Source organism: Gobio gobio, assembly GCF_949357685.1.
Source record: "Gobio gobio genome assembly, chromosome: 7".
NCBI lineage: Eukaryota > Metazoa > Chordata > Actinopteri > Cypriniformes > Gobionidae > Gobio > Gobio gobio.
Genome location: NC_137103.1, coordinates 36,657,320 through 36,718,267, shown reverse-complemented (window position 1 = coordinate 36,718,267; position 60,948 = coordinate 36,657,320). Strand labels below are relative to the sequence as shown.

General features: G+C 38.3%; 6 protein-coding genes across 10 annotated transcripts in view; 3 read left to right on the top strand and 3 right to left on the bottom strand.

The window, feature by feature from the left end:
* Positions 1–4,335: 4,335 nt before the first annotated feature.
* LOC307128759 (uncharacterized protein) lies at positions 4,336–19,886 on the top strand (the record flags this gene model as incomplete). Its single annotated transcript, XM_079820702.1, has 16 exons — positions 4,336–4,781; positions 5,287–5,382; positions 5,665–5,895; positions 6,009–6,031; positions 6,110–6,231; positions 6,319–6,798; positions 7,125–7,202; positions 10,312–10,437; positions 14,443–14,595; positions 14,687–15,129; positions 15,757–16,095; positions 18,473–18,568; positions 18,687–18,917; positions 19,035–19,057; positions 19,136–19,257; positions 19,345–19,886. Exons 1-16 carry the CDS (start codon positions 4,725–4,727, stop codon positions 19,884–19,886), a joined length of 3,162 nt encoding a protein of 1,053 aa, XP_079676828.1. The 5' UTR covers positions 4,336–4,724.
* LOC307129585 (TLR adapter interacting with SLC15A4 on the lysosome) lies at positions 18,985–27,862 on the bottom strand. Of its 2 annotated transcripts, none has more exons than XM_079822133.1 (2): positions 22,043–22,149; positions 18,985–21,168 (listed from the first exon to the last, which is right to left on the bottom strand). In XM_079822133.1, exon 2 carries the CDS (start codon positions 21,166–21,168, stop codon positions 20,338–20,340), a length of 831 nt encoding a protein of 276 aa, XP_079678259.1. In that variant the 5' UTR covers positions 22,043–22,149; the 3' UTR covers positions 18,985–20,337. The 2 variants fall into 2 exon arrangements, with proteins under 2 accessions (XP_079678259.1, XP_079678260.1); XM_079822134.1 differs by lacking the exon at positions 22,043–22,149 and adding an exon at positions 27,755–27,862 and having other exon boundaries at positions 19,891–21,168.
* Positions 24,761–26,337, top strand: c9h13orf42 (chromosome 9 C13orf42 homolog; the record flags this gene model as incomplete). Its single annotated transcript, XM_079822135.1, has 3 exons — positions 24,761–25,174; positions 25,697–25,841; positions 26,087–26,337. The coding sequence occupies 3 exons, from the start codon at positions 24,761–24,763 to the stop codon at positions 26,335–26,337; spliced, it is 810 nt and encodes a 269-aa protein (XP_079678261.1).
* Positions 27,175–31,431, bottom strand: rnaseh2b (ribonuclease H2, subunit B). The gene is made up of 11 exons (XM_079822132.1): positions 31,047–31,431; positions 30,729–30,800; positions 30,506–30,613; positions 30,311–30,387; positions 30,105–30,219; positions 29,939–30,003; positions 28,780–28,882; positions 28,617–28,698; positions 28,427–28,472; positions 28,090–28,167; positions 27,175–27,873 (listed from the first exon to the last, which is right to left on the bottom strand). The coding sequence occupies exons 1-11, from the start codon at positions 31,108–31,110 to the stop codon at positions 27,763–27,765; spliced, it is 921 nt and encodes a 306-aa protein (XP_079678258.1). The 5' UTR covers positions 31,111–31,431; the 3' UTR covers positions 27,175–27,762.
* Positions 31,432–47,282: 15,851 nt separating this feature from the next.
* trim13 (tripartite motif containing 13) lies at positions 47,283–57,002 on the bottom strand. 3 transcript variants are annotated; one of them, XR_013816930.1, is made up of 4 exons: positions 56,937–57,002; positions 53,024–54,265; positions 47,931–48,011; positions 47,283–47,722 (listed from the first exon to the last, which is right to left on the bottom strand). XR_013816930.1 is itself a non-coding variant. In XM_079822380.1 (2 exons), the coding sequence occupies exons 1-2, from the start codon at positions 56,958–56,960 to the stop codon at positions 53,045–53,047; spliced, it is 1,245 nt and encodes a 414-aa protein (XP_079678506.1). In that variant the 5' UTR covers positions 56,961–56,998; the 3' UTR covers positions 52,760–53,044. The 3 variants fall into 3 exon arrangements, 2 of the variants coding, with proteins under 2 accessions (XP_079678506.1, XP_079678507.1); XM_079822380.1 differs by lacking the exons at positions 47,283–47,722; positions 47,931–48,011 and having other exon boundaries at positions 52,760–54,265; positions 56,937–56,998; XM_079822381.1 differs by lacking the exons at positions 47,283–47,722; positions 47,931–48,011; positions 56,937–57,002 and adding an exon at positions 54,664–55,429 and having other exon boundaries at positions 52,766–54,265.
* Positions 47,842–60,948, top strand: part of spryd7b (SPRY domain containing 7b) — a 14,289-nt gene continuing 1,182 nt past the window's right edge. The window contains exons 1-5 of one of the 2 annotated variants that reach the window (XM_079822383.1): positions 47,842–48,025; positions 56,989–57,105; positions 59,004–59,170; positions 59,308–59,410; positions 60,883–60,948. The exon at positions 60,883–60,948 is cut by the window's right edge and continues 1,182 nt beyond it. In XM_079822383.1, coding sequence (XP_079678509.1) covers positions 48,016–48,025; positions 56,989–57,105; positions 59,004–59,170; positions 59,308–59,410; positions 60,883–60,948 — 463 coding nt within the window. In that variant the 5' untranslated portion in view covers positions 47,842–48,015. Of the gene's footprint in view, positions 48,026–56,449; positions 56,582–56,988; positions 57,106–59,003; positions 59,171–59,307; positions 59,411–60,882 lie in introns of those variants that run through there. The other variant, XM_079822382.1, reaches the window with a different exon arrangement.

The window sequence follows — 60,948 nt, the reverse complement described above, 5'->3', positions numbered from 1 at the left end:
CCTTGTCAGTACCTGGATGGAAGACCTCCTGGGAAAACTAGGTTGCTGCTGGAAGAGGTGTTATTGAGGCCAGCTGGTGGTTTGTGTGGGTCCTAACACCCCAGTATAGTGATGGGGACACTATACTGTAACAAGCACCGTCCTTCGGATGAGACGTTAAACCGAGGTCCTGACTCTCTGTGGTCATTAAAAATCCCAGGATGTCCTTCGATAAAGCAAGGCCGTAACCATGTCTTGAACATTGGGGGGGGGGGGGGGGGGGGTTTATAAAGCATAAAGAAACAGAACAGTGAACGAAATTCTAGGTCTAATTCTAGTTGGGAAATAATCCTTTTGGGACTATTTGCAAACAATATTTGCATCAAATATATTATTAGTCCCGAAATTCTTCACATTAGTGAATAAATACATAAATCTGTTGACATACGACTTCTCAAGTGGTCTGGTGGTAGATTTTTTTGTAAACTGTGTCAAAGGTTCCGGGTTCTAATCCGCTCTCATGTAGTTTTTTTTTTCTTCTTCATTAAAATCAAAGATGTTCATCAATGAGTGTATATTAAGAGCAGGGACACGTTTGTGTGCATTTTGTTTTGTGATTTGACCGGAAAGAATAGAGTCTCTCTCCGCAACGGCATTAAACGATAGCCAAAAGGGAACGTAAACCCCGCCTACTTTGATTTGATTGGCCGTCTCAATCATTTTGACATAGACGAGCGCTATTAGACCACTGAGGCAAACCAGACTATCCTAACAACAACATACAGAGGGCTGCATAATGAAGTGCAGCAGAGCAGTGCAAGAATTTCAAATATTGCGGGGACAATTTGGCCATTTCTAATTATTGGGGGGGACTTGTCCCCCTCAATGTCTATGGTGGTTACGGCCCTGCAATAAAGAGTAGGGGTGTAACCAAATTTGCCCATTGGCCCCTGTCCATCATGGCCTCCTAATCATCCCTATATATATATATATATATATATATATATATATATATATATATATATGAAAGATTGGCTTCATCACTCTGTCTCCTCTCCACCAATAAGTTGGTGAGTGGTGGGCGTTCTGGCGCAATATGGCTGCCGTCGCATCATCCAGGTGGATGCTGCGCATTTGTGGTGGAGATTCCCCCCTTCTATGTAAAGCGCTTTGAGTGCCTAGAAAAGTGCTATATAAATGTAACAAATTATTATTATTATTAAAAACGGTCCTTAAAATAGTAAAGTGACATCACAACAGAAAAACGAAATGGAATAACTTGATTACTGCCAGTGGAAACACTACAGTAACATTCAGTTCATTAGTTAAAGTATTGGGTATCATGAACTAACAATGAACATTACTTTTACAGCATTTGTTATCTAGGTTAATATTAATTTATAAACATATTTTTGTTCACTGTTAATACATATTAGTTCATAATGTATTAAATAATTTTAATTTATACAACTTGAAATGTTAAAAATGTATTGGTATATATCTAATAAACTGTTAGCAAATGAACCTTACTGTAAAGTTTTACCAGGATTTATATATATTTCCCCCCATAGGAATCTTCCAGCATTAAATGGTGTTTGCTGCTTTGGCTTCTTGTGGATGTAGGTTGCTCTTAAAGTTAAGTATCCTGTCTATTATAGTACATGGTGACCTGCTTCACATCCTGTGCTGCCAACTTGAGCGTAACTTTCTAATCATGGCTCCTTCGTCTTGGTGATGTTAATGTGTAGGGAGATGTTATCAAACCAGAAGACACGGCTGTCAACATACTGGAAATAGACTATTTACATCCTTCTGGCAAGCGACCAAAACTGTATCATCAGCTTACTTGAAAGGAGCAGGTCACTGTTGTTACATTGCACTTCACTGCTATTAACATGATATAACAGGGGAGATACAGTAGCATACATCCCTGAGGAATGCCAGTCGGATGAGGTGCTGTTCATACGGATTTGCTGAAGCAGCGCTTTGATGCAAAGGACCAACCTGCTGTTGACATTTACATCATGAAGTAGGTGACTGTATTAAAGGTAGATGGGTGTTAGTTTTGTCCAAATGCTGCTGGACTTTATCCAGCATATGTTAGCTCGATAAGCAAATTGCATGGTGTCCGTAAATGCACCTTTTTGAAATGAAAATCCTTTACATGTAGATGCTCTATTCATTTGAGGAGTACTGATGTACCATTAATGGGTCAAATGGCATTAAAGGATTTTGCACATGGAGGTATGAGTGAAGTCCTTCCAGTTCAGGGTTATAACTTTTTTTTCTAACATTCGAGTAAACACAGATCCCACTTTGCAGCACTCCTTTAAACCCTTCTCCTTTAGCCTATCCTGTACTACTAACTTTACTTTCTAACTTTCAGGCAAATCAGTATTCAAAGTATGTCTTGGTGTACTCAACTTTTTCTAGTTTAAGAACTTGAATATTTTTTTATTATTCAAAGCCACAAGAACAATAGGTATTACAGTCACATTATTAACAACATAGCTACCAGACAAAGCAGTTAATACATTCCGATGCTTTTTTTATTTATTTTTAGTTTGTTCCAAAAGGTTTACAATTTTTTCACTTATAAAATGTAATAAATTTGCATCCCACTTGTTCTTATGTATATTATATTTTCTTAATACAATAAATAGGCTAATTGCATTGTGTTGTTCTTATTCCTTAATGTCATTATGAAAATAAAAAGTACAAAATATTGTATCCTACCAAAATAATACAGTTCAATTCACATTCATTTGTATAGTGCTTTTCACAATACATATCGATTCAAAGCAGCTTTACAGAAAATGAATGTGTCTACATTACAATTTAAGTGATCTGTTATCAGAAGAGACTGTTCAAGTAATGTCCATTTTTCAGAAATGTACACTTCTAAGATAACAGCTAACATCATGTATTCATTTTAGACATAAACAAGCTCATTAAAGTAATTATTTCAAGTTGTGCACATAAGTATTACAATATATAGAAAATTTAGCAGAGGTGCATGTTGATTTAGAGTTGGTGTCATCTCTTCACAGGTGTTGGGGCATCTGAAGCCTCCGTACGAGCATGGATCCAAACCGGGATAGGCATCCCGAGATAAAACAGGAAAGCAAATGGAAAATAATTAGTGTAGCTGCTGTTCATAACATCTCAAGCAAAATATAATCATGTGCATTTGATCTGATAATAACTGAGATGTATGTGAATGCTTGGCTAAAGTGATGTCTTTAATCTAGATTTACAGTGTCTCTGAGCCCTGAGCATGATCAGAAAACTTTTCTGCATCAGAAACAGATAGCATTGTTCGTAGCTTAGCAATTTTTCTGATGTGGAAAAAGGCTGTTTTGTAACATAAAATATTAATTTTGAAAGACAAGTGTCAAATATTAAAAAAATTCTGATGTGGAAAAAGGCTGTTTTGTAACATAAAATATGAATTTTGAAAGACAAGTGTCAAATATAACACCAGGTATTTTACTGTAGAGGATGAAGTAACAGTAGGCCTACATCCTTCTAAATGCAAATTGTATTGTTCTTTGTAAAACTTTTTGGTCCAATAAGTAATACCTCAGTCTTAACTGAATGTAATTGAAGAAAATTACTGGTCATCCCATATTTTATATCCTTAACACACTCTGTCAACTTGGATAATTTAGAGATCTGGTTGTTATGAAATATACTGGGTCCGGGTATAATCGGCATAACAGTGGAAACTAATTTCCTAACACAGATCGTTGCAGCACTCCGTAACGTTCTTAGTTAACGTTATTTTCCCCCGTTAAAATAGACAAAATGGTAGAGCAATGATCTGATAGGTACGGTATAAACCACCTCAATGCCTAGGCGTAGCCTACAAATTGCAGCACTATACAGGTCAGAAGCTAGAAGCAAGTCATTTTAATCAGCACCGTTTATGTGCTATAATGGGGCCTGAATCTGGAATCTGGACGTTTTCAGACATTATTTTTATGACAATGAAAAAACAAATGCTGAATTGTTTCTTTTTAATTTCCTATTTTAGTTTTTAAACAGCTCACACGACATTTTTTGGGAATGAATACACGTTTTAGGTTTTAATAGGCTACACATGAAATGTCTCAGGTGCATACCCGGATTCACGCCGCCTTGATGAGAAAGCTGCAGGTCCTATCCCACAAAATAACAGGCAGCTTTCGCGACCGATTGTAAATCCCTTTCGGCACTCACCTACCTTTCGTCACGCTTTTACTCCAACCTGCAGATACCCACACTTGGCCTTGAGTAGGCCACGGTGACGGCTGATACGGGGGAACAGTAGACGGCGATAATGTACAACTTCTGTAACGAACTACCGTGAAACAAGAGAAGAAGAGGAGGCTGATTCGTTCAAATTATGGCACAGGAATCTTCGCCGATAGATGTAAATACATGTAGGCTGTGTAATCATAGTTTTAATCCATCCAGATGTAATAAATACAGACTGTTTCACGGACATAAGCTTGCGAACAAAGCGGATTATACGGTGGTACTGGAGGAATTTGTTGGCAAACTTCAGGACACGACTCTGGCCATCTGCGGCTCATGTAAAACTCTGTTATTGAGGTACGGGCGCGTGTCCAAAGACGCAGAACGAATTAAAATGCTCATTCAGGATATGCGGGAGAATTATAACAGAGAGAAAAGGTGTGCAGTTTCATTTCCAAGACTAGAAGTGAAGAGGCGACGAGAATTGATGGGCACAGCAGCACTTTATGGTGAAGACAACACCGCATCCAACTCTGCATTCCACTGACAGCGCTGCAGCAAAGGTATGGCTACTGTAGCCTATTTAAGTCACTGTAAACATATGTGATCTGGAGGACAATACATGCTAAACTGATGACATTTTCTTACAATTCTTGTGCAATAATAAATTAATTAGAATTGTGATAAATGTATAAGATACACTAGCTAAAACAATTGTGCCCACACAATGTTTAAAGTAAACAGGAGGCATTGCTCATCGATGAATCTTTGACAGTAGGCCTAGACATCTTGTGACCTCATCAAAATGGATGTGAGTGGTTTTATCACAGTGGAAATAAATGAAGGTATTTGTATTTTGCATTTTTAGTTAATTTTCGTGTAAAATAAATAAAATGGCTGTGTTTGGAATAGCACACTGCCATACCTTCCTGCTTTTTCTAGGATGCATATTGTGATACATGGGAGCAATGTAGCAGGGGAGTGAGACACAAGAACTTTGGTAGATCTGATTTATTATAATTGTTTGAATGGTGACTATTTTTATTATGAGCTGTTGATTTCTTCCAGGAAAAACTCAAAACTGCATCAAAACCTATACAGGAGAGACAAAAAATATTTGAGAAGTTTCATCAGACTTTGCATCAAACTGCGCAACATATTAAGGTCAGAATCAAACCATGTTTTCAGGTTACTCCACCATGTAAAAATATGTATTCATATATTCTACTGATTTTTTTACGCAGAAGTAGCTATTTCATAAAGACATGTGTGCAAGACTTCCGATTCATCATCAAACCAGTTTGTTTGGGATTTGTACAGCTAAAATAACTGAAAGCAAATGACACCTGAAGCCGTGCACAAATGGCTATGCAGCATTTATGTTGAAGGTGGAATCGACCATAGTGTTACCATTTATATATTTGTCTGAAGTATCTTGTGTTTCAGTTTCAGGCCCAGCACATGGAGAGGCAGATTAAGGAGGAGTTTGAGAAACTTCACCAGTTTCTATGTGTTGAAGAATCAGTAAGAATAACAAAACTGAGGAAGAAAGAACAGCCGAAGAGTCAGACGGTGAATGAGAATATTGAGAAGATGAACTCAGAGATTTCCTCTCTTTCAGACACTATCAAAACCATAGAGGAGGAGATGAACACCAAAGATGCTTTATTCTTAGAAGTATGAAGCATGTTTATTTACTTACAGCAGACTGATTGTACTGGAGAAAAATGCAAAAATGAATGCAAAAATGTTTTTAACTCGTTACATTTTATCATCTGCATTTTTTACAGAACTATGAGGCCACTATGAAAAGGTTTGTATTCTTTCTCCTGTTTCTCTGTTGTTCTGAACCTAATCCCACAGCATCACTGACTCCTGAATGTTTTTCCAGAGTTTCCCAGTGTAGACCGCCGGATCCAGAGAATGTTTCCGGAGTGCTGATCAATGTGCCAAAACACCTGAGCAACCTGAAGTTTACTGTGTTACAGAAGATGCAGAAAACAGCTGAATACAGTGAGTACAGGACACAAAAATGAATTCAGCTCCGTCATAAGAGTCATTTGTCTTGATTCATGTTTGTGAGTGTGTCTCTTGCTTCAGCTCCTGTGACCTTTGACCCCAACACTGCTCACTGTAATCTCATCCTGTCTGATGATCTGACCAGTGTGCGATACAGCGATGAGGAACAGACACTTCCTGATAATCCAGAGAGATTTGACATGTTTGCGTGTGTTCTTGGCTCAGAGGGCTTTGACTCAGGGTCTCACTGCTGGGATGTTGAGGTCGGAGACAGTACAGGCTGGTTCCTCGGAGTGATGAATGAATCTGCTCAGAGGAGGAATAAAATATTCTCAAGGAGTGGAATCTGGCTGGTGGGCCATTTCTGTGGTGAATATAAAGCACATGTACCACCACAATCGCCAACTCTCCTCCCAGTGAAAAAGAAACTTCTGAAGTTCAGAATTCATCTGGACTGGGACAGTGGAAAGCTGTCATTCTCTGACCCTCTTACTGACACACACATACACTCTTTTACACACACATTTACTGAAAGACTATTTCCATTTTTTGGTGTTGGCTGTAATATGTCACCTTTGGTTATCTTACTAGTAAATTAGTTTAGCTAAAATCTTGCCCTCTTCTATTGGAGTTCTCTCACCCTCATCAACCCTCAGGTATTCCTCATTTAGGGGTCACAATTGTGATCTAATGGCTCGTTTCCACTGAGCGGTATGGTTCAGGACAGTTCGGTACCGTACCGTACCACATTTTGGCACCCTTCCGTCGGGGTACCTAGCACAGCAGTCCGGTACTAAAGGGTGGAGCTAGACTAATTGCAGAACGTTGATAGGTTGACAGAGAATCGTCACTTGCGCATGCTTTTTCGGCTGTGTTTTTACTTGCAGCCTGCAGCCTTGACTCAGACAAAGCGTGTCTTCTTGTGATGAACAGCCACATGCCGAGAAGCAAGAACAAGATCTGCTGTATGTCTTCCACTGTTGTTTACTGTGTTGCTTTCTTCTTACAAGTACGAAGCATGTTGACCAAAAACAATAATCATAACATTTCTTAAATGAAAGGAATGTATATTACCTTTCTATAATATTTATTCTTTCATATTTTGTATTTTGAGGGAACTTCATGGTGCTATACATTTATTCTTCTCTAATTATTCACCATTTATTTCTATTTAAAATTATAATATTTCATATTATTTTTAATTAATAGTGTTTAAGCTATTAATAGAGCATGTTTTTTTTAATTCAATGCATTTAAGGCAGATTGAAGCCATCTGGTGGGATAAATAAACAAAATCTTGTCTAACACTGTACTACTATAGGCCATTATAGCTACACTATTATTGGGGTGCCTGCCTTTACATGCACATGAAGTTTAATGACATCCCATTCTTAAAGGATTAGTTCACTTTCAAATAAACTCTTGCTTATAATTTACTCACCCCCTTGTCATCCAATATATCCATGTCTTTCTGTCTTTAGTCGAAAAGAAATGAAGATTTTTGATGAAAACATTTCAGGATATTCCTCCATATAAAGGAATTCAATAGACCCCAAACGGTTCAAGGTCCAAATGAGAGGTTCAGTACAGCTTCAAAGGGCTTTAAACCACATCAAACGGTACCAGACGATCAATAAGGGTCTTATCTAGCGGAACGATCGGCCATTTTTTTTTTAAATAAATAAAGTTTAAGTTTTATAAGCACAAATGCTCACCTTGCTCAGTGTTGCGTGCTCGTGACGTCACGTAAAACGCAATTACGTTGAAAAGGTAACGCTAGACGCAGGCGCAAAGACGTTTGAATATGTGTATACGGTCCTCCTTCCGCTCATTTGTAAACACTAGGTGTTTCTCAATGTCAAGGATACTTCCTCTGCAGGACTGGTCCTTCCAAGTCACTTCCTTCAGAGGCTAGGCGAGGCTCCTCTTTAGCATTCGGAGAACACGTAAATGGAACAGGCTAGCAAGTGTGCGTCATTAAGTCAGTGAAAAGGTCCGTTAGCCATCAATAACGTAATTTGTAAAATATCAATACGGTAGTAATTTTGTACTGGCATTTAAACGTTAAACTTTACTTATATTTACTACGGTTATAACAAATGTTTGGTAACGTAAATACTTACACTTGAAAGCATATTGCCCCGTTAACGCTCCGACTCCGCCAACGTCCGATATTTTGTATTTTTTTTAACAAGATAGCAAAGCTGCGCGCATAGGATTGTGGGTGATTTGAGAGCGCGAAGAGCGTGAAGTCTACTCGTATGCATCCTTTCCTGTATATGGCATATTTTTCGAACGAACATTTGGAACATTGGAACAGTCCTTCGACGGATGTCAATGACGTAGCATCCTCGGAATTCTGGCTTCCGAGGATCCTTCCTTGACATTGAGAAACGCCTACTGACTCGGTACTTCCGCCTGCGTCTAGCGTGACCTTTTCAATGTAATTGTGTTTTACGTGACGTCACGAGCGGCTATCACTGAACAGAGCAAGGCAAGCATGTGCTTATAAAACTTAAACTTTATTTATTTAAAAAAAAATGACCGATCGTTCCGCTAGATAAGACCCTTATTGATCGTCTGGTACCGTTTGATGTGGTTTAAAGCCCTTTTGAAGCTGTACTGAACCTCTCATTTGGACCTTGAACCGTTTGGGGTCTATTGAATTCCATTATATGGAGAAATATCCTGAAATGTTTTCATCAAAAATCTTAATTTCTTTTCGACTGAAGACAGAAAGACATGGATATCTTGGATGACAAGGGGGTGAGTAAATTAAAATCAAAAGTTTATTTGAAAGTGAACTAATCCTTTAATCTGTAGGGTTTAATATGGAGCTGGCCCACTCTTTTGCAGCTATAATAGGTTCAACTTTTCTGGGAAGACTTTCCACAAGGTTTAGTAGTGTTTATTGGAATTTTTGACCATTCTTCTAGAAGCACATTTGCAACCCCCAACCATAATCCAAAAAACAAAACCCATTCCATTAAGCTCTCTACGCATAGTTCTGAAGGTCACACAAAGTTTGGAGGTCTGTTGACTCTGTGATTTTGTGACCTACCACTTTGTTACTGAGTTGCTGTTGTTCCCAATTGCTTCCACTTTGTTATAATACCACTAACAGTTGACCGTGGAATATTTAGTAGTGAGGAAATTTCACAAATGGACTATCACGGTACCACGCTTGAATTCACTGACCTCCTGAGAGCAACCCATTCATTCACAAATGTTTGTAGAAGCAGTCTGCATGCCTAGGTGCTTGATTTTATATACCTGTGGCCATGGAAGTGATTGAAACACCTGAATTCAATGATTTGGAGGGGTGTCCCTGACCCAATACTTTTGGTAATATAGTGTATAAGGATTATGTATTCCCTAGTTTTCAGATATAATTACTTTTAATAGGTTTTCCAGTTGCATATGAAGTATACACTGCTCCAAAAAATTAAGGGAACACTTACATCACACATTGGATCTAAATGAATGAAATATTGAATTTGAATTTTTTTTTTTATATACATTTTATAATTTAAGAACAAAACAGGATAACCAATGGAATGGAAAACAAACACACTGAAGGCTCGATTCAAAATTATACCAAAAATCAATGTAAAGAACTGAAGTTACAGGCTGATCCAACACTTACATCACCGTGCACTCACGATGCACTCACAACAACATCTGGGCATGCTCCTGATGAAATGGTGCCTGGATCAGGGCATCAGTGAGCTCCTGGTGGCTTCGGATGCTCTGATACATAATGTCCCAGAAGTTCTCAATTGGATTCAGGTCTGGGGAATGAGAGGGCCAGTCAATAGCATCGATGCCTTCGTAGGCCAGGCATTATCATGCACATGGAGGGACCCAGGGCCCACTGCACCAGCAAAAAGGTGTGACACTGGCTCTGATTATTTCACCCCGGTACCTAACAGCAGTAAGGGAACCATTAGCTAGCACATGAAGGTCTGTGTGAGCCTCCAATGATATTCCACCCCAGCCATTACTGACCCACCGCCAAACTGGTTATGCTGTATGATGTTGCACACAGCATAAAGTTCCCCATGACATCTCCAGACTTGTCTGTTACATGTGCTCATTGTGAACCTGCTCTCATCTGTGAAGAGAACGTGGCGCCAATGGCGGACCTGCCAATTCTGGTGTTCTCTGGTAAATGCCAATCAAGCTGCATGGTGCTGAGCTGTGAGTACAGGTCCCACTAGAGGACGTCAGGCCCCCATGCCACCCTCATGACAGTTTGGTCAGAAACATGCACACCAGTAGCCTGCTGAAGCTCATTTTGTAGGGCTCTGGTAGTGCTCCTCCTGTTCCCTCGCACAAAGGAGCAGATACCTGTCCTGCTGCTGGGTTGTTGCTCTTCTATGTCCCCGTTCCCTGTACTCCTTGTGTAACAGACTTTCTCCTGGTATCTCCTCCATGCTCTTGAAACTGTGACCAAACCTCCTTGCGACAGCACGTACTGTATGGTTGTGCCATCCTAGGAGCAGGACTGCCTGTACAACCTGATTGGGTTGTGGGTACTGCCTCATGCTACAGACAGTGACAAGGACCCTAACACAACACACAAATAAAGACCAATAAGTCAGGAAGAATAAGGAGAGAACAATTGTCTATGGCCACCACCTGCAAAATAATTCCCTTTTTGGGGGTTGTCTTGCTGTTGCCTCTCCAGTGCACTTTCGTTTGCACCATAAGGTTAGGGTTATTGATTCACAACGTATTCCCAATTCACTTATGCTTCCTAATTTGACAGATTGATATCCCTGAAGTTTAATTGACTTGGTTTTTAAACTGTGATGATTAAGTGTTAATTTTGATGATTAATTTTTTGGAGCAGTGTATTTAGACATTATGAAAGAGTATTTTGTCATGATTGATTTGAAGATTATACCCCAGAAAATCGCTTTGTAGTTATTTTTGACCCTGAATAGACTGAATTAGGTTGCAATTAATGGAGTAATTAATCTTTGTATTTGAGTATTTTCCATGTGTAGCGCTTCGGTGTGAAAAATACATCCAATAAACACCAACTATTCAGTCTCTGGGTCCTTGTTTTACTTATTGAAGTATAGGAAAGATTTTCACCACATTCCTTGAAGTACTTTACATCAAATTTGTATGTATAGTTATGTAAAGGACGCTATTAAAAATGTCTATCATCTTTTTAAATAATAATTTCCGGCTGTATTTGGATGGCCTTCTAAGCACCGCCCATTAGATTGACATGTAAAGTCTTTTTCTTAATGCAATCAAATGACTGTCATGCAACAGTGCCCGTGCCTTCACCATTTTGGTAGGCAAAGCAAAGCTCAGGGCATATGTAATACAGTTTATTGTAAAATGGGGACAAACGGGTATCAGAAAGCCAAAAAAGATGACATTTAAGACATGAGAGAAGATGGAAAAACTTGTAGCAGAGACCCTTTTTGAAGTAACTACATCAGTGACACAAGGCACTGAACAGCCTTGTGTTAGTACAAAGGAGTGTGAGGTGAAGGCAAATGCTACATGTGATTCAGTGATCTAGAAGAGCTTGAACAATGAATGCCACAAGCTAGTTTACCAGTGGCCAACAAAGTTGAACACAGCATGTGATGCCAACACTGGACTATATGTGATTCACTGATATCCAGACAGCGCTAAAGCCAAGGTGAGGTAATTCATTATCTGATATTGTCTGGAGATGTTATCACCAAATCAAATCACTTTATTGTCACATAACCATGAACACAAGTGTACTGGTGATGAAATTCTTTATTGCAAGCACCACAGCATTACAGTGTGGATGACAAGTGTAGGATATATACACAGTAGACACAAATTACAATATATATAAGGGATTTAAATACAGGAAAACAATATACAATACAGTATGATACTATAAGCAGAGACTTCTAGGTACAAAAAATGTAATAATCGCACTACAAATATTCCCCTTTTTATATTTCATACTCTTTACATATGAAGAGTTCAGATGGCAGGACCCAAGGTTTCCCAGCAGAACATTGCCCAAAGCATCACACTGCCTCCGCCGACTTGCCTTCTTCCCATGTGCATCCTGGTGACATCTGTTCCCTAGGTAAGCGACACACACACACCCGGCCATCCACGTGATGTAAAAGAAACGTGATTCATCAGACTAGGCCACCTTCTTCCATTGCTCCGTGATCCAGTTCTGATGCTCACGTGCCCACTGTTGGCGCTTTCAGCGGTGAACAGGGGTCAGTATGGGTACCCTGACTGATCTGCTGCTAAGCAGCCCCATGAAGATTCAAAATTCATTATTTTAATATTATTTATATTCATAATTAGATGTATAATGTATTTGTGAAGTTTGCATGACAAAGTTATTTGCTGCATGAGCTGAAGTCTGCATGAACATATTAGTATCATATGGCAGACACAGGGAGTAGAGATAATTTTGGCCATACAGGAATGTGTACATGCAACGTGTTTCCACTGATGCATACATTAGCATACGTTTTCTGCTGATCTATTTGTTCCATGATGTACATCAACTGATGTACAGTATTAGATTGTGCCATGTGTAAGCATGAAGTATATGCTCTTATTTTAAACAAACCATCATGTTTCTCTACCTTGTAAGGAATTGCAAATACGTAATTTAGTCAGTGGAATTTAATGCTCAATGTTAATGCACTGCCCCAGAGAAACACATACAGCTAGCATGAAGACAACAGAACAAGTTTCTCTCCTATGCCTGATACATAAGACAATAAAGAGTTTTTTGGTGAGGTAACTCCGGTCCTGTGATTCAACCATAAAGGGGACAAAGCTTAATTTCAGATCAACACCGATACGCAACAAACTGCGATGTACTGTGTATTCTGACACCTTTCTATCAGAACCAGCATTTACATTGCTTGAACAATTTGAGCTACAGTAACTCGTCTGTTTGATCGGACCACACAGGCCAACCTTCGCTCCCCACATGCATCAATGAGCCTTGGCTGCCCATGATCCTGTCGCTGGTTCACCACTGTTCCTTCCTTGGACAACTTTTGATAGAAACTGACCACTGCAGACCGGGAACACCCCACAAGAGCTGCAGTTTTGGAGATGCTCTGACCCAGTCTTCTAGCCATCACAATTTGGCCCTTGTCAAACTTGCTCAAATCCTTGCATTTGCCCATTTTTCCTGATTCTAACACATCAACTTTGAGGACAAAATGTTCACTTGCTGCCTAATATTTCCCACCCACTAACAGGTGCCGTGATGAAGAGATAATCATTGTTATTCACTTCATAATGTTATGCCTGATCGGTGTATCAACTCATTGATTTCCTTCAGGAGAAGCTCAAAACTGAACTAAAATCCTAACAGAAGAAGTTGAGAATCTTTCAGGAGTTTCAAGAGACTGCATCAAACTGCATAACATGTTAAGGTCAGAACTGAACCATGTGATTTCAGGCTGTGCAACAATACTACTTTGGAAATACATTGACATATCCACCTTATTTTTCAAAGTGAAAACTATAAGCTATTTCCTATGAATGTGTGAGAATTCAGATTCATTAGCCACTATGGATAAATATGTAGATTGATAACAAGGTGCAGTAAACTGTAAAATTATTTGAGCAACCATTGTGTTTATGATTATGATCATTAAAATAATATAAAAAATACCAGTTTGAAATATCAAGCAACATAACAGACTGTCTTTTTACAGCTAAAAGAACTTGAAGTGACTGACACTATAAACCTTGCACATTCAATTACAAAAAAAATACAGCACCAGCTCTTTTGGATAGATCATAGCTTGCCCATTTCTTTTTCTTTTTTTTTTAAATGTCTTTGATTCCAGATTTAGGCCAAAAGCACTGATAAGCAGATTAAGGAGAAGTTTGTAAAACTTTATCCGTTTTTATCTAATGAAGAGGCAGCCAGGGAAAAAGAACTGAGAGAGGAAGAAGAGATAAAGAGTCAGATGATGAGGAAGACGATTGAGAAGACGATCAGAAATATGCCAAGATGCTTTATTCCTACAAGTAATGAAGCATGATTATTTACTTAAAGCGAAATCAATATAATGGAGACAAATACGAAAAGGCTAATATTCCCTTTTAAAAAATGTGTATTTCTGTTATTTCAGAACTATGAGGCCACTATGAAAAGGTTTGTATTGTTTCTCCCGTTTCTCTGTTGTTCTGCACTCAATCCCACAGCATCACTGACTCCTGAATGTTTTTCCAGAGTTTCCCAGTGTAGACCGCCGGATCCAGAGAATGTTTCCGGAGTGCTGATCAATGTGCCAAAACACCTGAGCAACCTGAAGTTTACTGTGTTACAGAAGATGCAGAAAACTGCTGAATACAGTTGTACTGAGTACAGGACACAAAAATTGAATTCAGCTCCGTCATAGAAGTAATTTGTCTTGATTCATGTTTGTGAGTGTGTCTCTTGCTTCAGCTCCTGTGACCTTTGACCCCAACACTGCTCACTGTAATCTCATCCTGTCTGATGATCTGACCAGTGTGCGATACAGCGATGAGGAACAGACACTTCCCGATAATCCAGAGAGATTTGACATGTTTGCGTGTGTTCTTGGCTCAGAGGGCTTTGACTCAGGGTCTCACTGCTGGGATGTTGAGGTCGGAGACAGTACAGGCTGGTTCCTCGGAGTGATGAATGAATCTGCTCAGAGGAGGAATAAAATATTCTCAAGAAGTGGAATCTGGCTGGTGGGCCATTTCTGTGGTGAATATAAAGCACATGTACCACCACAATCACCAACTCTCCTCCCAGTGAAAGAGAAACTTCTGAAGTTCAGAATTCATCTGGACTGGGACAGAGGAAAGCCATCATTCTCTGAACCTCTTACTGACACATTTATTGAAAGAATATTTAAAAAGGTTTGGTGTTGGCTGTGATATTTCTTCTCTGCTCATCTTACCTGTAAAAATGACTCTAGAATTCAATTAATGGTGAAAATCTCTTTTATATTATTATTTTGACTATTCATTTCAATGTTGTTGCTGAGACAAACATGTACACATGTATGTAGTTCACTATTACATGACAGTACCTTAATCTGAATATTAATATATCAATATACCTGGTCTAGATTAACTAAATGAGATTTAAGAGCGTGTGCAGGCACAAAGCGTTCTCATTCATTCATTAATTGTGTTCAAATAAAACAAAACTTTAAATTACTTTTGATGGCATTTTCAATTCACATTTTAAATGCAAAATGAGATATCTTAGCTCAGGGACAAAAAGCGTCGCATGCGCGCTGTTCATATTCTGACCAAGAACCGCCCACTTAGACCGGAAGAAATCATGTGACCGACATGTAAATCGACCAATCACGGTTCGCTTTTAAAACTACAGTTCGTTTTTAGGGGCGGGTAAATCTGAAATCGATGAAAATAATGGCTCAGGCGTCTCCGCAAAACGTTGTACAGACCAAACCGAAGAAAGTGGAAAATGGCTGTTTGCTCTGTGGTAGGGACTTTTATCCATCCAAATGTAATAAGCACCGACTGTATCACGGACACAAGTCTGAAAACAAAGCGGATCATACGGTTGTGTTGGAGGAATTAGTTGGCAAACTTCAGGACACGACTCTGGCCATCTGCGGCGTATGTAGAACTCTGTTATTGAGGTACGATCGCGTGTCCAAAGACGCAGAGAGAATAAAATGGCTTATAATGGATATGTGGAAGAAGATGAGAGAAAAGCGATGTGCGGAGTCAACGCCTTCGCTGGAGGTGAAGAGACGACGAGAATTGATGGACACAGCAGCAAATGATGAAGACGACAACAACACTGCATCCACCACCTCACTACATTACACCGACACCGCTGCAGCAAAGGTCATTTAACTTAGTTCTTTATCTGAACTCTGGGAACAGGACGACCAATGATGAATTGTGCTTTAGGCCAAATTTCTATCTGCTTTAAATAAGATTATTTAGAATTTTACTGGGTTTTGTTTGTTTGTTTAAATCTGACGCCATAAATCTATGAATGTTTGTCTTTCTCAGAAGCGCTTCTGCAGCGACCTGTGAGCTTGTCAACAAAACTTTTTTCCTCGGTCTGATATTTAGCAGTGTCAGATTCACGAATTAATTGTTTTTATGAGAACCTATTAAAGGGATAACTTAGTTCACCCAAAAACGAAAATGTTATGTTTTTCTGCTTACCCCCAAGGCAACCAAGATGTAGGTGTCTTCGTTTCTTCAGTAGAACACAAATGAAGATTTTTAACTCCAACCGTTGCTGTGTGTCACTCATATAATGCTTGTCAATGGGGTCTAATTCTATTAGAGTAAAATAAACATGGACAGACAACCTTCAAATTAAACCCCGCGGCTCGTGACGACACATTGATGTCTTAAGACACGAAACGATCGGTTTCTGAGAGCAACCCAATGGTATTTATGCAAATATATCACCTCATATCAGACAAATGCTTCAGCTCTCCAGACTGCCATCACTTCCCGTAGGTGAGGTCAAAAAGCGGCCGGGTCATAGATATATATACGTAGATTCCTCATTCGAGCTATCCACGCCATGATCCACGCAGGCACTAATGAGGAATCTATGTATATATCTATGAGCCGGCCGCTATTTTGACCTCACTCACAGGAAGTGATGGCAGTCTGGAGAGCTGAAGCGTTCGTCTGATATGAGGTGATATATTTGCATAAATACCATTGGGTTTCTCTCAGAAAGAGATCGTTTCGTGTCTTAAGACATCAATGTGTCGTCACGAGCTGCAGGGTTTAATTTGAAGTTGTCTGTCCATATTTTTTTTACTCTAATAGAATTCGTCTCCATTGACAAGCATTATATGAGTGACACACAGCAACGGTTGGAGTTAAAAATCTTCATTTGTGTTCTACTGAAGAAACGAAGACACCTACATCTTGGATGCCTTAGGGGTAAGCAGAAAAACATCAAATTTTCGTTTTTGGGTGAACTATCCCTTTAAGCATTGGGATTGAATCAATGTAGCCGAATCATTCGGTTGAGCAGAATGTAAATTACCTTAAGGGGATAGTTCACTTAAGAAATGAAAATTATCCCATAATTTACTCACCCTCCAGCCATCCTAGGTGTAACTTATACGACTTTCTTTTTTCAGCCAAACACAATTAGAGTTATATAAAAAATATATCCTGGCTCTTCCAAGCTTTATAATGGGAGTGAATGCTACCTTAGATTTTGAAGCCCCAAAAAAGCGCATTCATTCATCATAAAAGTAATCCATACGGCTCCAGGGAGTTAATAAAGTCCTTATGAAGCGATGCAATGTGTTTTTGTAAGAAAAATATCCATATAACAGCTGTTTGCAAGTCTAGTTCCAGCAGAAGAGTAAACTCTGAACCAATGTAGGAGTAGCGTAAACTTAGGTGAGAGTAGATACCTCCCGCTGTTCAAACAAATACGGCTGGGCAACAAACTCAAGCTCCTCTTTTCTTATATCAAAATCCTCCCACTTTTCTCTTTCAAAATTCTCGTTTTAGACGTGACCGATGTTTTTGTTTTGCTCTATCCTCTGCGTTTCCGCATTTGTCAATTCATCATGTGTCGGGCAGAGTTCCCTCTTCCACCGGAACTAGACTCGCGTATGACTGTTACCGGAAGCCAGTGAGTATAGTTTATAAAGTTATAAATATGGATATTTTTCTTACAAAAATGCATCACTTCGCTTAACACCTTGGATTACTTTTGTGATGGATGGATAGATGTGCTTTTTTGGGCTTCAAAATCTAAGGTAACATTCAATCTCATTATAAAGCTTGGAAGAGACAGGATATTTTTTAATATAACTCTGATTGTGTTTGGCTGAAAGAAGAAAGTCATATACACCTAGGATGGCTTGAGGGTGAGTACATTTATGGGATTATTTTCATGTCTGGGTGAACTGGGAACTAACCCTTTAATAGCTGAATGGAAGAAATGTTAAGAGTGTGTGTGTGTTTTTTAGACTAAACTGGGACATATATAATTATAATAAATAACCTTAAAAATCTATATGGGGGGGGGTTGGACTTAATAAGAAGAGAATATTGCATGTCGGGATGCCAGGGGAACATTTGATGGCAATTACCCTATGATATAAAATAATTGCTGAATCTGTTTTGATCAGGTTCTTTGACCCAAATGTAAGTTTAATTTATTAGATATACAAAAGCGGAAAACATGCATTTTGTAATATTAACCTGTACTGTTGATTTGCTCCAGGAGAAGCTCAAAACTGCATTAAAACCACTGCAGGCAAAACTGAAAATATTTCAGGAGTTTCAAAAGACTTCACTTCAAACTGCAGAATATATTAAGGTAAGTATATGCTATGATATAAAGTTGTGAAGCACCCCTACTTTGTAAAATGTATGTATGTATATATGTTTATGTTAGAATATAGACATTCATTCATCCAAAATGTCCATGGTTTCAGTTTCAGGCTCAATGCACAGAGAAATGGATCAAGGACGAGTTTGTGAAGCTTCGCCAAAGTTTATGTAATGAAGAGGCGGCCAGGAAAAAAGCACTGAAAGAGGAAGAAGAGCAAAAGAGTCAGATGATGCGGAAGAAGATTGAGAAGATGAGCAGAGAGATGTCATCTCTTTCTGCCACAATCACAGCTATAGAGGAGGAGATGAACGCTGAAGATGCTTTATTCCTACAAGTATGAAGCATGTTTATTTATTGTAACGGATTCAATATACTGGAGACAAACACGAAAAGGCAAATATGCCCTTAATTTTGTTTTTTATTAATTGAATCTATATATCTGTTGTTACAGAACTATGAGGCCACTATGAAAAGGTTTGTATTGTTTCTCCCGTTTCTCTGTTGTTCTTAACTCAAACCCACAGCATCACTGACTGCTGAATGTTTTCCCAGAGTTTCCCAGTGTAGACCGCCGGATCCAGAGAATGTTTCCGGAGTGCTGATCAATGTACCAAAACACCTGAGCAACCTGAAGTTTACCGTGTTACAGAAGATGCAGAAAACAGATGAATACAGTGAGTACAGGACACAAAAATGAATTCAGCTCCGTCATAAGAGTCATTTGTCTTGATTTATGTTTGTGAGTGTGTCTCTTGCTTCAGCTCCTGTGACCTTTGACCCCAACACTGCTCACTGTAATCTCATCCTGTCTGATGATCTGACCAGTGTGCGATACAGCGATGAGGAACAGACACTTCCTGATAATCCAGAGAGATTTGACATGTTTGCGTGTGTTCTTGGCTCAGAGGGCTTTGACTCAGGGTCTCACTGCTGGGATGTTGAGGTCGGAGACAGTACAGGCTGGTTCCTCGGAGTGATGAATGAATCTGCTCAGAGGAGGAATAAAATATTCTCAAGAAGTGGAATCTGGCTGGTGGGCCATTTCTGTGGTGAATATAAAGCACATGTACCACCACAATCACCAACTCTCCTCCCAGTGAAAGAGAAACTGCAGAGGATCAGAATTCATCTGGACTGGGACAGAGGAAAACTGTCATTCTATGACCCTCTTACTGACACACACATACACTCTTTCACACACACATTTACTGAAAGATTAGTTCCATTTTTCGGTGTTGGCTGTAATATTTCTCCTCTGCTCATCTTACCAGTAAATTTCTCAGTAAAAAAAGACTCGCTTTAGATCTTAGAAGTTTTATTAATCTTAACATGAACATTTAATACTCTTTGACTGTGCTGAAGATGTCATATATAAATAATGAAAAGAAATGCTCAGTGACCTCTTGAGGCTAAGACTATTAAAAGGCACTTATGTATTTAATACTACTTTAAATGCAGTGTAAATGGTGTTATTTTGGGTAACTAGGTGCAGTTGTCCTCAATTTTATTAATCCAGACTTTTAATGACTGTGGACACCTTGAATAGTCAATAGCATTCTAATTAAAAGTTTAATTTATTTTTCACAGTTGCATTTTTCAGAATTACTATTACATTATACTTTACAGAATCACTGAAATACATGCTTCAAGTTATAACTTGTTTCACATGAAGTCCATCTCTTTGGTCTTACTGCGTTGTGTTCCTTTCCTCTTCTTGCATTTCTATCTTTTCCCACTTCTGCCTCGTATCAAACTCACTTTGTCTCAGTGGAGATCTGCAGGACAGGGGTGCTGATCTCGCTGGACTGATAACTGCTGGTGACTTTCAGCAGGCAGCTGAGCAGCATGTCTTTGGCCCGTGCCGTCTCCATGTTCTGTTCACGGCTCAGCTGGAGGGTCATTTGGTCCAGGCTGGTTTGCAGTAGCTCAGAGGCCATGACCGGCCTTGTCGCCGTGGGTCCCTCGGTCAGGTACTGCCTGTACAGCTCCAGAAGCTTCTGTTCCAGGTAGCCATTGAGCTGCGAGTTGGATAGGGGCTGGCCGAACTGCAGAAGAGAGGGACGTTCACGCCCACTTTCTTCCCTCCAGCGCCTTGAGCTCCTGTACTCATGGACAAGAGGAGGCAGAAGGGAGGGTGAGGGGACGTCTCCAGACAGAAGAAAGGGTCCAGGCTGGGGGTCCTGAATGTGATTGCCCTGTACGTCCCCTGCACTGGGGCTGAGCGGCAGCACCTGGCCACCAGCAATGTGTAAATCGCTGTAATGCTGACAGATGCTGTGGCAGCTCGAAGGCACTAAAAAGGCCTCTGCTTCTAGGGTGTCCGCCTGCCTGGGGATATCCACACCTAGGGCGGGTTGCCGTCCTGCTGCAGGGGCGGTAGACGAAAGATAAGCATCACTCTGCTGGGTCTTTTTCCGGGTCGTATTAGCGTGCGTCTCTAGAGGTGAGTGGACAGGGGTTTGTGCTGAGAGGGAATAAGTCAGTGGAGACGATGATGGTGCTGTGACCGTGCCACATGTAGGAGGATTTACACACTCAGGTTCAGCTTCAAACATCAAACTCCACAGCTTACCTTCACACAGCATCTACAGTACACATACACAGAAGTTACATTAGTTCAATCTAAACCGTTAAAAAAAAAAAAAAAGGAGTCTCAAATGTTTGGGGTCAGCAAAGAAATAAATAAATTAACACTTGTATTAAGCAAGGGTACATTAAATTACTTTTCAATTAAATGCTGTTCTTTTGAGCTTTCTATTCTAAAAATTCATGACAATTTTTTAGCAGTTTCCACAAAAAATTAAGCAGCACAACTTTTTTCAACATTGATAATAAAGGTTTTTTGAGAACCAAATCAGAATGATTTCTGAAGAATCATGTGACACTGAAGACAGGTGTAATGATCCTGAAAATTCTGCTTATTCCATCACAGGAATACATTGTGTATTCAAATAGAAAAGTTATTTTAAATTGTAATAATATTTCATAATACTACAGTTTTTATGATCAAATAAATGCAGCATTGGCGAGAGATTTCTTTCTAAAATATTTAAAAATCTTACCGAACTTTTGAACAGTAGTGTATACATAAAAATAAATTACATAAACTAAATATTTTTTTTAATTTAAATATATTTATGGATAAAATATTAACAATTGAGGGGTCATATGAAATATGAAAATCAAATGTGGCCCATGGGCCAGTATTTGAGACCCCCAACATTTAATTTTAGCAACAATGTAATTGTATTGCTTAGTTCACCTTATATCACCCCCCAAATATAAAGTGAGTTAGAATATATAGGACATTTGTGCATCATCATCTTCCACAATTTACTGTGATTGTCATTACCCAATATTTAATGAGACTTTATCATGCGATCCAGGTTGAATGTGGAAGATGAAAGTTGTGTGCCAGTGTCCCAGAAGACCCTTGATAGAAAGTTCCCTGACGCTTACCTTTTTTTCTACTGAAGAATCTCTGGATATAGAGCTGAGGTGGTTCTGTCTCCGAGTCTCTGCAGTTTTTAAGCACTGCTGTATAGGGTTTTATTTCATTGTAAGTGAAAGTTGTGCTATAGTTCTTCAGTTTTATGCTCTAGTGAGGGAGGAAGTGAAAGTGTGGTGTAAATTTGCAACCACATTTTATTTGTGCATTAATGCATGCCTCATGATACAAGCTTGTCATATTCATTGCAATAGACATGAATGAGCTGTGTCGTGGAAATTCTCAATACCTGACCTCTGACCTCAGTTGTCAATGTAACCTTCGGGGTAATTCCAGTCCCGAATATATAAAGCTACAGTATCTCGAGGTAAACCCCTTCTCGAATACTTCTAATATAATTTAATTCTTTGAGGTATTAAAAGTATTTAATACTTTAAAAACCAATACCCCAACTATATTAACTTTAAATAAAACATAAAAGCGATGTCCGTTATATAATTATTTCTGATGAATAAAAGAACTGTCTGTGCTAATAAGAGATTGAAAATGGTCCTGTTGTGGGTATTTATTGGTACATTGTTGTAATCTGTCTTTTTTTTCTCTTAAACTCTATCACACTTCATGCAGCTGTTATATGATGCAGTTTCATTAGAATGAAAAATAAAAGTCTTATTTCTTCTTAACATCAATGTTTGCACCTGCAGCTATTTGGATTCTTAGGTCACAGCTAATTTTCATTTCCTCATTGAAACTAAATAATCCAATTCCAGTGTAATTGAAACCAGTGTTAGACGTGTAGATTGAACACACCTCATAGTCTATGTAGCACTAGTTAATCTGCCAAAGGGTTGGTGACAAAATGCTGCATCATCTACATTCATTATTCATGTGATCATCTGTATCTGTGGTAAAAAGAAAGATTACCTGATAAACCAACAAACAAATGCACCTAGATAGATATGCGTATATTTGACTTGTTTTGAGAGTAATGTCTGTGAATTAATCAGTATTAATTACTTTTAGACCAACAGAAATTCTGATCACAAAGTCAGCCATTTTAGGGTATAGTAACCTGAGGAGAGGGCCATGCCATTGTATGAATAGTTTTTTGCATGCCAGTTTACTATTGTGCTTTAATCAATTTCAAATAACCCACCCAAAAACAGCATGTAAAAAGCAAACAAACTGGTAGATTTACATGTCTTTTCCAGTTTTAGTGGGTGGTTCTTGACCAGAATAAGGTGCAATCTAAACCAGACTTTATGCTAAGGTGTTCATATTTTTTTAATTAAAGGGGCAGAGAGTGAGAGAGAGAGAGTTAAAAAATAAACAACTGAATGATGACTAAACATATATGACCTCAGAGAAAAATAATAATAAACTCCCTCTATGGTGACCACACAGCTCCCAGAGTCCACCCAATACCCCACCAGAAACTTTAGCCGTCCCGTCGTAGTGGCTCTAGCTCAAGTGTCTGACTCATTAGCTGAATATGAACACATGGATCATCCTGAGACCCAGTAATTCATTCTTTTTTAACAGGTTTGATCATTTATCTGATTACGTGATCATATTGCAAAACTGTGTATTGCCAAATCGATATGCAATATTAATTTTGTTCTTTTGTGATATGTTTCCATCATGTAAATCTAAAAACCTACAAATTTAGCATGGTAATGAATTGGGTAGAATTTGGGTTCTTTTTTTATATTAAAAAGCAGTTTGTATTACAATCTAAAAATAATGGGTTGTTTGGTTCAAATATGGGCAAACCCAGTAGTTGGGTTTATTATTTTTTTTACAAATTTAAACCAACATTTAGCTTTGTCCATATAGTATTTGATCCAAACATGGGTTGAAACAACTCAGCATTTTTTTTAGAGTGTAATACCCCTACTTTCCATAAGTGTAAAATATTTTATTTTTTTATTTTCCATCTTTTACCTAACTATTAAGTTACATATAGTCAATGTTAAATATGTTCATATTTACGGGGTATTTAGCAGGAAAGTAAACAGAATATTAAACTGTAATTTAGTAGATCTTTTATATAAGGCGATTTACATTATCACAGCAACAGTCCACCTGCAACATCCTGCAATTAAGTGAACACACATACATTGTGATTAAATAATGTATGTATAAGAAAATGCATCTAATGTTATGCAGCATATGCATCATAGGACTAACTGTGATGGCCAGCACACGTGTAGCCCAATATGTCCCAGGTTGGTTAATTATTAATTTGTTAGTGTAGAGTTTCAAGCTCACCGTTGCCAAGGCTGCGTTAGAAACCTACCATGACTTCTTTCATACGTACGGATGAGAAATGGTCAACATCGCCTGTAATATGTCCTTAACGCGTTTGGCTCAAAAACAGGAGTTCAGCACCATGGACAAGATCAACCAACAAACCTACATCTTAGATTTGAATTTCATAAGGAAGATATAGGGTAAAGTAAGTTCTCGCGCTCGGTGCAAAGTGGAGAGGGATATGGAGAAACAGAACAGGCCGACTGTCGTCAATAAAAGAATTGTATAGAGCCCGGTTGCTAAACAAGCAAGCTAACAAGTAATTGATTTTCCTATTTTTCCGCGACTAACAGTATAAAGTGTCTTAGTCAAGGGCACAATGGTGATAGAACCCTCGTGTGGTTTGAACCAACATCCTTTCAGTCATCAGCCCGGACATTTAACCACTAAACGACAGCACCTAGACACCGACTGTGATGTTTAAGAAAATCAACGCAGTTTTCCGTCCGAACCATATTGGGCCTCGCTCACGGGACAGGTTCAGGTCCAATGAGGACTACCACAGCGCATGCACTGTTAAACTGGTCCGGAGCACGTCGATGCTCGTGGTCGGGGAGAGCAGTCGCGCGCAGCAGAACTCCACACTGAAGCGGAGCGTGAGCGCCGTGAGTGTCCAGTCCAGCACGGCCCTGTACTACTACCAGAGCCGAGAGGACCGAGTATGGCTCTGTTCCCAGAACCAGAACTGCTTAGAGTACTTACAGGAATTGGTCGCGCTCAGGCGTCAGTACACCAAGAGCATCAATGACCTCAACAACAGCGAACGTAAAGAGACCACGTACCGCAAGAAGAACCCCGCTCCCCGGCCACCGCAAAACAGAGCTGCACAGGTGAGATGCAACATGGCAAGGTTTATATGTTGAGTAGGGAACATTATTATATGGCAAAGTGAGGTAAGATGTGCCAATTTGTCTGAAATGTACGCATGTACCCTACTTCATATCTGCGTTAAAAATATGAAGATAAATTAATAAAAAGTTAAATCTTATTTTGCATATTATTTAAAGATATCCATAATTTAGCCATGAGTAGGTTTAATATTCAGAATATTTCACATTTAATATTCAGAATATTCCACTAAATGATTGTTTCCTCTTTTTCCTTCCCTAAACTTTGTTTGACTCCCAGGTTCTTTAATTTTGTAAGGAAAATCCTTTATAAATTAGTTTGAAAGGTGGGATTGAGTGCACGGGCTTTTAATTTTAAGGAGGTACAGTAGTTAGCTTGATCCTTCATCAGCAGTTCTTAGAATAACAAAAACCTTGAAGAAACCAGTATGCTAAGGAAATTACTGTTTGAATCAGCAATGCAACTTACAAAGATGAAATGTGTTTTATAATTGTATTTCAAAGACTTCACGGCCTAAACCTTCTGCTCCACCAATCCCAAATGAGGAAGACACACTCCAGTTCTTTGATGCAGTCATTGCAAGCTGTGACGCAGAACCCAGTCGAAAACCACATGTGGACAACGGGCATGCAGACGTGGACTTCATAGGTGAGTGTGGAGCTTATTACATAAGACTATCTTTCAAATTCTAGCATACTCCAAAGTACTCTAAAGGCAGCATGGAAGATGGAGTTGCGGGATTTTGTACTTTATAGATCTTAATTAAAAGTATATTGTACTTTGTGAACCTTCAGGTAACTTCATTTCAACTAAATTAAAGTTTAGTTTTTTCCCCTTCATGGTTCAGCCATCAGGTCTGATTCTCTCCATTCTTGAATTTGAATGTTTTCTAGTGGCAACCAGTACCAGTGAGCATGACCTTCACTCTAACTGGGTGCTTCGGGACCCTCGTCGAATCTCCATGACGGAGTCACAGCCCAAGAATTCAGATAGCAGTCACGGGCAAGCAGCCCAGCGGAAGGGAGACATGGGAAGCACAGGCAGCAGGAGACGTCTGCAACGAAACCCTATCCACCTGCCAAAAGTGGTAGAGAGTGCCTTTCAGACACTACGCTTCAAACCCAAGCTCAAGAAGAAAGACTAGCTGCTTAATCAACACTGTTATTCCACTGTTTGTGCCCAGAGGACAACTAAATGTTCACTGTTGTGTGATAAAGAAGTCGGACCTGATTGAGGACGTGAGCTCTGTGACATGTCAGTGCTTACTCACTGCCCAAGCTTCATAAATTATCCACAGCAGATTAGAATCTCTTTTTCAATAGCTCTCGATAGCAAACACTTAAGGCAATCAGCAGAGCGTAACCATTCTGCTTGACGTGGAACAATCATCCTGCGCACTGATTCCAGACAGAGCAACCGAAATTTCCTTATCACAATAACTCAGTCAAATCAGGGGATCAGACATATGAATGATCCAAAACACATCAAGGCCAAGGGGCCAGCTATTTACTGCCTAGTTGCGATAGGTGAGACTTTTATCAGCCAAATGCAAAACTAACACCTGCATTTTCCACATTTAAATCTAATCTAATATAGTAAAACTTTGGGGATAGCTTACTGTTTTCTATCTTTATATGACAACCCTCAAACTCACAGTAGGTGCCTTTGTCAGTAGGTTTATATGTTCCTTTTTTATATGAAAGTTTATGATGATTTGTGATTATCTGCAAGTATATAACCAGGAAAAGAATGCTAAATCGTGTTAACTACTTGAACTAGTTTAAGTGATGTATTTCTACTATTGAGATTATTGTTTTGTTTTGTTTTTTAAGCATTAAAACCTATAAAGAGGAACTAGACATGTGTTTGAATCCAGAGCTAAATAGGGCGGGTTTCTTTTTTTGAAAAAAGGAACCAGGAATTGGGTATTACCCTTTTCAGACCAAAAAAAAAAACCTAAGCTCACAATACCAAAACCAAACCAGGTGCAATTCTTTAGTTGAAGGAAATTACATACAATATTGTTTAAATGTTAGGGATTAGTAAGATTTAAGATTTTTTTTCTTCAAATAATTTAATACTATATTCATAATTATATTCAATTGATCAAAAGTTACAATAAAGGTTACATTACAGCAAATTGCTATTTCAAATAAATGCTGTTATTTTGAACTTTCTATTCATTATCCATAAAAAAAATACAGAAATATTTAGCAGCACAACTGTTTAACACTGATAATATGAAGAAATATTTCTTGAGCAGCAAATCAGCATATTAGAAGGGTTATGTGACACTGAAAGCTAGAGTAATGGGTGATTTTAAAATATATTACAGTTGTTTTAAATTGTAATAATGTTTCACTATATTACTTTATTGTTGACAGTATAAGAGACGTTCAAATACAAAATTAAATCTTACCGACCACAAACTTTTGAACGGTGTTCTAAATGTAAATTATATTGTACATCACAGCACATGGTGAGCAGAAAATAAAAGGGAAAAAAATAGAACAGAATTTTTTTTCTAGTAATTTTATTAACAAAAATGTTTTGAAACTCACATAAACACTCAGTTCTTCTCTTGTTTGACTTTGGGACTGAAGAACGTTGCCAAGCTCTTCATGCCAGTTTTGTCTACTTTGGCAAGACTCTTCTGAGCTGCAGTCATCTTCTTCGGTGGCTGAGATAACACAGACCAAAATATTACAATTATCAAAACTGTAGCACAGCAGCTAAAATTAATCAGCAAACATACATTTACAACCAATGACATTTGAAGCATGAACTGCTGAATGATTTTTTTAGGCACAGACAGAGAAAAAGATAGTTCTGCAGTAGTGTGGCATGCCCTCCTTTCAATGTTTGCATCATTAATCCAATCGCCACAGTAACACACCTTTCGTGTAAAATCGGCACTGTTGAACTTGGTGTAGTCTTCTCCGGCCTCTACTGGTTTATCTGACAGTTTCCGTTTCTATCAAATGTAAGAGAGCAGTCAGAGAAACCAGGCCACCAAAAGATCTTTTTGAAATCAAAGTGAACTGCTAAACCCATTCCTCAAACTGCATCCAGAAACAAAGCATTTATGATGCTTCTTGAAGCAATCCGAGTTTGACACAATTATAAGCAGATATGATTAACATTGCATAAAATCAAGTAAAGCGAGAGCAGACATAATTTAAGTATTAATTCAAGCATGTGCCGCAGTTTGGTACTTCAAGCAGAAAGATTACCTTAGAAGGTGGCTCTGTCTCTTTAGGGCTGGATATCTCTGGCAACCTTGTAACATGAGAGATTAAATGTGACTATATGGATAACACGGTAAAAATGTGAATGACAGTCTGGAAATGTCCTTTAACTGAGGACAAGTTTGTAAGGTGATGTTAGCAATGACTGCATGAAAACACGTGTATGAGTACATACTGCAAATGCTTGAGCAGATCTTTGCTCAGGTCTTCACTGATGTACTCTGATATGAGACCATGTGCATAACGGACGTAGTCCTCTAAAAGGAAAACAAATACCGTTACATTAGCAAACAATGCATACAAGCATGATCTGTCTCCATTCGTTCATCCTTTTTTACCTTCAGTAGCATCTTCCTGTTTGACTCTGACAAATGTGCTGGACTTCACTCCTCCACCCACAGATATGTTGCTCTTTTTGAGCGTGCTTACTGTCCGATGAACCTGAAAGAATTTTTCAAAATTATTTTCAGACAGGGTTACGCTTTGGGTCAAAATGCTTATTATTGAAATTAGAGCCGTCACTAATGATCATTTGGTAATCGAGTAATCTGTCGAGTAATCTGAATTTTTTGTGGCAATAAAAAAATAGATCTAAACAAAGACCTAAGCCTTTAAATGACTTAAAATACATACATAATAACAATGAGGCAATAATATTTGGTTCAAATAAAGTATCAAAAGCAAGTAATCATATAGTTTCATACAACAAAGCTGTTAAAATGCATAATACAAACAATCATCTTATGTACACTATGTATTATAACAAATGCCTGCAAAGGGCGCCAACAGCCTGGTGTTGTTACATTTTACAGCAGATCAAATCCTTGGCGGTGTCCAAAAATGCCCCCTATACCCTTAAATAGGGCACTATTTGAGGGGACAGCCATTTGTAGTGGTGTCTGAAACCATAGTGGACGTCATCAAATGCACACATTCAATCCCATAATGTAGCGCTATAACAACCAATGTATGCTCAAAAATTAGAGAACACCCATAAAGCACTGTGAAGGTTGTGCCGAATGAATTCCTGCGTCTGACCTGAAGATGGCGCCCATCATTTTTCAAATATACAGGAATAAATTCCTTTTTAATTGATTATTAAATTGTTTAATTATGGTTTATACACGCTAGTTTCCATGGCAGAGTTCAAGATAAATCTTTTCATTACAACTGGAGCTGCCAGCTTGCTAAGCTTCAAATTATTATTAAACAGCAAGCACAAACTTTGCAAAAGCGGCAGCCCTTCCGGCACACTCAGTGTTGGAATTCACTAACTCGTTATCATTCACTCCTTCAAGTGGACTATATTAGTGGAGTAATGTAGGGTATAGTGAATGAGGGGGCAAATTCAAACCTTGTTTAATATGCACCAATTCCGGTATTTTCCCAGTTACTTGACACGGGTAATCAAGGATCGCACTCAAATTTAATTAAGGAATCGTGACGGCGCTAATTGAAATGGGTTCTAATATCATAAAAGTTTCAAATAGCTTGAACCTTTTTCTTAAGCCACTCCAAGGTCTTCTCATTGTTATATCTGTGAAACTTCTGACCGCCAACCTCTGAAAAACAGGATTAAATTGTATATTGGGCACAAAATTTGAACATCATACTGTCTTTATAAATGATTTGGCACTACATACGTGCCTACACACTCACACACCTTTCTCATCAGCCACATGATGAAGGGAGTCCAGTCCCTGTTTGCATTGCAGAAGTCTTGTGCATCCAGGGTAATCCTCATCCATCACCATCTGCTTCACCGGTTGGAACTTTCCCTATGAGAAGAGTGCTGGCATTACTCATGAAGCTCGTGTGAACCACAGATTGGCTTTTACAGTCATATTTGCATTTCAACTAATCGTTTACCTCAGTGGCGACACCGCTAATGTATGGCAACAGCAGAAATAAAGGATCAATGGGAGTCACATACAGCAGTCTTCCATCTGAGGACACACAGGAACAGAAGAGCTGTTAGTTCACTTAAATGTCATCAGCAAATTACTAGACAATTAGTACATCACATGTTGAATGGATAGTTCATTTTCTGTATGGTGAGCTTACCTCTTTGCACTGTCTGTCCAATAAACCAAGATCGAAAGTCTTCAGAAAAGGCTTTAACTTCATAAACAGTGATATCGCCACAGCCAAACAGGTACAATGAAGAACTTCCTGCACTCTCAATGACAGAACTGTCAGTCAGTTGCAGTTTATTTAGCTGATAGACATGAAGACTAAAAAGTTACATATCCACTATCAGTTGCAGTTGATTAAATTGTTATTGTACCTGTAGCAGGATTCTTTAGTTTGATGAAGGATGCATCACTTTCTTTGGATCTGCCTGTGTCCAGTGCTGAATCTGAGGGAAGGGTCAGCACATGCCACAAAAACAAATTAAATGTGGATTTATCATCTGCATAACAGAACTGCATGTAGATTTAGGTGGGCTAAAAACGTACTAAAGTTCACATGAATAATGCAAACTTTTTAATAATAAAGCCACAGTAAGATAACGTGCACTAAAAGTGAGCATACAACTTTTCTGAAAGTAACGTTACATATTTTGTGTGTAGCATGGAACACGGTGTGAATTTAGTTAATGTACCTGGAGCAATGACAACCCAGCTGTCGTTGTCTGTGTGCGCAGAGCGTTTCTTTCTAGTAGTCATTTCAAGGATTGAGTTAAAGCGTTAAACTGTAACAACCGTTTTTCTGATGTGTATAAATTAAGAGGGCAAGCCCGCTGAGAATTGTTCTGCTGCTCTGTGTCTAGAAAAATGGCGGCAAATATTTGTGTACAGTACGAATAGGTGTGTGAAACATAGAAGATTTATGTTTTAAAAACATAACATAATAGTCTGGCTGTGCAACGTAATAGATTTCTCAAAAGTAAGTACAAAATAAACATGATTCAATATATCTAACAAATGTGAAGACAGAACAACAGCTCATTTGATATCGCGTCTACTCAGCCACCCCTCTCTTAAAATGGTACAGTCTTCCAGAATGTCTTAAAGACATAGTAGCACATTTTAAGCATCATTAAAAGTACAGTTAGAACATATTTCTCAATATTCTTCAAAACATTTTTTTTATTGTTTTGTATAATATACTATTTGTTTAAAAGACAACGCATCTGACTGTCGCATAACTACTAATTTACAATCTGTGTAATCTATATTCTTAAAATCACTAAATTGGCCTACATAAATGCGTAGTTTACCGTTTACTACTGGAACAAAGACAAAACATAGTCAATGTATTAAGAAAATAGATTAATCTTTTTAACTTTTGGTACAGCCTTTTGGTTTTTCTGTAAACTAGGCCTACAATTTATAATGTAGGTCCCATTATAAATATGGAGAAAACAACATATTAACAAACTAACATATTAATAACTCAATAAATAAAAAATAGTGACAGTATAATGTCAAGATTTTGACAAAATCAAATGAATGGTACACTTCTGATAAGAACAAAATAATGAAAATTTATCAACTTTATATATAGCTAGGCCTACATTATTTAAAGGAGGAGGGACATGTTTTAATCCATGTCTCAACAATTGATGACCAATAGACGCAACTTTTAATATAATCAACGAATTTCAGCACAAAAGATAACATGTCAAACTAAACATAGGCCTACCATACACAAAATTGATGTTCCTATAAATCACCCCAAGATGGCGCCAGTAGCTTGAAAATGTATAAAGTAACGCCCTCAGGCAGAATTGTCTGTGCTCACCTAGCACTGTGAAATTGTTCATTCATTATCTGCACGAAATGTCAAGACATCATAGTGATCTTAATCTCACGTCTTCTCAGTCACATTGAACAAAGCTTTAATGGCACTACATATTTTAATAATATAGGCTATCAAAACATTCAAAAATAGCCTAAATCAATACAGGCCTTTTATACACAGGAAATCAATAAAAATGGTAAAAGTAAAATTAAGTAGCCTACAATAAATAGACCAGATGTTAGAAAATAGAACAGAGGTACATTTACATAAGGTCAATAAATAAGTGTGTAACAGTAAGCTATGTGTTTGTTAACTGTCAATGAGACTAATAGGGTTTTCAGGATCTTTGAACAGCTACACATATTTGTTGAGTTTGCAGGCTACTTGGTCAGAATGTGACTCAGTTTACCATTTCTAATAATCCCCTTTGTTTTCATCTCTCACTTTGTGAGAGCAAGGGAAATGCATATTTTTGCACTTTTGTCACTCATAACAACAACTAACCAAGACATGCATTGACAGTCTATGCATGTGCTGTGCATTCATGTGTTTCTGGTTGAGAATCAGGGACCCCCTGTTCTGCCATACGTCTGTGGTATTCACGTCAGCAAGGTCTGCTGAGCAAGGAGCCTACATGGTGGAGGAGGAGCAGGGGCTCCAGAACATCCCAGCTGTACAAGAAATTAACCAGCGAAGAAGAAAAGAGTTTATATTACATTATAGAAAAATAAATTGTCATGTGTCATGGTCCAATCATTTTCTAATCAAAAGCTCCATCACAGTTTAGATTAAAAATAGGCCTACCATCATTTTAATACCATATGATTTCGTGACATTTTAAAATATTATTCTGATTAACATGTCTTTAAGAACACTAATCTGATACTAATAGTGAAGGTATAGGCTAGATTGTACCCTCTCATCCACTGTTCATTTGTCTTTCTTCCAGAGAGATATGACACAGACACCATTATTGAGCAACTTAATTTGTGTTGTAAGAGACAGACAACGAAATCTGGTTGGAAAAAAACGTCAAGGCATTTTCAGCTCAAGCTCGTAACTCGTTATACACATCTGACTTGTTGCTCTGTTTTATAAACTGTTGATGGAGGCGCAGATCAGAATAACGATTCTTATTTTGCATCTGAGCCTTACCTCCTCCCACACACATGCAAAATTAGGCAAACACACCTTGCTTGCACATTAACTTAGCTGGAAAGAAAATGGAGGCATTTTACAGGGGATTTGTTTTTAGTTTTTTTCTTGCACACACATTAACACACACTCAGGAGGAGCGAAGAGCACATGTAGGCTAACTCCTGCACATCAGTCTTAGGGCATCGCGCAATCTTATCGCTCATGAACTCAAAGGCAGGCGCTAACTTGTCTTGTTCTAATGTGGATAATTTAAGGCAACCTGAGGACCATCTGAATTTATAGGATGATATCTATTTTAGTAGGATGAGCAAAAAGTAAGATGTAGCCTATCGCATAAAATGACCACCAATAGTCGGTTTTCATTTTCGATGAACATGATGAAAATATCGTGTTTTGACATTAATAGGTAGCAACAGGTAGACTGTCACTACAGAGGTCTGAAGAGCCAAATGCAGAGCGCAATCTGTCAGATATCATCTGACTCTGCGCGACAGGATATTTGTTGGCTAATTGGTCGTAAAAAACGAAAAGTATTTGTGTTTTCACGGTTATAATACGAACTGGCGTTTTAGTTTCAATGTAGAATCTAAGTAGCTAGAATGTAGAAATCTAATCACGAAAAAAGTAACGCACCCATGATGAAAAAGTCTGAGGCGTCCATGGTAATAAAATAACATTTATTTTGTCAATATATTCAAATATTAATCTTATTGTGTAATATCAAACTGATTGTTGCGAACCGTGTGCCATTTTAAAAAAAATTAGCCTATAGACTATTCAAAATCACATAATCCGCGTTTTTAAATAAGCAGCTTTACGATATTGAGTGTGATTATGGATTGATGTAGGCTATTTGTATACATGGAAACTGTTTGTGAAATGTCTTAATATTCACATTTTTAAATACAGTAGTAGCCCAATGAAAGGAAGAAGAAGAAATTCGTTAGTCATTCGTACAGGCAGGCAGCTTGTTTGGTTTATTAGGCAAAATTCATTAGTCGAATGAATTAATTCGTTGTGCTACATTTTCATTTGTTCATTTGTGTTGTTGAAATCCGAGGGATGTCCATTTTCTTTAGCAGAGAGACTTTTTGTATTGCTTTAAACTTTTTTTTCGCAATTGTTCATGTTTACTAACGTCTCGAGTCGTTGTGAAATACCAGCAGATTGATGGGTTGTGTTCGGAATTGGTCAAGATGCGTTGATTCATCACTAACAGAACGATAATCCTAACGAAATCAAGCAATATCTGACTGTTTTCACTGGTGGAACGGCATAAATATTAAATGCATTAGCCTGAATTGTTTAGATGATTGTTATTTTATAAGATGACATGCTATTTTGATGGATACCTGTTTATATATTTTACTAAATCCTAAAATCACTTTACAGCCACGTGATAATCGTCCGCCTAAAGGCTATTTGCTCGTTTGAGAGTGAGTAGAGGAAGGTTGGAAAATGCTGAAAACCTCACCTCAGCTGTGTCAACAGGCCGTGTGTTTTTCCTTGTTATAAATAGCCCCACTTTCAAATTAACTTCCTAAACGCCACGTGCCATCCAAAATAAAACTATTCAAATAAGATATTCACATTGTAGGCAACATAGCATTAATTAATTGTGCGAATCCCTTAGTTTACAGCAACTGGATTACTTTTAACACTAAGCTTCGATGTCAATATCTTTGAATAACCACAAAGTTGTGTTTTAATATGTGCTTTTTGACACAAAATAAAGAAAAATAGGCTACTTAAAGGAGAAAAAGTGCTTATTTGCCTTAGAAAAACACACAGGCTAATCCTTAATATGGTCCATGTTAAACGTTTTATAAGTTTAAATATGAAATTGTTCAAACAGAAAACACATGTGCTTAAGCAGTTTTGTTTACTGTTGAACGTTCGTGCCACGCATCCAAACCAAAGTGGGGCTCAGCAGATGATATTTGACAGGCTTTAGTTGCTCTAATGCAGTTGAACACGCAGCCAATAGCAGAAGGCAGCTGTTTCAAATCAAATATTTTTTTCTCTATAATTTTTTCATAAAACTAAAATATATCCTCAAATACGCTTATGCAGGTGCACTGCTAAGGGAAAAAACATCCAGAGCCATATCACACTTTGAAATCAAACTTTGCATTTTCTTTATTGGGCTATAGCTATAAAATACACCAAACATAGCCTACTTACTTTGATTGTTGTTGTTGTTATCGTATCAGTTCGAATAAATCTCAAATCTGTTCATGGTGGAAGATTCTTACCTCTAACATTCATTCAATCAAATATCTCACATTGGAAGGAGACTTAGCAATAGCTATAAGACGAGTCATCTGTGAACGTGCACTTGAGCGGATCATAGTAAGACACTTGGCATCTTTCGCAGCTAAAGGTAATGCCCGCTCGCGCGCCATGCTGTGGGACACCGGTCTTGTGTCGTCGAGATCAGGATAGTTTGCCGTTATGACACCCGACTTGGTCGCCGCTCTGCAGCCAGCACGTGACCTAATCTGATCCAGTGTGGGTCGCAGGGTTTGAGTCTTGAGTATCTAAGGTCGAGCGCTGGCGCTTGGTCTTTTTTTTTTCTTCCTCTCGCGCAGCGCTACCGCTCCGCCTCCTCAACGCGCAACTTTGACGCTGTGCATAAATACTGGAACAAAAGAAGAACTTCCTCGATACCTTGAACGGTACTAGTAAATAAGGCGAAACTGTTATACGAACTGAAATTAACCTGCTAACGTGCTTGAGAATGTACTTATTAGAACATCCCCCCGAGAGTCAAGTGATGTCTTCATACACATCCTCAAATTTTCCCAAGAGCTTTGGGTAAGTGCCATTCATATAGACTTTGATGTAGCTTCTGATTAGTCTCGTCGCATTGTGAATGGGCGTAACTCTTTTAATCGATTTTTGAGCATTTTGCGAGGTAGAATGTCAGTGGCATAGCAAGACAAAAAGGGGAAACTGAAATGTGTTTTTGTTTAAACAATGACAAGCTCTTTATGCGTAGGAGTGGCAACATTCGACAACATGCTATCGGTGTCGAACTATTGTCGAAAAGTTTTTACACAATATTGATTTTCTAAAAAGTTGTCAAATTCTAGCGTTCCCTGAATTAAGAACGTTAAATTGAACAGCGCTCTATTCAGTCTAAAAAAACTCGCTGCTTGTCAAAACTTCAGCAACATTTGCTATGCATAAGTTACCGGCTGTCTTCGAGGGACGTCGTGTCATTTTAAAGTGTCTAACTGACAGGTTTGAATAAGAACCGTTTTAAACTACTCAGTTTTTCTTTGTTTTGTTCATACACGATTACAGGAGGTCCATAACGTGTACAACGTGTTTTCGTAAGTAGTCTTTTGTCGTGTTGATCTTCTCACGTAGTGAACAAAGAAGCGCGTAGCAAAGGCTCGGGACCCGAGAGCCCGTGGAAAGTAAGCACCCTGTTTACAATAATAACACTAGCTTCATGACGTTGCAAGACTGACAGAGCGCTGCACCAATGGTGTGGTACGGTTGCTTCGGCAACGAGAAGCTGCTCACTGCAGAGCAAATGGGCGGGGGCTTACGTCTAGCTCCTCCTCGCTAGACCTCCAGTAAGGTGGAGCGAATGTAATTTGGGCCTAATGGGGGGGGAGACAACCGCACCCTAACCATACCCCCAACTCTATCACTCCACCCCATCGGACGTTCAGAGAGGAGGAGCTGGACGTCATTTGTCTCTGCAGTGAGAACCACCACTTGTCGGCAACACGCTATATTTGGAAATAGTTACATCATCGAAGGACTGCCTTTGAGGGGCGGGACATCCGTGAGGACTGACGCGCTTGTCTGGACTTGCCTGCAGTGCGCTTTGTTATTAGTTTCACAGCTGATTATATATATATATATATTAACTGTCATGAATCAAAACACGGAGCATGTTCTTTTAGCATTTTAAAAGCATATTAATTATTTTACAATTAAATCATATTCTTTACAAAGAAAAGTTAATGAATGATCTGTAGTGGTTCGTAATGTATAGGTGGTTACTTTGACAGTTGTGGGGAAAGAGAAAAGTTAGGCTATATGATTTTTATTAAATGGCCTAAAGTAGCCTACTAAGTAATTGCAAGTCTAGAGGTGGATGAATGAAAAGAAAGGAGAAGACTGAGTCTTGACTGTAACTTTGGTGAGAACAAGAACATTCTGGGTGGTGGTGATACTGTTCAGATGTTTAGTGACCTATTGTGATGGTGGGAGGAAAATAGTAGCTTATGACATGCTTCAACTTATGAGGTTTTGCAAAGTGGTGGGGGTGGAACTAACATGAATGGCCTGAAAGTTGTGTAGGCTATATTAAAAACAAGGAAGATTTTTTTATTTATTTAATTATATAATTAATAAATAATGAATAGTTATAAAAAGGGATTTGTTATATAATTTGTTACATTTATATAGTGCTTTTTCTGGGTACTCAAATCGCTTTACATGCAGGGGGGGGGGGGTCTCCTCAACCACCACCAATGTGCAGCATCGACATGGATGACGTGACGGCAGCCATATTGTGCCAGAACGCCCACCACACACCGGCTGATTGGTGGAGAGGAGACCGAGTGATGAAGCCAATCAGTATATGGGGATGATTAGGAGGCCATAATGGACAGAGGCCAATGAGCAAATTTGGCCAGATGCCGGGGTTACACCCCTACTCTTTTTTTCCGAAGGACATCCTGGGATTTTTAATGACCACAGAGAGTCAGGTTTAACGTCTCATCTGAAGGACGGTGCTTGTTACAGTATAGTGTCCCCATCACTATACTGGGATATTACTTAGGACCCACACAGACCACAGGGTGAGCACCCCCTGCTGGCCTCACTAACACCTCTACCAGCAGCTACCTATATTTTTCCCAGGAGGTCTCCCATCCAGGTACTGACCAGGCTCAGCCCTGCTTAGCTAAGCAGTCTTGGGCTACAGGGTGATATGGCTGCTGGCATATGGCAATAGATAATAATAATGGCCATTCAAGTTCAGTAGGCTATATCTAGCATTAAAGTCAAGATGCAGAAATGTTCAGATAAAGTTACATTTACAAGAGACATGCAAAGGAGTAGGCCATAAAGGTTTTTACTTTAAAAAGTGGATCATGAGGTGTAAACATATATGGCACAGATCAGAGTCGTAGCGCTCGGCCTAGTCATGGTGGATAAGAACAGTTTGTTATTTTCTTTTACTGCTGACACACTTCCTGTCTTTTACAGTGTATCTTTAAATAAAATTAGTCAGTTCCTTTCCCCACTGTCTCCATTTATGACATTACACTTTCTCACACATACACATTTTGTTGTGTTGACGTATGTAGGAACACTCACTGGAAGATATTTCATGCTTGTTTATGTCAACAGTGGCATGTGAGTTTATGTGGGTGTGTCTAAAAATACGAAATATGCATGATGCAATGATGCCAGCCAGGCATTATAGCTAAAAAGGTGGGCAGATTATGACTGTGGAATAAAGCCACCATGTTTTCTTTAACATATACAGCAAAAGTAGCCTTTGTCTTGGTTTACAGTTACAGTTAATGCCTGCAAAATACGGTTTACAGCAATGTAGTCACATAGCCACCAGATATTCCTAAATGAATCATCGGGGTTTGCTGGTCAAATAGTCACAAAGCAGTGCCAAATTTTAAGTCATTATCCGAATGATGCAGTCGGCAGTAATCAGAAAGGGGCGGATTTGACAGATGGAGCGCAGTTTCTTTCTTCTCCCAATCAACCTTCACGCTGCTGGTGGTGTGAGTGACGCAGCTCGCAGTGTTGCTCTCGCTGTAGTAAAGCAGTGCAGGGTCTGTTGTCAAGCTACTTGCAGACAGTGTGCTCTTCATTTTATGCATTCGAATCATTTAATGCATTCATCTTCTTCTAGAACAGTACACGCACCTTCAAAAACGGTCATTACAAAAGAAATCTTAACCACAATAGCGTTTTATTTCCTCTTAAAGTCAATAATAAATAATGATTGTTCGCTTGGTAAAACGCTCACTATAGTTAACTAGGAAACCGACACTCCAGCTGACGATTCATGTACATTTTAGTATTAAATCAAGTTTTATGGGGTGTTTTAGCCTTTAAATGTATCTGTTTTTTGGAAGCAATTGAAATCCCTAAGCTATATATTCTTGTATATAAGCGCGTACGTAAGTTATGCCTACAACTATCAATGTTGTGAACGCGATAGAACTGGTAACAATCGCTTTTTCAAAAACAGACTGGCAGAGTTACAGTTAAACCGTGCTCTGTTGGCCGTGTAAGGATATTGTGCGTGGGGTTCTGGGTTGCTAGCCGGTTTGAGGGTGCATTTTTTCTCGACCAATCCTGCGCGGTGCTCTAGGTCCCGGCATGCCCAATGCGGGCAGGGGGAGGCTCCGGCCAATTTGAATGAAGACTGGAGCTTTCGGCGCCATTTTCGAGTGAGCAGCTACAGCAACAGCAGCTGCCTAGAGAGGCTCCGTACTGTATTCCAGTAAATTGAGCGAGCGGGCACTTTTTTGTTGTTCTTTCCAGAGAACAAAGAAATATATTTTTTTCTGAAATCTACCACAAATTCGAGGCGGCCGTTTCCCGGTGGATGGATGCCGCGGACACAAAAGACGATGTGTAGTGACAACAAATAGTGAAGTGGAGTCTGAAGTGAGCTAGCAGGCTAATCCGGCTAGCATCTCCAGCCAAGAAGGGGCGTCAGATTGGAGCCGCGCTGTGAAAACGATATATTTTGTATTATTTTTTCGAAAAAATCCAACAAATACGCGGATGACTTGAAAATTCGATAAAAAATTCGGAAAATTGTCGCAGGCGACGACGAATAAATTGGTGTGGGTTGTTTGGCGGAGCGAGGTGGTTTTGTGCATTTTTTAAACGTTAAGTTTGAGCGGGATTGGTGATGTGAGTGAGACGGCCGGCGAGCCCGACAGCCTATCAGCGAGGGATACACCGGGATGCCACACCGACCAACACTGTCCTATTCTTTACTACAGTTTTTGTTCCTCTTTCAGTGGAAAAAAGCGACGATGACCAGAGTGCCTTTTTCCAGTGTTTTTTTTGCAGGAACTATATAAAACTAAACCATATAGTGCGCCGTAAGAGTTTTCAATTGCAAACTTTTTTTGTGGATTTACAAATAGGAACGTTCAGGTGTTTTCGGTGAGTACCATTTTGCATAATAACGTCTTTTTTGTAACCATGGAAATAAAATGTATGTTTCGTGTGTGTATGGTAACTTACATGTATTAAATGTCAAGCATTGCCATCTAAAGAGTAAAAAGCACAAACTCTCTGACGAAAGTAAATATGAGTTGGAGATGGAAACGAAGAAGAAGAGGTGAAATTGAGTTTGATCAGTTTGTAGAACAATCTCGAACGAACAAACCCGTCATAATGTGTTCATCAAAGTTACTGTACCACGCGATTGCTACTTAACTCAGTTACATTTCCCCTTTGCAATTTGAAACCCTTGTTATCACACTAAGTGTTATGGACACGTATTCATACTTTTATACGAGCGGGCCTATAAATTGAAATTACATAACCAGGTTGCATTGTCGGATAATTTAAGGCCTAACGTTAGTTGTGTAATGGTAACATGCAATTATTCGTCATATTATTTGTGGTAGGTGTTAGTGGAAAATAAACTTTTATGTCTATTGCAACGAGAGCGAGAGCTAATCATCTTTAGAGTGATCTTGGGTCGGCAGTCGCTGGTTTTGCCGGCCTTTTTTCTCAGCGTGTGCACCTCAGTTCTTATAATAGCGTCGTATTTTTTTTCTTCTTCCTTTTTTCAGTCTCTGTTCTTAAAGTAGTTTTGGTGACGTTTTTCTCGCATTGAACTCGATTCCTTTGCTAATCTTCTGTACCTCAAGGAAAGTACCACTTCTGGTAGTTTTGTTCTGTCTAATGTAGAGGTCACAGGCAGAAAGGTCATGAAGTCATTACCGTGATGCTTTGACCTCCTAATTTTGTTGATTGATGTAAAGGCCTATACATGTCATGTGATGTCATGAAAGGTTAACCCAGTAGAGACCCAGGGTCACTTTGAGCCCAAACAGTGCAAGTGAGTTCAGAGAATACAGTTTTAATCTTTTTAATAGAAGTTTTCAACCTAACCTTAGTTTTATGTGCCATTTGTGTAGCTTTTGTTGTATAGTTACAAGATTTTGTAATTCTGATTATTCCCTTGTTAAAATAATACTTTGCTCGCTCCTATATACATGTGGCCTAATATAGAATGTTAAAAATATGTTGTTTTTTTGTTCCATGGCATACAGGTCTAAATGATGTCTGGTTTTGTCTAAATAACATATTTTAAGTAATTTGAGTGAGTTGTTTAATGACCATTCACAAAAAAAAAGTGACACAAATTACACCATACACCAGCACTACTCCTATGACAGAAACCTTATATTATAAAAAAGACCCATTGCAGCATAGAATGACTAGGCACGAAATATTAGTCTAAATGTTACTACGATCGAGAATTTACATTTGAGGTGCCACCATAATTAATTATTGCACATTCACTTGGCCAAAAAATTGCAATAGTGGTCAGTATAAGATTTACTACAGTCTGCCTCTTCCTCTAGTATGGAGATGGTTCCCATTTTGGTCTGGTTTAAAAAAAAAAAAAAAAAAAAACTATTGTTTTTGTATTAATGTAGTCAGCTCTATCTATATAGCCCAATACCAAACATTGTGTGTCAGTGTCTTTTCACATCAGTTCCTAAGTGTGTTGTGTATAATTATAATTTTTTAAAATTTCCTGGCAGTTTTTTCTTCCTGTGAGTTGATCCTGCCTGGGACCGTAGGGAAACCCCCACAAGTAAATCACAACGATCTCTTTATCATGTTTGCAACATTGCAGTTAAATCAACAGACACACAGAGTTTTAGTGACACTACTGATACTACAATATTTTTTTTTGTGCTTGGTTTTGTACAGGGCACAGACATATTTTAGTCATAACTATTGTAGTTATATTTTAAAAATATAACCTAGAGTAAGTTCTTTAAATTATACATTTGTATTATCTATATTTTCAAATAAGTTCACTATTAAACACTTTAAAACTTAATCCCACATGGTTAAAATGAATGCGCTCCATAACACTGACAGAATACCCATGATCTATTGCCATCTAAATGTGTAATCAATTAACTTGCAGGTTACTCTTTACACTTGAAGTTTATTTGCATCCATCATCTACACCAGAATATATTGAGATATTTTTTGTTTGTTGCTCATTTAGATTGAAAGAATCTAGCGATTCTCTACTTTCAAGTTGTTTATACTTATGTGCCTATTCACTTGTAATCATGTTTGCAGTTTTATATATAAAAATTAATAAAAATAATAATCGAGATAATATATGGATGACATGATATTTGTGTGCGCAGTTGAAACTTTCTAAATTTGTTGCATGTTAATACATTGTGACATTTCTCTGGTGTGTCCAGGGCTGGATTTTGGGAGAAGCTGAATTTTATTTTGTCAGCTCTACTGAGAGTTTGGAAAACTAAAGCCACCACACTAAAGAAGTTAAATTGTGCAGTGTACAGAATTAAACAACTAGTTAAAAAAATAAGAACACATTTAGTCAATGTGAACTTGCAGGAAATGAAGACTTGCACTTCAGATCTCCTGACCAGATGCTGTAGTATACACACTCTGTGTTAATATGGGGCTTATTTATCAGTTAATTGTGCAGGTAATTTTACAAGATAGAACATGTTCATTTTATCATACACCATGCCAGGATTTTCTGAGTTCAAAAATAAGACTGTATTAACAGTGCAATAGTGGCGGTATGACAAGACAAAATGTTTAAAAAAAAATTTAAATAAAAAGAAACCAAGTGTTGTACTTGTTTTGACCCATTGTCATGTGCAGCAGCAAATGTGTGGTCACAGGCACACAGAATGTCTCTGTGACATCACCCACGCTCTTTTAATGATTATAGGGGAAGTTGTGTGTGGATGTGAGATTATTATTTTTTTTTCAACCAGCCAGCCCTTACTCGGAGACTTACAGCTCTTGACTGTTGAAAGCGTCCCTCTAACTAATGATAGTTTAAGTTTGGTTTGGATGCAAGTTGTGAATACAGGCTGTTTGCAGTGTTGCAGAGCTTTCTTTGATCAATGCATGCGTGTAATTGAGAGGTTGCAGTCAGGGCACAGGTGTGTTCTATCCGTACTCAGGTGCAGCGATGCCATACAGGTGTGCAGGCTTGCCTGCTGTCATTCTTTCTTTGACTAAATATTTACACAGACATTTTTTTTATTTTTTTTATTACAGAAAATCTTTGAGAGAGGCAAACCCACATACACACATTGTTCTCATTACTACAAGTGCAGAAGTGTAGCTACTTTACAGGTTCTGAATTTGAATATTGTGTGTGGATTATTTGAAATCAGGAGAAGTAATTAATTCATGCTTTTTTAATTTTTTTATGTTATATTACTTGAAATATGTCCTATTTTGCTCCATTTTCTTTTGATCATTTAACTGACAAAATAATTACATGGGAGGGTTTCCTGAGTCTCGGAGTGTGTGAGCGTGTCACATGCTGATGTTGATGGAGGAGTGGAAGGTGATACCCTTTGACCTCGAGGTCATGTGAGCTCAGTATAATACAAGCAGAGAGGGGTTAAATGTTATACATTCATTCACACCCCCTCTCACTCACACAGACTTGTTCAGGGGCTCTGACGGCCCTCCTTCCACACACACACACACACACACACACATGTGCACATGACCACTCTCTAGGTTATCAAAGAGTTATGCGCTGATACACTGCACTATATAATCAAATTATATAATTACTGCACGATTTAAAATTATAGTGTAATATGGTGCACATAATGCGCACTTATCTTGTGGGATTACGATGTTGCTAGTGCACAAGATTAAACACCAAAATGGAGGCTAGGCCAACTACACACATTATCGAGTGGAGAGAAGTTTTAATATTCTTTTTGATGGCAACACATACAAAATATTTTTAAGCCTAACAAAAAAAAAAAACACAACATTTTTGAAATTGTTTGATTTATGGAGTTTGAGTTGTCTAACCAGGCTGGATTTTGTGACCTGCTCTGTTACTCAGTCGTTCAAAATGTTTGTTTTTCCTTTTCAGCTCTGATAGTTGTCTGATAACTTTTGTGTGACCAAGTCTTACCAAGTCTTTTTTTTCCCTCCATGATAAAAATCCATGTGGTCAGATGCTTCCTGTGAAGAAACTAATTTATAATATCTTAGCATAATGCCTGCTGTGTGTGTGTGTGTGTGTGTGTGGGTGAGAGAGGGGGGAAGAGAGACGTGGGGAATTAGTGAAAGGAGTGGGAATTTTTTTTCTCATCAGTCTGTTTTTGTGCTACACGTGCATCATTCACATCTCAGACATGCATAATTTGTTTTCATTTAAAAAAATATCTTCTGATTTTAAAGGAGCTTTTTGAGGCAGAAACATATGTAAGGTATTAGATAGAAAATGTTTCTGAAATGTACGCCTTAATTCATAGGTCAACAATAGTTTTGATCATTACTATTATTTGTTGCTTTGGGTGTATTTTCAAGGGTACATTTGCGGTTTAACTGACTTGAATAATATAGACATAATATTTTACACCTCACACACTAGTGATCTCAGGGAAGACACACATGTCCACTCCACTCACATGGTTGACTGCAACTTTCTCACATACACACAAACTGTAACGGTAAAAATATAGGTGTATCAATTTTAGTTAAAACATTTTTAACTCTAGGTGTGTTGTTTTAAAACTATATATGGCTCTACTTTTAAGTTTGGATGCTGTCTGTTACATCAGATTATTAGAACTGCAGCTACTAATGTAATGTCTGTATTTTGATGACTTTCTCTTCTCTTTTTTTCTTCCAGAATTTGCCTAATTTGTTGTGATGTCAGAAACCAGACAACAATTCAAGGTAATCTGCAATTTAATTTGTTGTGTTAATTGTTTTAAGAGAGGGACTAAAATAAATGTTTACTGCAACAAGGCAGTTTAGGTGCTATATACACAGTAAATGACACTTTCAGCATTTGACATCTGGCAAGCTATTATGGTATTGAGGCTTAATCCCCTTCAAGCAATGAGGTGGCTGCTTTAGATCTACACAGAGGTTGTTTGCATAAGAAAATTAAAAATAATTTAATATTACTTACATTTGTCTCTTATGGTATTGAATTCCCTCCTTCCTCAGGCAGTGGTGTGTTGGCTTTAGCTTCTGTGAAAGTGTAAATTCATTTGTAATGTCTGTAGTGGTTTTATTTGCATTTCTTGCCTCTGTATGTTAATTCAAGTAAACACTGGGGGGAAATTCAGATGCCAATTTAGAAGCAATTACAAGTTTGTTGTCAAAATCAAGTGCAGGTCATAGGCTCTTACAGGATACTCTAGCATTGGCCAAATAGTGTGAGAAAGGGTCTTGTTGTCTTCCTGTCAGTCTTTGGGAGATCACAACTAGGCATTTGTTGGAGTGAAAAAAAAATGAACTGGCTAATTTTGGGAAATTCTTCTACTCCTGTTTGTTTACAAAATCTCCTACACTAGTTTTTTTTTTACATGATTTAAAAAAAATCAGTGACTTCAGGAGATAAACATTATATACAAATATTGTAGCATTATCACAATGGCTGTTTCTTGGCTGTGAATCCATGTTGGATCATTGACCCAAATTCCATAGTTTATGTGAGTCAGGTCGTAACCTTGGTGTAAGTGTTACACCTCAATGCTCATAATAAACAGATGCTTCAGTTAATATTTTTGTTAGAATTAATACATTTTAATATACTAACAAAGATGCAAACTATTAGATTTTTTAAATGTGATCAAGTCATTACAATTGGTGTTGTTGGCTGTAAAATGGTATTATTTGGTACACTCGCTGTAGATCTCATACTTCTGCTTCAGTTCATTGATCTATGCTGTGTCTAGAACATAGATGGCATGGAAATATACTTGAATTATTATGCTGTGCTACAATTGTCCAATTTCTAGTTAAAGTAGAATTTAATTCAACAAATTATATTTTATTTTTACTTAATTCTAAGTCTTAAGAAAGCTTGTGTGTTTGAGAAAATGCTTGGTTATATTTGCCATTCTATTTTTGGTTTAATAAATATATCTAATATTACTATCAATCAACACTTAAGAATTTTAAATTCAGATGTTAATGGTTAAACTCTGACTTGGTAAACATTACCAATAGTTTTTTTTTTATTATCATAACTGTACATAAGGCACAAAGCACATGATTGATTCAGAAAGTAGAGATATCTTGTTTTGGATAGTGAAGGCATAAGAGATGTAATCTGTTGTGGGACAGCACTTTGGGAAGCTGGTGGCAGGTCAGCTCCCGCTGTTGAAGATGACTACGAGGCAGGATGTTGTCAGTGCTGAATCACAATCTTGAAGGTTAAATCCAGTCTGGTCTTGAAGACAATATTAGTTGCTTGTTTCCTTTTAATTTAATAATTTTTTGATGGAGTAGCCAGAGGACAGGTTTTAGTATAATGCAGGAAAGTTGCTGAGAGGTGTGTCTGAAGTGATCTCCATAGAGCCCAGCCTGTAGAAAATCAGAATCAGTGCTGTAAAATATAAAACATTTACCTTTTTTTTTAATCCTTTACACTTTTCAGTCATCTCTTGTGCCCTATCCCAAAATATAATAAAATGTAAATATGCAGGAGGACCCACTGGGAATGATGATTCTTTTAAATACCCATAATAATCGTCCCATAACATTAGTATTGATTTGGTGCTATTTTACTGAAGTGCAAAAAATTCTGATTCATTGTTTGTTAATCTGTGAAAAGTATACATTACACTTAATGTATGCTATTGTTAGTGTTTTTTTTTTTTTTATTATTTTTTTGTTTTTTTTTACAAATGTATATAATAGGCATATATATTCAAGTATGTGTTTCCTGAAAACTTAATTGTATGTTACCCGATCCTGCACACAAATGTTACAATGCCACTTTTTTATTGTATGCAAATGGATTGCAGGCAAACACAGTAGGAGACACTAAAATATTTTACTGCAAACTGACAGCATCACGTCCAGCTGCTGTGTGTATGTTCTCACTCAAGCGTCCTCCTCTCTTCTGTGTTTCAGATGGAGTCCTGGAATGCCTCAAGCCCTGCTAAGAGAGAGAGGGAGGAGAGGAGTCACTCGCTCTGATTCTGGCAGTGCTTGGTCATGTTGCCGAGTGTGTGATTGAGAGAGAGGGACCCTCTCTAGGTGATGGTGTAGCAGCACAGAATGGTTTGTGGTGATAAAGAGATGCAGGCCATGATGTGCTGCAGCATCAATTCCTGGGACCTACGCAGCAGAGAGAGAGAGATTATGTGTGCGTGTGCATGTGTTGTCTTGCTTTAGCAGCATGTAAATATTGGAGTTACTCCTTGGCCAATGCCTCCAATATTGCCCGTGCTGCTGAAGCAAGAAGTCACCAAGCAGCAAATGCACGCCATCTTTTTTTTATCACAGCTACCAGGGCCTAGCCCGGTGCAGGTAGTGGCTGACTCACAGGTACTGAAATATCTTCATGGACTGAATCATCAATCCAACATAGAGAAGTCAGGAGGACACTCGGCCTCACCGGAGCAAACTGAATGGTCAAAGGTAAAGACAAATGCAGAGTTTAGTTTTGTTTGGGAAGTGAGTTAAGTGAGTTACTTTTTTTTTTTCTTTTCTAATTAATGTTGCTTTTTTCCTTCATAGTTCATGCAAAACCAATTTTTATTTATGTTTGTTTACATTGTTTGTTTTCCTTTATGTAAAAAAGACAATTCTACCCTTGTATCCTTTTCTTCATTCCAACTGAAATCCCTATTTTTTTTTATGTGCTGTTGCGTTTGTGTTAATGCAAATAAATAATAAAACTGAAAAAGATTATGAAACTCTGACCTGTCGAATACTCATTTTAACGTAGCTAGTGAACCGTTCGTCGATGAATCTATTCAGCTTTTGTTTTATAACCCCTTTTTTTCTTCACAGGTAACGCAACTGTTGTCAAATGTTTCAATACTGTTATAAAAATGGGTTTTAACCCGAAGTGTGGCGTGTATTCATATGCCTCTCTTAAAGTAAAATTCATTTTTGGTGATTACACTGAGCTAACAAAATTGACTCCAAACTGCCTTTTTCCGTTAATAACCAATAAGCAAGTTTATGTGGATTATTCCGGTAGTGGCAATGGAAGAGATATTAACACTGAGGCAAATGTCTCCAGTTTCGTGCTGCAAGTTTACGCATGCGTAGCCTATCATTCTTATATAACGTTAATTTAAAAAAAGCTTATAGGCCAACGAAATTCTGTTGTGGGCAAGTCATTTTTCAGAAGGCTATTCCCGATAGTTGTAAATGACGTGCGTCATTTCGTGTTAACAGTACAGGTCGTTGATTATGTAACTTTACGTGACTGCCTATAGGCTATAAAATATTTACGATTTTTGTAAAATATTGCATAATGGTCTGTCAGCCTAAAAAAATAAAATGGCAGCATCTCGCAATGCAGATGTGATTTGAAATTTCCGCCATTTTATGCAATGAAATCAAAAAGACCCAATTATGAGCAGGCTAAATCTGCCACGATTTGATCTTGTTCTTGCCATATCCTTGTATTTTGAGAATTATAATCTATTATTTTGCCGGGATGAAAGTATTTAGGATAACTTTGGGTAGTTTTCTAAGGGACCCTTTTATATGCATAAATGCGTCTCTCTTTTTTTTCATGTCTGAATAGTGCGTTTTCCTCAGATTTGATCACACCTTGTTTCCTTGGCAATAAAGAAATGACGTTTTATTGTTTGTTTAATTGGCCAGCACTTAAACCGTTGTTGCCTTTAACTCGTAACACGACCACTTCTGACACATGTCGATTTAATCTTCTGATGCTTCGTTTTAGTCATATGATGCTTTTAGATATGAACTAAAGATGGCCAGCACAGCTGTGATAATAGGAACAGTGCACAGTTTCGGAGAGCTGATTTTAATCTATTATTTGGCTATGGCAAAACATACACATTTGGACAATTTTAATGGAGAAGGTTTTTCAAAATAAAATTGCGCATTTACTATGCATTATATGCTTATATTGCGTAGTCCAAAATCCTCTCTTTAACAAATCACGATTTAATATGAGGACGGATTTGTAAATGACGTATTTTTTTTAAATAGGCTACGTTTTTGAATTCGCTCTAAATGTATATGCTGTTTTCCTTGTTGTGTACTATGTAGCCTACTTATTATTTAGACATGCATATTATTAGACTTTTATGCATGAAGGAGAAGCCCTCTTATAAGATGTGCTCATATAGCCTATGGTCTTAAGAACCTATATTTAATTTGGATCTTTTATTAACTGCCCGCCAAAGAATAGTTAGCCTACACTTTTTATTTCTTTTCTTTTTTTGTGTGTGTGTGCTTAATTTGAATTGTGATCAGACTGGTTTTACATGACCTGTATTAATTACCGTTACTGGTCAACGTGTGTTTGGAAAGAAGTAGGGGGAAAAAAGTCCGCCTATTTTTTTAAGAGTGTGTTTATGTAGGGGCAACTTTGGTCCAGATAAATTCCTAGTTCTCGAAAATGTGTGTAGGCCTATACATCTGCTGATCGTCACACTTTAATTCTATAGAAAAAATAATGAGATTGAAGTAATTGCGGTCCTTTCGAGTGCCTTAAATGTTTGAAGGACATTTTTAGGTTAATATATGGATTTTTAATTGTAAAAAAAAAAAAAAAAAAAAAAATACAGTAGCATATGTAGGCTATTTTATTTATTTTGCTTTCCCGACAACCATGATACTTTCACCTGGAGCTTTGAGGCACATGCCAAATAGCCTATAAAAATGCTGAGGTTGCTTTATTTCATGATGTGAAAATACACCATTATGAAATAACTGAATATTAAGTCGTGTATCTGGTGTAGGCTCATTTCAGTTTTTTTTTAACGTAGACGTTTATCATGTGCAAATACTTGTTTTCTGAAAGAAACTAACAGGACTAATGCATTTAGCTAAAGACAGACCAGCCTTTTTTGAGGCTTAAAATAGTCATTGCAGACTTATGCCATGTATTTCATTTGACACACAATTTAAAGAGAAATAAGGATAATTGTAGAACTAAATAGTGTTTATACACATGTATGACGGTATATTTATTTGCATTTAGTCCCTATAACAATTTTCAACTTTTCAAAGAAAATCGAAAACAGCAACATGCAAAATATAACTCTTCAGTGCAGTCAGTTCCTTCAAGAGACGAGTATTGACAAAACGAATGATAAAAACAACTGAAACATTAAACAGAAAGACAAAACGTTTGAAGCAAAAAGAAATGGTACTTATGTTGAAGACTGCCTTTTTTCCTTAATAATAATATTGAAGTTACTGGTGCAAGATAGTGAGGATGGCGTTACATTTGTTAAAAAGAAAATCGAAGAACTGGAATTACATGGCGCCATTTCAGAGAGAGCTTCTTATTTGTCGGCTATGCATTCTGCATGGGTTCAGAAAATGTATAGGGTAGAGTGGGGGAAAACGCCCCCCTGGGGTAAAACGCCCCCCACCTGTTTTTCACAAAATAAGCACTAGAGGGAGTCAAGATATATTTTCACTGTTGCTATGCACTTCGTTGACAACGGGGATAAACAAATCTCCTTGGAGAAGCTGACACCAGCGACGTATTTGAAGAGAAGAGGATTACATGCTAAGTGCTTTAATTTTCAGATATTAGTAAACAAGTGTTTAAGAGAATATTGTTCTGCAGGATATCACAGTGATGTATGATAGATGAATAGTGAAGTCTGTAGTTTGAGAGGAAATGTTATTTATAAGGAATATAATTATATCTTAAAAATTAAACATTTTTTTAAAAAGTCATAGCTTGTGGGGTAAAACGCCCCCTACGCTGAGGGGTAAAACGCCCCCCAAAGGGCATAGTTTCTCTCTATCATAATTACTATAACATATTAGATTATGTGAATGGCTACTGAATTAAAGTTTATTTATGTATGTATTTATTTATTTGTTTATTTAGTATTTATTTGTTTATTTATGTATTTATTTATTACAACACATTTGTTTGCATGGCTTAGTTATATAAATATAAATGGTAAAATTGCTGCGAATGGCTAATGAATTAATGTTTATTTATGTATATATTTATTTATTTGTTTATTTATTATTACAACATATTTGTTTGCATGGCTTAGTTATATGTATAAATATAAATGTTAAAATGGCTGTGAATGGCTAATGAATTAATGTTTATTTATTTATTACAACATATTTGTTTGCATGGCTTATATATAAATATAAATGGTAAAAATGTGGATATTTTGGACATTCCTCAAATAAATATTAATATATATACATGTTGATACATTACTTGCCTTTTACTTTGAGAGATTAAAAACTATAGTCTGCTCATTTTGCTGTTCATCTATGAAGCAAACTGGTTGGGAAGAAAGGGGGCATTTTACCCCACCTTGGGGGGCGTTTTACCCCACCGCTGGGGCAAAACGCCCCCTTTGTACAAAAATATTTTCAGTCAAAATACTAATTAATTATGAAGGCTGTGCAATTTTAATATTTGGTGAATAGTTCCTGCCATAGTCACTCAAAACCGGGATGGCAATTCAAGTCACATTTATGTTTTGTTTCACTGTAATGTCACATTTTCCTTAAGGGGGGCGTTTTCCCCCACTCTACCCTATGTATTAATAAATTCGTTTTTATTCAATTTACTCTTATGTAAGGTTTTATTTGGTAAAGTAGGTTAAAGTAGGTAATTTAACTTTTCATCCCCAATTCGCCTGGCAACAGTCGGCTAAATATATGTTCGGTGACGTGCGCAGGGCTTCAGCGGTGACGTCATATCAGAACAGAGTCGTCCGAGAATCTCTCAGGATTCCTGTTTAAACAGTGGGAAAAACGGGGATACCTTCCCCTTTTTCCCCCTAAACAGTCCTGACTTTAAGTCTTGCACATCTCATGTCTCTATTGGGTGAAATTATAAACATTACTAAAGACATTATTGAGCTCTGGTATTTGAATAAAAATATATAATATGCTATATAAAAGAACCCCCCCCCCCCCCCCCCCCAAAAAAACAACAAAAAAGAAAACACGAATCCGTTCCATTAGCAATGTTCAGGTGAACTTGTTTCGGCACTATATTTAAAATGTATTTCAATGTCAAAGGCTATCGAAATAATATGAGTTAAATCAACAATAATATATCAGGATGCAAGTTCATTCTAAGTAAACATTGCAAATGATGTCTGACATTGTTACGTAACGTTTAACCTTGAGTATCTAGAGAACTCCTACAGAGAAGAGAAAATATATCAATGCACAGTTGGAATAAGTATTCCTCTTTATTTTGTCTTTTTGTTAACTTCCAATCATTTATTCAATCAAGCTGTATGCTAAATTACGTGTTTTTTTAAGGGACTGTTGTCCTATTAGTAAGCCGCGATCTATCCACACTTGTATTTCCATTTTAAAACCAATAGACAAAATCAGTGCAATTGAACTGATTTGGTTACAAATTCAAAAACGAAATATTTCCAAATCTACTGGTTGGCACATTGTAGTACATAAAAAAAGTACCTAAGGAATGGAGTTACAAAATCAGCTGATGAAATCTGATGTTGTGTTTATTAGGTCCAAAATACAGTTCCGACACAGCTCGGTTAGTAGTGTGCAGATCGCAGCCGCTTCTTTCCAGCAGAACCCGAGCCAGCGCACAATCTCTCCAGGACCGGGCAGAGAAAAGCCACTGAGTGCGACTACTTTATCCTGAAAGCTCAAAGCGAGACAGTCCGATGGGAGAAAGTTCAGCGCGGGGAGACACGCACAAACAACCAGAACAACTCTCCACATCACACGGGAGAAGCGCGGTGCGGCAGCGGGGGGCAGCGAGGTCATGTACGCGCTTCTCTCGTAGGGGGCGCACAGCTTGTCCACCTCTCCAAGACGCACCCGGTCCCATTCCTTCACATCGAAGCTCTGCAGGCCAAGCAAACCCACGTCCACGTCAGTCCGCGACGGCAGTGGCGTTCCCCGAATGACGCGCAGCTTTTCTCTGAAGTCCTGCATCTGCTGGAGGAAAGTGAGCGGGTCGGAGAGCGAACGGAAAGATTCGGCGATGTTGAGCGCGCGTCGCTGCTCCTCGAGCGCTGAGCGCAGCTGGTTGATCTCTGGGTCAAAGGTCTGCATGACCACGAGCTTCAGAGTCTCCAAGTCCGAGAGAATCTCGCTCCGTTTGTGGTCCAGCGTGCGCAGAAGTTTGTCAAAGTACTCTGAGACTCCATCCGCGTCCCGCGAGACCCTCTCCAGCGCTTTCTTCTTAGCTCCCTCTAAAGATTCCAGGCACGAATGCACCTCCGCGCACCTCCAGCCCTCGACAACGCGAAACAAGTCCTCAAACGCGAGCTTTTCGCGTTCGTACGCCTCCTCCAGCGCGCAAAACTTGTGTCCTTTATGATCACCTGTCGTGGCGCAAAACCCACAGATGAGCTTCAGATCCGTGGCACAGAAGATGTTGAGCGGTTGTCCGCTGTGGACTCGGCAGAGCGACATCCTCGGCATCACTCGAATCCTGTTGTACTTTTCCACGATGCCACGTAATGAGTAATTGACTTGCAAGCTCGCGATGCCGCTGTGCACGGTTTCCTTTCGACAGGTCGGACATTTGAACGGGGGTCTCCATGCAACGCTCCGGTTACCGTCCAGGATGCCCTCGAGACACTTCTTGCAGAAGCTGTGAGAGCACGGCAGAACTCGCGGGTCTTCGAAAAGACAGCAGCATATTGGGCATGTGAGGTCCTCCTCCAAGAGCTCCATCGTATCCTAAAGTGGAAAGAGACATTAATATGAAAGCTTGTCGGGGACATGACATCAATACAACTCTCATCATCTTAGAAAGCTTTTCTCGTGCATCTCACTCCGATTGTGAAGTCTAGAGCACTCAGTGCTGCCCGGTGTCATTTTGTGACCATCTACGTTACGCGCAATAAACTAAGGTATAGCCTACACACACGGGGGGGTTTTGCATCGAAAAAAGTTATATTGCGAGACGGTGAATAAATAATGGAACCGAACTGGCTCCCTGCATCCACGTAAAAGCTTAGTGTTCAGTTCCTGCAAGCAATATTTTTTTGTGTAAGAATCAATATCACCTGCGTCAATCAGTCAGTATTTTACAATGCATATCAAGCGAGTTGACCAAATATAGTAGTTCAGATTGCCTGATGATGAAGACTCCTGTGTGCACCCGTACTTCATTTTAATTGCCCGCGTGAGAACTTTTCGTGCAGGAATATACGAGGACCTGTCCAACAAACTTCAAGGAATTGATTTGAGAAAAAAAAAAAAAAATCCCCGCCGTCGAGTTGTCAAAAAGGTTTCTCGGTATGCCCGGGTCCAGTTGTCAAGGTATTACTACTGTTGTGGCAGATTTTGCAGGCAGAAAGCACCAGCAATTGGACCAGAAGTGCACTAGCTGCTTAGGCAGTGTGCAACGCAATCATGGCTCTTGTTGCTGTGCAGACTTCGCCCTTTCCAATTGGGAAATTAACTAGTTCAGGTCAAGTCAGTATGGCCAGGCAGTTCAAACTAATGCGCACAGACAGCTATTGAACAGTGAAGCTAAAGCCAAACATTTCAATGCCACATTCGGCATAATATACACGTAGCATAGTGTATTTGCAGTTAAATACACGTTCTGTGCGGTGAGAAATAAATGCAGAGGATCCCTTCTTGCATGATGTTGTTGCGGGGGAGCGCTCACTCTCTCCTAGATCAGCGTTTCTCTACAGATTACGTCAATACTTGCGCTACCCATCATCTGCGCACAGAAGCCTAACTCATCCATTCCTTGAACTACATTAACTACGTGGTTTTTATTTACAACTAGTCATGGTTTACAGTCACAGACAACCAAAAAGCGCGTCCGTATTTTCTGGCACAAGGATGATTCTTCATCACGCCACTTTGGTCGCATATGCCCGAGCCATGTGTCAGGGTCTTGACGCATCGATAACCAATCGCTACCGAGTCACGTGTCAAAATATTTTGACCTCGATTTTTCTTCCCCTGTTTCCATGCCATCAGGAAGAGAACGGCTTCCGAGGCGCCGCGCTCATTGGTCGAATCAGGGATGAAAGTGCGCGTGCAGTGACGTAATTGGCCACGAGAGGGCGAGAATGTCAGCGAACGCCGGTTTAGGATGAAGTATGAAAACATCTCTCATACTGAAAAAAGTAATTTGTAGAATTTAATGCTTTACCCTGTACGATGTAAGATCTGTTTTGTATCCCCCGATTTTGGTTTAATGTTAAATGTCATTGTTTTTATGAAAGCTTTTTTAATTAATTTTTTTACAAGTTCTTTTTAATTGTACACTAAATAAATAATATAAAATAACATGCGCTTCAAAGGCAAACAATTTATCCCTATCTAATTCGATATGGTGTGATCTCCAAGTGTTTTTTTTTAACTGACCAGAAAAGCTTTGTGTTGAACTTTAAGCACATTGCCTGGATTGTGATATTTATCCTACAAATGAAGTAGGCCTACTATCTAACTCTTTGTTAGGTACAATGCGGTATTTAAAACTGGTGGAGCTTAGCGGTCAAAATAATAATTCTCCAATTTGCCTCCTACTGTGTATTTTCCAATTCAATGACTATTCAAGTTTCTTAGTGTCATTTATACGGATGTAAATTATTGTCCAGATCGACTGTAGAGGGTGAGGGCTTTCTGACACGTTTCTCTGCGCTGGTCAGGACTCAGGATAGGTTTATTTAATATGGTGGATTTCCGTTCAAAAATCTTGTACGAATTACGAATTAATTTAAATATATTTATTAGTGTAAAATGTTTTAGGAAAGAAGGACTCGGCTTTCAGAACCGGTAAGCGCCCCCTTGAGGTGCTTTGAGAATCACCAGCCGTCGACAATGATTGTTGGATTTTTCCATGAGATCCATTCTATCCTGCAAGCTTGCGCGCCCTTCAGTTTGATGTGTGTAACTGCACTTCCTGTGATCTCAGCGCTAGAATGGCTGCAGTTTTTACGTGTTGTTTGGGCTGCTGCGGGGATGGCGGACCGGGTCATGCTCCCCTCAAAGATATGCCCACCGTACAGCTAGACACGCATCACATGGGTAAGAGTCATTTCCACTGCTCAGCGGGGTCACAAAAAGTCACCAAATTAAATTTCAGACGAAGATATGTCAAGCTAGCAGATTGTGCTATATCTTAAAAAAAAAAAACAATGGTTCCAACGCAAAATGACTATTGGCGTCATTGTTTTTAAATAAACAATATGCACTGGTTCGTAATAATATCTAATCAATCACGTCATAGTCCTAACTACTCTGGATCAGATGCTAGTTGCTAGTTATAACAGCTGTCAGATCCCTAATTTAGATTTTTATTTCAATTGAGTGAATCCAGGAAGCGAGTTGACTTTCAGACTCGTTTTTGCAGATATCTCTGAAAACGTTTTGAAATACATACCTTGTGCTGTAGCAGGGTGGTCATGAGAGTTTGCTCGGCCTTTTATTCCCAGGGACGGATGTGGTCATAGTGAAAAGTGGGAGGCGGATCTGTGGAACTGGAGCCTGCCTCGCCAACGCCCCTCTACACCAGAACAAGAGCTATTTTGAGTTCAAGATCCAGTCCACGGGTGAGAGCCTTTTTGTCAGACATCAATCATGTTAATCACGGCTTCATATAAGCAGATTTTTGATATTTTGCTAATTATTGTGGAAACACTGTACTAACTTGTAGCTGTCAGACAGATGTATTTGTTGCTTCAAAAGAGGAGTGTTGTTGAATGATCTGTCAAAAAGAAAAAGTTTACCGTTTATAAGCGAGCAAGATTTCACCTTAAAGGGATAGTTCACCCAAAAATGTATTTACTCACCCTCATGTCGTTCCAAACCCGTAAGACCTTCGTTCATCATCAGAACACAAATGAAGATATTTTTGATGAAATCCAAGATCTTTCTGACTCCTCCATAGACAGCTATTCAATTAACACTTTCAAGGCCCAGAAAGGTAGTAATGACATCGTTACAATAGTCCATGTGACACCTGTGGTTCAACCTTAATTTTATGAAGTGAAGAGAATACTTTTTGTGCGCAAAAACAAACAAAAATAACGACTTTATTCAACTTTCATTGTACTGGTCATGTAATTAGAATATCATCAAAAAGTTGATTTTATTTCACTAATTCCATTCAAAAAGTGAAACTTGTATATTATAGTCATTCATTACACACAGACTGATATATTTCAAATGTTATGATTATAACTGACAACTAAGGAAAATCAAACAAAACCCATTCAAACAAATCATTCAAAAATGTGGGGGAGATTCACAAAGAGTGGACTGCAGCTGGAGTCAGTGCTTCAAGAACCACTACGCACAGACGCATGCAAGACATGGGTTTCAGCTGTCGCATTCCTTGTGTCAAGCCACTCTTGAACAACATACAGTGTCAGAAGCGCCTCGCCTGGGTTAAAGACAAAAAGGACTGGACTGCTGCTGAGTGGTCCAAATTGATGTTCTCTGATGAAAGTAAATGTTGCATTTCCTTTGGAAATCAGGGTCCAAGAGTCTGGAGGAAGAGAGGAGAGGCACACAATCCACGTTGCTTGAAGTCCAGTGTAAAGTTTCCACAGTCAGTGATGGTTTGGGGTGCCATGTCATCTGCTGGTGTTGGTCCACTGTGTTTTCTGAGGTCCAATGTCAACACAGCCGTATTCCAGGACGTTTTAGAGCACTTCATGCTTCCTGCTGCCGACCAACTTTATGGAGATGCAGATTTCATTTTCCAACAGGACTTGGCACCTGCACACCGTGCCAAAGCAACCAGTACCTGGTTTAAGGACCATGGTATCCCTGTTCTTAATTGGCCAGCAAACTCGCCTGACCGTAACCCCATAGAAAATCTATGGGGTATTGTGAAGAGGAAGATGTGATATCCCAGACCCAACAATGCAGAAGAGCTGAAGGCCACTATCAGAGCAACCTGGGCTCTCATAACACCTGAGCAGTGCCACAGACTGATCGACTCCAAGCCACGCCGCATTGCTGCAGTAATTCAGGCAAAAGCAGCCCCAACGAAGTATTGAGTGCTGTACATGCTCATACTTTTCATGTTCATACTTTTCAGTTGGTCAAGATTTCTAAAAATCCATTCTTTGTATTGGTCTTAAGTAATATTCTAATTTTCTGAGATACTGAATTTGGGATTTTCCTTAGTTGTCAGTTATAATCATCAAAATTAAAATAAATAAACATGGAAATATATCAGTCTGTGTGTAATGAATGAATATAATATACAAGTTTCACTTTTTGAATGGAATTAGTGAAATCAACTTTTTGATGATATTCTAATTATATGACCAGCACCTGTATATGCCTATTATTGGGACCCTTAGAATTGTTTTGCATTGTGACATTCATTTTAGTAAAATTTGTACCTCCCAGATTTCAGTATTATTTGTCTTTTTAGATGGGTCTGTTTAGTTTAAGATATGTGTCCTATGACCTTTTGTTGATGTTTGTGATGCAGGTGTTTGGGGGATCGGTGTGGCCACTCAGAAGGTGAATTTGAACCAGGTACCACTGGGTCAAGACAGTCACAGTTTGGTACTCAGACATGATGGCTCCATATACCACAACAACGAGGAGAAGAACCGTTTACCTGCCAATAGTCTGCCTCAGGAGGGGGATATAGTGGTATGTTTTAACTTCTTTTTGTGTGTTGGTTACAGTCTAGATTGTGATAAATAGCTTCACTGTGGAATACAGATAGTGTATATACTGTAGAAGAATTATTGCTTGTGGTTGTAAGTGTGTGTGTGTCTGTTTTTTAGGGCCTGACCTATGATCATGTGGAATTGAACCTCTACTTAAATGGAAAGAGCATGCACTGTCCAGCCTCAGGTATTCGAGGGACCGTGTTCCCCATAGTTTATGGTAAGTTGTATATTGTTTCTTTATCAATGACAGATAGAGGACATCATACTTTTTGCTATATCTGAACATGTTTTTTTAGGTATAGGAATTTTATGTTAATAATTGGATCAAGTTGATTTATTTGGTGGCCATCTTGGTAAGAGAGTGAAAGTTTTATATCACCCTCAGATTTGAAAACTACCATAGTATTTTACGTTATCAACAAATGGCAAAATGAATGGGATCAGTGTACAAACAGCAAACGTTTAACCCTACTGTGGGTAAAAGCATGTTTATTTTTAACACAAAATGCAGAATAGGGTGTTCCAGAATCACACATAAGTTCTCAAAATAAAAATAAAAAATCCACCGCTATGCTTCTCTGGTATCTCTTATTTTATTCAATTGTTGTGGTTTGAGTTCTCTTAGGAAACTATATTACTCAGAAAACGCCGTAGGAAAAAATCCATTATATTTTAGAGTTTTTATCTAAAGCAAATTTTAAAAACCTTAAATAGGTTTTTTAATTCTTATTTTATAGTATTTTAACATTGCCAAGGAAGCCGACATGGGGTTAAAACGCCAACCACACACCCATCTTGGTAACAGCCACTGTAAAGCCAGGATTACATTTCAGTAATTATATACTACTTTATATAATATTATATAATACTGAAGCGTTTAAATGCATAATACTATATTATTGCGGTAACACTTTACAATAAGGTTAATTAATTAACATCAGTAAACTACATTAGTTAACATGAACTAATAATGAACTTGTTCATGTTAACTAATACAACCTTATTGTAAAGTGTTACCATTATTGCTATAGTAGCCATATATATATATATATATATATATATATATATATATATATATATATATATATATATATATATATATATATATATATATATATATATATATATATATATATATATATATATATATATATAAAATAATACATTTAAACTCTTTTATTAAATCTGGGACACTCGTTCGCTACAGCCACCATTGCGATATATAGTATTTAAAAATAATAAAAAATCTGTCATCTTTTACTTGCCCTCATGTCTTTCCAAACCTTTATGACTTTCTTCTGTGGAGCACAAAAGTCAACGAGCTCCAATGTTATTTCCTCCCAACATTCTTCAAAATATCTTCTGTTATGCAGAAGAAAGAAATTCATACAGGTTTTGAACAACTCGAGGGTGAGTAAATGATGATGGTTAATTTTTTTGTGGGTGAACTATCCCTTTTAAGGTAAAAAAAAAAAAAAAAAAAAAACCCTTCAAAATGTCCAAATTACTCTTGATTGATGAAGGGAGCATATCATAAAACAATTTTCTTTTCAAATAAATGTAATGTGCTGTATCTGTGTAATGTAAATTATTTTTTATGATTTGCTGTTTGCAGAGACAAATTGTTATGAAATGTTTTTGCCAATCATATGATGATCATATTGATGTTTGTAATCCGTTCTCTCCCAGTGGACGACAGTGCCATCATAGACTGCCAGTTCAGTGATTTCTACCATTCTCCACCTGAAGGCTTTG

Excerpts from the sequence above, each read along its gene's own strand:
- LOC307129585 (XM_079822134.1), bottom strand. The coding sequence starts at position 21,168 with ATGCTGTGTGAAGGTAAGCTGTGGAGTTTGATGTTTGAAGCTGAACCT.
- rnaseh2b (XM_079822132.1), bottom strand. The coding sequence starts at position 31,110 with ATGACTACTAGAAAGAAACGCTCTGCGCACACAGACAACGACAGCTGG. Across the intron at positions 30,388-30,505 it reads TGGACAGACAGTGCAAAGAG|ATGGAAGACTGCTGTATGTG; the intron begins GTAAGCTCACCA and ends GTGTGTCCTCAG. Across the intron at positions 28,883-29,938 it reads TGGAGTGGCTTAAGAAAAAG|GTTCATCGGACAGTAAGCAC; the intron begins GTTCAAGCTATT and ends AAATTCTTTCAG.
- trim13 (XM_079822380.1), bottom strand. The coding sequence starts at position 56,960 with ATGACCACCCTGCTACAGCACAAG. Across the intron at positions 54,266-56,936 it reads CCACCCTGCTACAGCACAAG|GATACGATGGAGCTCTTGGA; the intron begins GTATGTATTTCA and ends TTTCCACTTTAG.